At 38.1% G+C, this 72,089-nt stretch overlaps 2 protein-coding genes and 1 pseudogene across 2 annotated transcripts in view; 2 read left to right on the plus strand and 1 right to left on the minus strand.

Moving 5' to 3' along the window:
- The window catches only part of LOC149177312 (uncharacterized), a 3,600-nt gene extending 2,262 nt beyond the window's left edge, over positions 1-1,338 (plus strand). Inside the window, exon 4 of the mRNA XM_089421716.1 lies at positions 1-1,338. This exon is cut by the window's left edge and continues 962 nt beyond it. Within this exon, the coding sequence (XP_089277842.1) occupies positions 1-1,338 (1,338 nt within the window).
- A 23,071-nt stretch (positions 1,339-24,409) lies between these two features.
- Positions 24,410-25,951, plus strand: LOC149177313 (uncharacterized). The gene has a single exon (XM_089421717.1). It carries the CDS (start codon positions 24,410-24,412, stop codon positions 25,949-25,951), a length of 1,542 nt encoding a protein of 513 aa, XP_089277843.1.
- A 24,023-nt stretch (positions 25,952-49,974) lies between these two features.
- Positions 49,975-51,492, minus strand: LOC149177314 (plasma membrane ATPase 2-like; annotated as a pseudogene).
- Between the last annotated feature and the right edge of the window lie 20,597 nt (positions 51,493-72,089).

A 72,089-nucleotide genomic window follows, 5' to 3' on the forward strand; every position in this document is an offset into this window, starting at 1 on the left:
ATCAAAGACGGGTTTAAGTATTTGGGCTTCTTCCTCAAGCCAAAGGGGAACCGTAAACTGGATTGGACATGGCTGATTGATCGGTTTTACAAAAAAATCTCACGGTGGGAGATGCGTTTTTTATCTTTAGGTGGCAGAGTTATCCTTGTTCAGTCTGTCCTATCGCAGCTTGCGGTGTATTGGGCACACCTTTATTTTCTTCCCTCTTCTATTATCAACAAAATGGTTTCTTTATCTGCAAACTTTCTATGGGGCGGCAGATCTCATCTTTCAAAGATTCACTTAGTTAAGATGGATACAATCTCTAGACCAAAGAGATCTGGCGGATGGGGACTGCTTCATATGAGATCTTTCGGTAAGGCCCTCCTTTGTAATTCTCTTCAACGTGGCATCTTCGGTATGGGCAAATGGAGCTCCATCATCAATCAAAAATACCTGAAAGGTAAGCCTCTGGTATACTGGTATCGGAAGAAGTCACTGGGCTCATCAAGGGGATCTGCTATATGGCTCGGCTACAGAAAGATACAGGAGCTCTTTTTTGACTTCCTTAGATGGCGCATCAACACGGGCTCCAGTATTCTTATTGGCTTGGAACCCACTGTTCTTGGATTGGAAGATTCTCTCTCTCCCGATCTCATTTCCTTCCTGCACTCACGGGGTCTATTCACATGGAACAAGCTGATTCACGCATGGTCCTCATCGACGCCTATTTGGAAGGGTGCTGATGATCTCAATTTGCCTCCCTCTCTGTGTCATCTATGGGTATCGGCGGTAAAGAGTTTTGATGAAAAAGGAATTAAACAGTCTGGGACCAATGATGTTTTGGTATGGTCGAAGTCGCGCTCCTCTCTGCCTGTCTCTGTAAAAGATTTATATGCAGCTGCCTCGTCAATTCTTCAGCCGCTTCCTATGCCCTTTTTTCCTTCGAAGCTCTGGAAATCTTCATGCCCGCTCAAGGCTATTTTATTTTCCTGGTTGGTTTTTTCCAATAGGAACCTCACATGGGAGGTCCTGCAAAGAAAAGGTTGGATGGGTCCTGGTAGATGTGCCATGTGCTGTCAAGCGCCTGAAACAAATATCCACATGTTTTTTCAATGTCCGGCATCGGCCAAAATATGGTATGAACTTTCCTTAACTTATGGTTTTCCTCATCAAATTTTCTCCTCTGTACAGGACGCTTTCAAGTGGTGGAGTGATCAGGTTTCAGCTTGGAGATCGATATTTATCCTTACCTGCTGGTTTCTCTGGAAGTGGAGAAATGCTCGCATTTTCCAGGAGTCAAACGCTCCAATTGATTCTGTGCTGGTCTTCATATCTGCTCTGGCTGCTTCGGAGTGACATGTTTTTTCCTCTATTCGGTCCTGCTTAAATCTATGTGGTTTTCTTCCCTTTGGTAGAATTTTTGGATGGCCATTGTGAACATGTTTATGATTTTTTGTATGGTCTGCGACCTCTTTTGGTTATAGTTTTTGTCTTATTATAGGCTCAGAGGCAGCCCCTCTATTGTCATCAGGAACAGTTTCGGCTGGTTTAATATGGCCTTTCATGTTACAGCTCATTATATTTCCTTAATATAATATACATGTTGATTTTCTCTCTGAAAAAATCTTTGAAGGCAAATGTGACTCAAATTAATGACAAAAATTTGATCCCTAGCGCAAAACATTTTCGGCCACAACAGGAATCTAAACTCGGCACCAACGTTGCCTTGATCTCTGCAAACAATATGGCATTGGATTGTTGGAAGGAACTAATTCCAACTACCCGCAGTCAGGTTTAAATGCTGGTTTAAGTGGTGGTTCTAGAAATTGTTGACAATGGGGAAAGCTTCCTGAAGAAGCTATTGCCCAAATCAATCTCCAAAAAGACCTGTGCGGTGTATATAAACCTGTATCAGTCATCAAGTGCATGCAAGTTACAAGTTGTTGAGTTTATGTGTGTGCGTCTTCGCTCTCTGATATGGTATCAGAGCGGTAGAGGTAAAGTGTTTTCTGTGTTTAGTTATGTGCTCTATAGTCTTTAATTTCGTATCAGAGCTGAGGGTTTGAGCTCAGTTGAGGTCTCAAGGAGTGAGATCCCATTTGTGTCTGAAGAGTGGTGGATTGTGTACCACGTGGGAGTGTTTTCTTTTAACGCTGTTTGTTGCAGTGCGCTGAACAGAGAGTGTGGTGACCACAGTGGGAGACGAACCCACAGTGCGCTGAACAAAGAGTGTTGTTAGCCATTCGATCCCTTGAAGAAAATGTTGAATGAGCCGTGGAGCAGAAGAGCTGATTGAAGAAGCGGCAAGGGTAGAGTGTGAGAAATTGACGAAGAATTCAAAATCTTCAAGTCTCTATGCTTGGCGGGGATCTACTACGTGCTGCTTTGAGGCCTACTGAAGGACCATTGGCGCGGATATGCGTCTCTGTAGCAGATCCGAGGGTGTGAAAGCTTTTGTGTTTAGATTTGTGACTAAAACCACTAACCAATTACGGGCGGTCTGTCCCATTTTTTTTAACTGCGGTTGTGTGGTTGTGGCTTCATATCTACTGGGGGTGAAGCCCTTTTCTCTAGTCTGGTTGTTGTAGATGTGAAGAGTGGCGGAGTTGCCAGCCTGCTGAGCTGTGCCTTCAGCGCTGTCTAGAAGTGTTGTTGTTTTGCTGTGCGTAGAGCAACGTGAGGGAGTGTTGCTGTCCGGCTGAGTGTTGTAGAGCTATGTTAAAAGAAGAGTGCGTTGAGTTGAGTTGAGTTCCTGAGTTGTGTTGAGTTGAGCTGAGGAGTGTTGAGTGCTGCTGGAGATGCCGAGCGCTCTGAGTGTCGTTAGCGTGCTGTTGAGTGCCACTGGGAGTAGTGTCGTTGTTTGAGTGTTGTGTGAGGAGAGCCAGAGTTTGCGTGTTTTCTGTGGAGGGCAGTTGTTTTCTATGTTGTGTTAGGCGGTGGTGTAAATCGATTTGAGAGAAGGGTGTAGCTGTACACCTGACCTGTGTTTTGTTTTTATGCGTGCTGTTGTAACTCTGAAGCAACGTGTATTCGGGCCGTGGAAATTCCTCTCTCTCTTCGCTGCAGCGATACTTTTGGTGCTGACTTGTTTGCAGGCTTTCTGCTCTGTCTATAATTGCAAGAAGTGGTTTCACCAGACTGGCCCTTGAGCTAAATGTATGTTTGCTTGTCTTGTATTGTGTGTATCGTAGTACTGAAAACTGCACCGCAGTCCAATTGAGGACTGCCACTTCCATGTGGTTTCCAAGATGTTTGTAAGCTTTTCTGTGATTTTGTGTGCTGTCGCCCGGACCGGTATTCTTGCCTTCGTCAGAGCCGCTAAATATTAGATTGGTGGATTTTTTTCCAGAAAGATCTCATCAATCACTTCTTCCTATGTAACAATATATGTTCAATATATTTTCATTGTGATGGATCAATCCTATCTTTCCATCATAGATCTCATTCGGGAATAAAACGAATAAATGAGTTTATTATGATATTCATAACTTTAGAACATATATCGGCTCACATCTCTTTTTCTCTCATTTTGGTTGTCACTCTCATTTATTGGGGAACCTTAGTTTATCGAATTGAAGGACTAAGTAGTTTGGGAGGAAAGGGCACGATAGTTACTTTTCTTTGTACAACGGGATTATTAATTAATCGTTGGATTTATTCAGGACATTTACCGTTGAGTAATTTGTATGAATCATTCATGTTCTTTTCCTGGAGTTCATCCATTTTCCATATACTTCTAGAAGTACGGAGTCGAGATGATCGGTGGTTAGGTGCAATCACCGCGCCAAGTGCTATGTTAACTGGATAAAGTCGTTGAGACCTCATCATTGAAGGTGAAATTGTTGTTGGAAAACGCTGATCACAAGAGGGCAGCGAAAGTGTGGTGCGCATCCGAAAAGTGAGAGGGAGAGCCGAGCCTGGTGCTAACCTGAAGTCAAAATTGGCCAGAGTTTAAGGAAAATTTAAGACTAGTTGATATGTCAACTTTTTGACAATGCTGTTTTCGATGATCATTTTCTGAGGAACCCATTTGGGCTTAGCAATATTTTTGAGTTCTTGGATAAGCAATGTCATGTTGAGAATCATGTTGTTGAATAAATCACTCATGTTGTTGAGGATCATGCTGTTGAAGAAATCACTCATGTTGTTGAGGATCATGTCATTGAAGAAATCACTCAGAGTAAAACTTGTTTCTCTCATAACCCAATTGTAAAAAGTTTTATTGGATCTGCTTTCAAGATGACTGCTACTATGGAGGATACTACCATGGATGTTCTTCGGAGGCCGCTCATGTTCAAAGATGACTGCATTTCGGTGGCTCCTTCGCTAGTTCCTCATGAAAAGAGGGGAGAATATGAATTAGATTACCTTGTTCGGGATCTTGCATTGCATCCCAATCCAAAAGAGGTTGTTGACTTTAAGTATGTAAGCAAGGAGCAAAGGAATTTCATAAGGAAACCTAGGAAGGTGAAGATGAAACTGTACCAGCAAATGAACAAGCATGGACCCTTTCACAAGAAGGCAAAAATGAAATGTTTTGTAAGCCTAGCTGAGACTTAAACCAGCAAGAAAGTTAAAGTTTAGGTCGTCATGATTAAGAGTATAGTGTCTTTTTTATTGTGCTATAGTATATTTGTTATATAGTTGGAATTAAGGGGGAGTGTTGGAAGGAACTAATTCCAACTACCCGCAGTCAGAATTCAACAAAAGGTTTAAATGCTGGTTCTAGAAATTGTTGACAATGGGGAAAGCTTCCTGAAGAAGCTATTGCCTAAATCAATCTCCAGAAAGATCTGTGTTGTGTATATAGACCTGTTTCAGTGATCAAGTGAATGCAAGTTACAAGTTGTTGAGTTTATGTGTGTGCGTCTTCGCTCTCTGATATGGTATCAGAGCGGTAGAGGTAAAGTGTTTTCTGTGTTTAGTTATGTGTTGTATAGTCTCTAATTTGGATCTCCTCTAGAACTCGACCTCAATTGCTAACAATCTTGGGTTTGATTGATCTTGGGCACACGGCCTTAGCAGAATTCCTTAAACTCGACCTTCCAATCCTTCTAGCCCTGCAAAAAAAACTGAATTCAGACTTGTGGTCACGAGGGTTCATGCAATCAATATTAAGCTTTTGCGAGAAAATATGATCAGATTTTCAGAAAATAGTTAAGCAAACCATAAGTGGCAGGTGATGTCCACCGAAGATGGAGAGATCTAACTAGAGTGGCAAATGATCCAGAAGCTAGTGTGAGGGCTTCACAAGAAACCATGGGAAGTGAACTCACTTGAGATCTTCACCAATAGCAAATGATATCATGGAATAGAATGATCAATCATTGAGCTCCTTCTCCCCTTTATAATCTTTCATTAAGACTTTTTCAAGTTTTTAGTTTTTTTTTTTTTTTTAATATTATTTTATTGAAAAGTCATTTTTCTTATTATTTATTATTTACTTTTTTATTTAATAATAGCGAAAATTGGGTAAATTTTCCATGGATCTCCTAGATTAATTTTTCCTTCTTGCTATGTTATTAGGAGATGACTAGGCAAGCATAAGTCAATGTCTCAGCGTATTAGAGATGACTAGGCAAACAGAAGTCATGTCTCCAGTTCATGAGATAGGGGACATTATAGTTATTAGTGGGTTCCAAATATGCCTTTTCCTTCTTGCTATGCTATTAGGAGATGAGTAAGAAATCATAAGTCATGTCTTAGCCTATTAGGAGATGACTAGGCAAGTAGAAGTCAGGTCTCCAGTTCATGAGATAGGGGACATTATAGTCCTCCCTGCCCAAGATCATTTGTCCCAAGCAATCCATTCCTGTATTCCTGGGTTTCAAATATGCCTAGGAAACTTCCACTATAGATGATCCAAAATCCCATATGAGGTTTGCTTGAGTTGTGTCCAACAACCTTTAAGAATTGAGTTATCTTTATTAAACATACAAATTGGTGGAAAATGAATTCAACTATATTATAATGATCACAAAAAATGATGTACAATGTTTACATATTAATACGTCAAGAAAACCGTTGATTCAGTTTCCAGGTTCTCTTAGACTCTAATAACTAATCACCATAACACACCATAACCCAAATCATAACCCAAAGATTAGGAGTCTAATATTTCCCCTTAATCCGAAGGGATGTATCAAAGTAAAAAAAGCCTGGCATTTAAGGAAAAACTACTAAGAATACAAAAAATGTGGGAGAACTCAAAGAAGACCAAATCAACATTTCTTCACGTTAATAATTTATTCACTCTTTTCCTTCACAATTTCTCATACACCTACCCAACAAGTACCCAAACTCCTTACAAAATGTTGTTGAAATGACAAATACTCAACCAATAATCGTCCAAATATCTATAGAATCAAGAATCTCATAGTAATTAATGTGTAACAGAGCAAACAATGAAGCGCATTTTAGCATATTAGTATAACAAACACGTCTCAAGATATTCTCAAGACAACAAAAAGAAACATGATGTTTCAAGATCTTTTATGCTGTGCAACTTCCCAACGCATGTACAATGAATCATTCTACTAACATGAAATACATGTTTCTCCACAACATTTTGAAATAACTAAAAATGAAAGTAATCTAAAAAAAACACCTATATATTTCCATATGAATGCCATAAAACCTTGACTAGAATACATAAACAATATTAGAATAAAAATCAACCAGAAAGTCTCTAGTTCATCCACCCAATTAATTTTAATTTTAATAGACTTTCCAATTTTTAATTGATAATAGTTAAATCTAATAAGTGTTGAATCTCTCTCTTTATAGCAAGTAGCATTATACAAACTCCATTGCATTCTTGTTATCATATTTCGATTTGGGAGCTATAGGTTCAAAATGAGGTTTTCTATAATTTAGGGATTACATTTCGAGTTCGGCTAACTAACATATTGTACTGTTATAATTTCCTACCAAGTAAAATATAATGTTTAACCTCGCTCTTTCTGATTTTCTCATTACTAGTATGAAGGGTTTTCCATTAACATTGGTACAATGAAATATAACGGGGATTTATTCTATTTAAATGTTGTGAAGAGTATATATATATTAAAGATTTTCATGTCTTGAAATGACTACGCTACCATATAGATTTTAATAATTAGATATAGTTTTAAATGGGTGTAACATTTTCAGGTTTAATATAGTTTTGGGTTAAAGTAAATTATCCTTATGGTCTTTCTCATTACAACTGGTCATACAACCGGTCATACAAAATGCATATGAAATAATAGTATATTTAAATTTGATCTAACAGTACAAAATCTACATTTAAATTTAATCATAATAATTACACCATAGTTGTTTGATTTATTCATCTATATTTAGATTTAATCATAATAATCACACTATAATTGTTTTATTTATTCATTTTCATAAAAAAAGTGATGTTTTCCATAAATAAATTAAAAAAAAAAATTATGTTCAAAATATATTTAATTTAAATTCATATAAATAAAAATATATTTAGATTTAATTATATTAATCATATAATAGTTGTTTGACTATTCATTATCATCAACAAAGAGTGATGTTCACTATTTGAAATATGTTTATATATAAATTTTTCTTTTATGAAAGTTTGATTTTTTTTTTTTTCAAATTAAATTGATCTATACTTTTATGAATAATCATTTAATAAATAAAATATTTTATATCTTTATTGAAAATTAATAACTAACTAATTTTTATCTTTATTGAAAAGAAATGAAAAAGGATAATTATTCATTTGTGAAGTTTTTATCTTTGTTGAAAAGAAATGAAAAAGGATAATTATTCATTTGTGAAGAAAAAATGTATAAATTTTTGTATTGAAACGACTTTGAAAAGTGTACACTGGTGAAACTTTCGATGCCATGTGAAAATTAATCATATAGATGGGACTATCCTCCAATGATGTAGCTTTGATATCTGCTACATATGAGGTACTACCCCACTAGCAAGTCAATCATGAGATGAGGTGGTAACAAGTGTGCAACTTGGTGCAGCTTTGACCACGTACTCGATGATCATTATGGAATATAATTTATACGTCATGAATTTAAACATTTGAAGGTTTTAGTTACAAATTTTCTTATATTCTTAGTAGTCCTTGGCGTAGGCACGATAGGGATTATTTTTAAGTTGCTTAAGCTGGTTATTATTCCGGGATGTTGTTAAATGTATATAGTTTTTCACTTCATAGTTTTATTTGGCCTTTTTCCGAGCCAGAAAATATATCTAGCCTAGCATCCTCCATTGGTGCCACTGACTTCTTCAATATATCTGGCCTACCATCCTCCATTGATGTCACTTATTTGTTGGTTGTCTAACTTTATGTTGGTGTCTGATTTGTTAGTTGTCTAACTTTATGTTGGTATCTGACTTGCCTTCATTTTACCTTCATTTTGACTTCATTTTTTATAAAAAACGGCTTTGCATCTTTATGTACTGCCTCAATATATTACGTGGACTTGCCTTCATTTTGACTTCATTTTTTATAAAAAACGACATATCTAAAAGGTGCTTTGCATCTTTATGTACTGCCTCAATATATTACGTTTATTTTTTTAAAGCAATGTTGTATATTTTTTACTAATTTTTTAAGTTAAAAAGATTCACATGAATTGTATTTTAAAAAAGAGAAAGTAATGCTAACATTAATTCATCAACAGAAAATGTCCGCTTTACATCATATATATACATACATATATGATGCACAAAGTAAAATAAAGTCAGGTTAAGCTGTCAAGTAAATATTCCACATGGCTAAGTTTGGATGTACTCTGGCACCAACTCAGCTTCTTTGTCCACTTGTCACTACCCTCACTTTCTTTGTCCACTCATCACTGCCTTCACTACTAGTGTGACCATACTTCCCATTGTGTCCATGTCTCTGGTGTCCATGTTGTTGTTTTCATGTGACCATACTTTTTGTCGTGTCTGTTGTTGTTTGCATGAGGGTCCTGCTCCTGCTCTCTCTACTACGTCTCTGCTATTGATGCTTCCTATGCCGATGCTTTTATTGGATTGATAAACTTCATTTCAATCAATTGAATACACATACAGATTTGGGGCTGAACTTGGAACCCATTGATGAGGAGATGCCGCGGGGACTAGACAGGAAAGGAACGCATTTAAAAAATCGATGTATTTGTATTTGGAAAGGAATGCTCCTAAATCAACGACTGCTACCTCTGCCCAATGTCACACGGTTCGAGTTCGACTCTTAATCTGCATCACAGGTTGATATTTAATATCAGGTAAATATTAGTAACTCTTAATCTGCATCAGTAAATATAGTAAAAATTAGTAACTCTTAATGTGCATCAGTAAATATAGTAAAATCCTTACATATAAGGCCTAGCATGCTTGTACTTTATATATTGTATTTTCTACAGTATGAAGGCAATATGTGGACTCAGAGTCTATCCACATTTTATTCACCCAGTAACTCAGTATATACCCACATTTTATTCATAAGCCATCAGCATAATAGCCAAATTTCAATCTCAGTATAATTCAAATACGCAATTTCACTCTTTTCTCTCTCGAAGGTCTTATAACTTTTCATTTTGTTTCAGACGTTTTGAATCATTTCAAAGACCAAATTGGGCAGTTTGATTGCACTCCTAGTCAGACAGAGGATGAGATCAGAGTTGTACTTAATTTATATCGGCTTCCTTCATTGCCTTTCCAGGAGAGAAAGTCATGGACGAGGCTGAAACTTTCTCTGCGAAATATTTAAAAGAAAACCCCACAAAAGATTTCATAGCCAGTGTTTTCACTAAATACAACATACACACTTAGAGTGAAATCCTAGGCATACCCATTTCAGAAACCAAGGCCCTGCACATAACCCATGTTTTGAATTTTAGGTTTGGTGTCTAGAACTCCGAATTTAGCAAATGGGAAGATTTAGCATTTTGGAAATAGGAATTTCAGAAGCTTTTGGAAAACCTTGTAGCTTTTGGAAAACCTTGCAGCCTAATCCAGTAATATTATCCAACTCACTGATTGTGCTAGATTTTCTGTTTTTCCGCTGAAATTGGCATTAGAGAATTACTCATCATCAAGTACTATTATCCAACTCACTAATTGTGCTAGATTTTATGTTTTTCCAATGAAATTGGCATTAGAGAATTACCCTCTATTACATTAGAACCGCTCCCTAGAGGTGGGAAACTTGTTTCAGTGGTTCCCATGCTCAAGGAAGCTTTGGAACTGTATGGGAATGTTCCCTTGTCTGTGGGAGCTGCAATGGGAGCTTGGGAAAGTTCCGAGAGCTTTGAAGAATGCGTTTTTTTTGGAGTTCTCACTTTCCCTGGGGTTGGGAAATACAAAGCATATAGACAAATATGTTGAATTGCCCACAAAACATGAGGCTTTGTTGAAACCTTCGCAGGAAGAAAGGCCAAGACATCCTTAACACGGATATCCTTAATTGAGAAACTGGAGCAATCTCTTGATGGGTTAAGGGACCCTGTGACACTTCAATGTAAGGGCGATATCTGGGATGTCATGCTGATTAGTATTTATTTTTTTGTTTATGTATATGTATCGCAGGAAATTGTGTGTATATTGTATGTGGCAGTGAATGCTTAATCATTAGAGTCATTTTACTTTTTCTCATAAGAATAACTAGAGAAACATAGGTAAAATTGTTCCTTTGTATTTTTAAGGCAGATTGTTTCAAATACTGGTCATGTCTTAGAGAATTGATAATGAACTTGACATTTTAATATTTTATATATATAAAAGGGAGAGACTTAGGAAGAGAGACACCCAAAGAATATATTTATTTTATATATAAGAGAGTTTATATATTTAAATTGATTTTAATATTTGAATATTTTGATTTAATATTAATTTTGATTATTGTATAATTATATATTTTTATTTTTTTTATTATATAATATTACAGTTCCAGATTAACAGTTTCCTGTAAATTTTTGGGAAACCTCTAGCCATACCCAAGTTCCCAACGTTCCCACGTACCCAAGTTCCCAACGTTCCCACCTTCCAAAATCTCATGCAACATAAGAATTACCCCATTATCAATTATCATTTTTCATTGAGAAATTGAGATATCAATCAAGTCATATCCGAGATTAAAATTACGGAACATCTATGTGCAAAAGAGCTTCAAGAAAGAAAATACATGAGAATATGCAAGCCAACTTTTTATAGTCTAAGTGATTATATGCATGCACTTAAGCACACAGACAGAGAGAGACTATTACAATATTCTTTGGAAACCTTAATTTAATAGAAACATTTCATGTATCATCCATGAAAAATAAAAGAGATCAGGTACAACGACTACTACATATAATGTTTTATCTACTTAAATGATTAAAAGATTAAGACGGAAATTAAAATATTAAGACATAAATTGCTAATTAAGTATTAAGACATAAATTGCTAATTAAGTTTTTTTAAGAGAAATTGCTAATTAGAAAAAACAACACTCTGCTGAATACTTGTTTCAAGAATTGTGAATTATGTTTGTTCATTTCTCAGCTTGGACTGAGGCAAGACATCAAACAACAAATCGAAGAGCGAGGCATTAAATAAAGTTGTGGAGTTTCAAATACTTGTTTCGAGAATTGCGAATTTTGTTTGTGTATTTCTCCGCTTGGATTGAAGCAATCCCTCAAATAAGAAAGTTGGCACGTGAAAACCTAACTTCTGCTTTGATTCAGCGATTTGTCCAGTGTCAAGATTTTCCTGTTTACGCTAAGCCAAGGATCATGAATAACTGATACCACTGAGCCTATAGAACCCTTTTTTCAGCACATGAGCCTATAGAACCCTTGCTTTCGCGATCTGAAATCATAAAGCAATACAGATGGGCTCCTTTGAGTTCTGAACAAAACACAGAATATAATCAAAATCTGTGATTGAGCACTTCAACAGAGCAACCCTAGTCTCTAACTCGTGTTCACTGCCTCATCATCCATGGATGCATCTTCCTTGGGAGGAAATCCAATGCAAATATCAGAGCTCTTGCAAGGAGGAACATAAAGTTTGTATGACAAGGACTGATCCCAAGCTTCCTGAGCAGGTTCGTGCCTTGTAGAGGCCGCTGAAACTCAGTTGAAACTCAGTTTAGCTCTAACTGAATAGCTTTGTGGGAGATTCTCAAAGGGGATAAATGTGTTGCATGCAAGCTCAGGGCCCGACTACACGATGACACATTTTCTAAGTGCTCTACTCACATACCAATTTTTATAGAACGCATGTATCTATATGACGTGGTGGTGGAATTGTAAAACCAGTTCCTATTCTAGAAATGTGGAAATACTGTTAATTATGACCATAGTTCCATCACATAGGATTTAGCAGGGAGATTAAAAGTTCCATAGTTCTTTTATATTAATGCGTGGAAATCCTGTTAATTATGACCATAGTTCCATCCATAGTGGAATAGACATATAAATCCGACATTAACGTTAATGGAGCTCTCAGTTGATTTTGAGTCGACATAATACTACATGTTTTTAGTATTGAAAGGTATATATTGAGGTTTTGTGAAAAATATAACACACGACGTTGAGTATTTGCATCCCCTAACTTCATAAAAAATATATAGACATAAATTTCAACTTGAATTAATACTTTGTTTAATTATTCACATATTATAAGAAAATCAAGTTATTCACATATTATAAGAAAATGAAAATGTAATATGTAGTGAGTTGCTTTATTTTTATTATTATTTTACTTTAAAGCATTTTGAATTGTTGTTCAATCTTCACCTAAAGCTTATAAATAATTGCTAAAATCATGTTTTAAATTATTTTAATACTCTTCTATTTGCAAGTACAAATATTTGTATTTTATAATAAAACTCGGCAATTGTAAAACATATTCTTCAAAAGACTCATAACTTTCTTAGGTGGAGTTGTTGCATTTGTAAATTTGTTGCCCACTTTGAGAGCAAATGCCATGAAAAGACCCAATATCATACTTTCTCCACATGGCTAGCCAACCTTAATTAATGAAGTGACCTATCTAACCTAATATCGCAACTTCAATGTAAGGCTCTTCTCCAAATCTTGGATCTTTCTGATCTAGAGAACCAGTCGTGCTTGAGATTTAGCTCTTTCGACTTTTATTACCATTTATGGCAAGTTTTAGGTGTTGGTGCTAAACATTTTCTTGAAACTCCCGCTCAAGGCAGGGACTTGATACAGTGTATTTATTTTTTATTTGTGTTAATTTCTATTTTTAGAAGCTATAGTCTAACGATTTTGCTTTTTTGTTTTGAAAGTTATGGAAATTCCGGTTATATTTCGAAAAAATCTGGCAGGGATTTTTGTAAAGGAGTAGTCTACCTAGGCGGAGGAATGGGCCGGTTTCCGTCACAGCCCGGAAAAACCTCCGGCTCCGGCCGCCGGAAATTCCTCCGCCCAGCACTGCCGCGAACTCCGCCCAGTTTGATTTCGTGAACTTCCAGATACTAACAGAGATGGATGCGTGGTGCAATGGTAGTGCGTCTGAATCTAGGTCACAAGGTTACCTGTTCGATTCACGTGTGAGTTCATTTATTTTTGGTCCAGATGTTCTATGGAAAACTCTGTATTTTCCCATTTTGATACTTTGTTCAGTATAATACCAGAATCTATCACTGCAATCAAAGTAGCAAAGAAATCCTCAACATAATTATTACAAGGTGGATGTGCACATACGGCGACCTCGGCAGTGAGATTGTCATAGCCTGATCCCGCTGAAGCAAAGCTCACGCCCGTGACGAGATCTCGGGTTGTTAGTTCCGGGTCTAAATATGCTGGTACTGTATCTTTCAGTCCCAATGCTGCAGCTGTACAAGTTCAAGTATATACACAGTTGTAAATAATCACGCTAATATAATTGAGTCCAGCGCTTTGGTTTAAACCCAACAAAACTATATAAATCTTTTCGCTAAATCTTTTCTCTAAACCTATTCATAGCCTGATCCCGCTGAAGCAAAGCTCACGCCCGTGACTAGATCTCGGGTTGTTAGTTCCGGGTCTAAATATGCTGGTACTGTATCTTTCAGTCCCAATGCTGCAGCTGTACAAGTTCAAGTATATACACAGTTGTAAATAATCACGCTAATATAATTGCGTCCAGCGCTTTGGTTTAAACCCAACAAAACTATATAAGTCTTTTCGCTAAATCTTTTCTCTAAACCTATGACAATCTCACTGCCGAGGTCGCCGTATGTGCACATCACCCTTGTAATAACTATGTTGAGGATTTCTTTGCTACTTTGATTGCAGTGATAGATTCTGGTATTATACTGAACAAAGTATCAAAATGGGAAAATACAGAGTTTTCCATAGAACATTTGGACCAAAAATAAACGAACTCCCTGATGTGAATCGAACAGGTAACCTTGTGATCTGGATTCAGACGCGCTACCATTGCGCCACGCATCCATGTTTGTTAGTATCTGGAAGTTCACGAAATCGAACTGGGCGGAGTTCGCGGCGGCGCTGGGCGGAGCTCGCTGAGGGTGGCGGAGCTGGGCGGAGGAATTTCCGGCGGCCGGAGCCGGAGGTTTTTCCGGGCGGTGACGGAAACCGGCCCATTCCTCCGCCTAGGTAGACTACTCCTTTTTGTAAATCCAAACAAATGCTGTCAAACTTTATAATTTTAGATGCTCTATAAATTTTTAATGGTACTAAATCCATTTCCACCATCAAAAACATGATGCAAAAACTGCCTCTACAAACCACTTTTGACTGTCCAAGCAATTCCTCTCCCTCCATAACCTTCTATTCATACACCCTCTACAGTTTCTACCTCCAAATCATTGGTTGACAAATGAATGGTTGATTCAAGTTTACTGATATGTTTATAATTAATTATTAATTCCATATCTTCGGTAAACATTTTGGAAGTCTATTATTCCTTTGCATCTTTTCAGGGATGGAAAGTCATTCTTGAGGTCTTTTTCACGAGTTACGAGGCTTGTGGTCGTACTCCAGTCTCCTAATTATCTATGATTTTACTTCATGGTTATTTATATATATAAATGATATAAGAGGATTATTATTTATATATAAGAGGTTTATTAAAGTTTTAAATAATCAGGTCAAGTTGGCTGTTTCAAAATTGTATAAAAGAGTAGAATAATGTTCTCCGAGCAAAATCCAAACCTAAAATTAACCCTACCAACTAACCCTACCTCACCTCTAACTCTAATCCCAGACCCTGACCTTCACCAAGCTAAAGAGTCACCTGGGTTTGAGACTTCTTATTCATCAATTACAAGAATTTTAGAATGGCTTGCCTGATCCACGAAGTGGTTGACTTACCAGTGATCCATCGATTCGTTGTGGTGTTTGGAACTCCCTACCAGATCAAATATATATAATGAGAAATGAGAAATGTATATTTAATCAAATTATATAAATTTGAAAATGTATTATATATTGTAAAAGAAAAACTACTATTTACTGAATATCAATCCATCCATAGCAGCGCCTCCTCTAACTAAATTCTCTACAGAAAAGGGCAAAATATAAATCCATCCATAGCAGCAATGCCTCCTTTAATTATATCTCTACAGCAAAGAGCATTATATGTCTACAGAAAAGGGCATTATATGTATTTGATCAGATTTCAGGTTGCATAGAGATATAAATTTCTAAACATATTATATATTATCAAAGAAAAATTACACGCTGAGGTTAAGCAATTTGACTGAAGAACTAACACATTTATTTATCCTTCCTGTAAATATTTTGGCAAACCCTTTTTCCACCAGTATTAGGTTATATCTGTCCATGATGTACAGCCACTCAACTTTTGAATACTTGAGCATATTTTTGAGATTTTGGGTCTGATCTTTTGGGATCTTTCAATTCTGTTTCTATATGCTTTTTATAGCTTGATAGTTTCTTACTGTCATATGAAAACATACTAAGATTATCTTAATATAAATCTATGATGATTTTTCTGTCTGAAAAAATCTTTATCATGAAGAATGCTGTATTCACCTGGTCATCTCAAATATCGCTCCATTCTCGATTGGAAATCTTTGGTCATCTCAAATATCGCTCCATTCTCGATTGGAAATCTTTAATCAGCCACAGATGCTGAGGGAATTCAATTATTATATGGCAGTTTTACTCTGAGGTGTTAAAACTTTGGATAAAATACGAAGAAGAAAAGAAATAGAAAAATTAAATACACAGCATTAGAGAAAACCAAGGAAAAATATCAGAAAGGAAACTCATAAAAAATACTCATCATAACCGGGCAAACAAAACGAAACAAAGAATGGAAGAAACAGTAAGGCCGTTGAAAAAGAGACTCGCAAGTAAATAAAGGAGCGAAACACAATTGCAGGGCGGGGCGGGGCGGGGCAGGGCGGGGCGGGGCGGGGCGGGGTAGAAGAAAACACACCTCCTTGCAATTGCATGTCAGAGACACGCAGCCAGATAGCAATGGAAGGGTTGGAATTTTAAAACAGAGTTACCCGATACATTGGACGGTTTTCATATTTTTCTGGTTTTTTTTTTAATATCAAGTAAGGATCTTGAGGGCTTTGCAAAATTTTAAACTGTTTTTAATGGGCAAATCATCCCATGACAGGCAAATTGCCGTCAAATTTCATCCTTGGTGGGAAATGCTAAAAATTCTGGTTTTTTCATTCACAGATGGCAAAAAGGGAATATTTGTTTTTTTCATACTGATGGCAAAAAGGGAATGTCTGTTTTTTCATACAGATGGCGAAAAGAAGATATGGTTGCACTTTAGTCTCTATACGGTTGGAATTTGGATTCCTCACCTTAGTTTTCACAGGGTTGGAATTTGGATTCCTCACCGTAGTCTCCACCATGGTTGGAATTTGGATTCCTCTTTGCCGCCAAACAGTTTTTTTTTCATTCATAAATGGCAAAAAGGAAATATTTGTTTTTTTCATACAGATGGCAAAAAGGGAATATATGTTTTTCTCATACAAACGGCAAAAAGAAGATATCGTTGCACCTTAGTCTCCACAGCGTTGGAATTTGGATTCCTTACCTTGGTCTCTAACATGGTCGGAATTTGGATTCCTCTTTGCCCGTCACACAATTTTTTTTTGATATTTTGGATCTTTATACTTTCCATCCTGAAATGTTATGCTTAAAATTTTGCATTTCAAAAGTGATGTTTGAAAAATAAATTAACCTTTCACCAATAACGTTTTCATTACAAAATTTCTCAATCAATTACAAAATTTCTCTTTCAATAACATAATTTTTGATTAAAAATATTTCGCTTCAATAACACAATTATGTTAAAATTTTTTACATATTTATTAAAAGAACAAAAAAACCAAAATGACCATAATGCACAGATGACTTATTAAATCCTGAATTTTATTGTGATTAAAAATATTTCCCTGCAGTAACACAATTATGTTAAAAAATTTCACATACTTATTATAAGAAAAAAAAACCAAAATAACCATAATGCAAAAATGACTTATTGAATCCTGAATCTTATTATTCTTTTATAATTAATAATGATAACTTATTTTCTAATTTAAAATATTCTTTTATATCAAAATTTTATTAATAACTAAATTAACAATCAAATTAAAATTAAAATTAATTATCAAAAATTAAAGTGTTTGGTTATAAGTGGGGTTAAAAAAAAATTATATATAATATTTTATAGCAAAAACCAGCTTACTTTCACAATTTTCTTATAATTTTAAACTTCAAAAAAAATCAGAAAAAATAAATGATTGAACATAGATAAGTATTAATAATTTTTTCAAAAAATAATAAAACGTCAAAAATAAGTTTTATAAATTTCACATCACAGCACGAAAAATGCTCAAACAAATTTTTTAAATGCCCAATACCATTAAAATATCCTACGATTTTGCCCATCAAATTCTAACCCTGGACTCCACCTTTTGACTATGCTTACATTATTCTACAAAACAGAATATTGCAATTAGTTAAAATTTCCCTCCTTTAGTTTGAACTAAATTTAGTTCCCTGCATCTTGCTCACCGAATAAACTCCGACTTGAAATAGCAATGTTTACAGTGTTCCTAAATAAGAAAAAGTTTTGCCACGTCAATTATGTGGAACTCTTTTTTTTCCAAAAATTGGAAAAACCTATCAAACTCAATAGTCAAACTCATAATGTGGAATATTGATGACGACATAAAATTGTATTAATAGGACTTCAAATAATTTCGAATTTTATTAATACCACTTCAAATAATTTCCAACGGATGTTCAAAATTTTCTGTCGTCTTCCACTTAAAAAATCATTAGAATATGATCTAGTCACTCAATGCACCTACGCCACTATACGTATCAAATGTTGTTACTATGGGAATGTTATAAGACGACATTAATGAAACATGCTGTGGCTAATAAATTAGATTCGATGTATCTTTATGAAACACATGTCTTCAATAATGAATTGAAATTAAATTAATTTTAATCTTCTATATTTATATATATATAAAATAATTGTTTATTACAATATTTACTTATATAATTATATTAAAAATAATAATATAGTTGATATAGCAATTTCATAAATATAATAAAAAAATTAGTGTTTATATATTAATTTTTTCACCTAATTAAAATATGAATTTAGTAGAATTGAAATAATCTCAAATTTTTAAGAAATTGGTGGGCACGAGACAAGTGGCACAGATCTAATTTATTAAAAGTTAATGCAACCTAACAAACTCTATAACATGGGAGGCTGGGGCTTATCCAATCTGTTTACTATTGGAAAAGCTCTACTGTGCAAGTCGTTTTGGAGAGCTATTCGGGGCGAAGTGTCACGCCCCTACACCTGCGGTAGGCTTCCAACCGCTTGTAGCAAGGTGCGGCACCACCGAACGCGTTCTTTTCACCAATACTAACGTTCGTGGACTGCGCCTACTTTCACATTAACATACTTAGCTTGTGTTTCGCAACTAAGTAAAAGCAATTATCCTTTATACTTAATGAAGCCCATACTCATTCATTATCATCATGCAATTAAATCAAGAACAACAATTACAACAAGTATAAAGGGGAGGGGCAACTCCCCGTAATGTGAGTCTGCCCGACAATATATTATATCAATTTTTCAATAATACAATCATCAAGTATACTTGGCAAAACTCCAAGTCTATACTTAGGATACTTTACAACCAAGGCATAGAACAGCCTTTTACAATCATGTGCACCCTTGCACAAAGAGAAGTGCTCACCCGAGCCACTTATACCTCTCTACCAAGTCCTGCACATACAACCCGAACCTCGGCACGCTTGCCTACACTCCAACCGGCATAAGAAAACCCAAATCTGCACCTTAACTAGCATGCGCATGAGATGTGCGCAACTCTTCTTCCTCTTGCGCAGATCTTTACCCCTCTTATGCGTATAAGTGAATGAGATTCGATGGTGTACAAATGAGCTCAAACTCCACTAATATATATGAAACCTTGCGCAGGTTTCAAGGGGTGTGCAGCCCCATGGCCGACCCCCAAAGCTGCCAACGCACGCCCACAAGTAAACATACACAAGTCGGCTTGCATTCATCTTTCAACATCGCATATATGTATATGCTCAACACTTAGTCGCATAAGTGTTGTCGCCTCATCGTCGCATTTTATGTCGCATTTCCTCCACACAAGTGTCGCACCCGTCGCACATTTCCTCCGCGCGCCCGTGCGCCCGCCCATGCGCCCGCTCTCGTGCACGACTCGCCGGTGCCTGTCACACTTATCTCCCGAAGGCCTTACATCCTCCTCCACCTGAAATCGTTGTCGTCCTCGACAACATATCATCCCGGTAGCCATCCACCAAGATCATCACTCAACTGTGATGTGAACTCCTCTTCGCAAGGCAAACATCCTTGCAACATATGTAGAGACTCTTCTCCACTATGTCTCGACTTAATGACCAACTGCCACCAAGCTCACCATACCAAGGTATGTACCTCCACGGTATGCTCTCCATAAGATGTCATCTCGATCCATATGTCATCATGTGAACCTCTGTCATGATACTCCAGCATAATGCCAACACATCTCTGTACACTTCCGGACCTCATGTCTGAACTAGTCGGTTGATCAGTCCAACCATACGCTCAAACCATAAGAGTGAACATCCTCATGTCATCATCAGCTATTCCTCAAACATCTGCCACATCCTTGACTCATCAAGAATCTATCTCCATAGTCCATGCTCAGGTCCATGGAAACTCCATCCATCCCATCTGCAACATGTCATGATGCTTGATGCCAAGCCATCCCTGCACCATCAATCATACCTGCTCAAACATGTTTAAGGACTCACTGCCATGAGCAGCTAACAATGAGCCCCATCTTCTTCATCCATCTAAGAATATGTAGAGGGAGTAGAGCCTGAAGGCTCTCCCTCACTAATCAATTCGATCCACCTATCAGGATCCTCAATCTCCATCCTTTGTAGATAAGCAACCCGGTCTTCCTTCTGGACATCCGGCCTCACATATACCTCCTCATCATCATCATCATCCTCCACCAACTCTAGCCTTCTTGTCAAATCCAAGATGCTATCTGAAAGTGATCTAATGACCAATGACTGCTCCACAAGCTTTGCCTCAACACTAGACAACCGCTTGTTCATCTTCTCCTTATCCTCCATTTGCATCACTCCCAATTTACAATCAGGTCTTGTCACACCAATGGTTGGCACACCAATGGGCACATCTTCCCTTCCATCATAAATGTAGAGCTTCTTCAAATGTGGAACGATCATAGCATCAAATTGTTTCATGAACTCCATCCCCAATACAGCTTCATAGTCATCAATCCGCACTATAGTGAAGTCCACCTTCCCGGTCCATTCACCAAGTGTAGTGTCCACCCTTTCAGCTATACCAAGAATCTCAATAGGAGGAAAATTCACTGTCTTCATTTGTGCCTTTGCCGGTACAAATTTCAGCCCAATTCTTCTCGCAGTATCTTCGCCCATGAAGTTGTGAGAAGCCCCACTATCCACCATAGTGAGCACATCAGCACTTCCAACCTTCATTCGAACATACTCCAACTTGTTCCTTTCATGATCCCTTCTAGAGGCCACTTCCGTAGTAGCAGAAGCACCAAGTATCTGCATCATCCCCAGAGAAGCATCTTCATTTTTTCCATCAGACTGTGCAATAGCGGCCACCTTCGGTTTAGAGGGACAATTCTTCACCATGTGTGGTCCTGCACATATCCAACACTTCAAAGGTTTCTTCGTCTTCGAACCATCATCCGATTTCGAAGCATCATCCTTCTTCTTTTCTTTCGGCTTGTCGGACTTCTTTTTCTCATCAGAAGTCTCATCATATTGATCCACCAACCTATCAACCGCAGCAAAAGCCTCCTCAAGTGTCCTAATCTTCTGCCTCTTCACCTCATTGCGTGCCCAAGGCTTCAACCCAATAATGAAGTTGAACACCGTGTCCCTTTTCGCCATGTCGGGAAGTTCCAGAGCTGCACTTGCAAACTCTCGCTGGTATGCTTGTAGGCTTCTGGTTTTCTTGATGTACTTAATCTTTGTCCTTGCTTCCCACGTTTCATCCTGAGGACTGAAATGGGTCTGCAAAACCTTCTTCATGTCATCCCACGAAGTGATGTCATCAGCACTGCCATTGACAATCTGATCCACCCTCCTTCGCCACCACATCTTAGCATCCTTTGTTAAGAACTGGGCAGCCACCTTGACTTGTGTCTCACCATCAGGTAGACTCAACCGTTCTAAGTACTGCTCCATGTCCCATAGAAAGTTGCCAAGAGTCTTTGCATTCCTTGTGCCATCATAAGATTTCGGTTCCTTGACCTTCACATGAGGCACTCCTCCACCTGAGTTATGCCTCACGGCCTTCTTCAACATCACGATCTCATCCTTGGCTTCATCAAGAGATTTGTTCACCCTTTCAAGAGATCCCTTCAAGTTCACGATCTCTGCAAGACCCTGATCCCTTGCTTCTTCGACCTCTTTGACCCTTATCTCGAGTTGTGTACATAGAAGATCCATGTACTCATGCTGCATTCGGAGCTCATCAAGTTCTTCCCTTAGCTTCGAGCTGGCCTCTTACTCCTTAGTGAGCAAGTCCTCCCTCGCATCCCAAGAAGACTCCATGGCTTCCATCCTGTGCAGTATTCTTTCCATAAGTGATAAAGTCCCGGCTTCATGGCTAGACCCAACTTCAGACCTGGCTGCCATCTCTAACAGCTTCTTCTTCCTTTGCGATCTAGTCTCCACCATCCAACAGCTTCACCGAACCGAAGCTCTGATAAGCTCTTCACCGAGCTCTGATACCAACTGTCACGCCCCTACACCTGCGGTAGTCTTCCAACCGCTTGTAGCAAGGTGCGGCACCACCGAACGCATTCTTTTCACCAATAATAACATTCGTGGACTACGCCTACTTTCACATTAACATACTTAGCTTGTGTTTCGCAACTAAGTAAAAGCAATTATCCTTTATACTTAGTGAAGCCCATACTCATTCATTATCATCATGCAATTAAACCGAGAACAACAATTGCAACAAGTATAAAGGGGAGGGGCAACTCCCCGTAATGTGAGTCTGCCCGACAATATATTATATCAGTTTTTCAATAATACAATCATCAAGTATACTTGGAAAAACTCCAAGTCTATACTTAGAATATTTTACAACCAAGGCATAGAATAGCCTTTTACAATCATTTTTACCCTTGCACAAAGAGAAGTGCTCACCCGAGCCACTTATACCTCTCTACCAAGTCCTGCACATATAACCCGAACCTCGGCACGCTTGCCTACACTCCAACCGGCATAAGAAAACCCAAATCTGCACCTTAACTAGCATGCGCATGAGATGTGCGCAACTCTTCTTCCTCTTGCGCAGATCTTTACCCCTCTTATGCGTATAAGTGAATGAGATTCGATGGTGTACAAATGAGCTCGAACTCCACTAATATATATGAAACCTTGCGCAGGTTTCAAGGGGTGTGCAGCGCCATGACCGACCCCCAAAGCTGCCAACGCACGCCCACAAGTAAACATACACAAGTCGGCTTGCATTCATCTTTCAACATCGCATATATGTACATGCTCACGCTCACACTTAGTCGCATAAGTGTTGTCGCCTCATCGTCGCATTTTATGTCGCATTTCCTCCGCACAAGTGTCGCACCCGTCACACATTTCCTCCGTGCGCCCGCCCGCCCACCCGCTCTCATGCACGACTCGCCGGTGCCCGTCGCACTTATCTCCCGAAGGCCTTACATCCTGTCACGCCCCTACACCTGCGGTAGTCTTCCAACCGCTTATAGCGAGGTGCGGCACCACCGAACACTTTCTTTTCACCAATACTCACCTTCGTGGACTACGCCTAATTCACTTGTCCTTACTTAGTTTGTTTTTCGCAACCAAGTAAAATGCAATTATCCTTTATACTTAATGAAGCCCATACTCATTCATTATCATCATGCAATTAACCAAGAACAACAACAATTGCAAACAAGTATAAAGGGGAGGTGCAACTCCCAAACAAGTCTGCCGAACAATATATTATAACCAGTATTTCTTGAATAATACAATCATCAAGTATACTTGGCAAAACTCCAAGTCTATACTTAGAATATTTTACAACCAAGGCATAGAACAGCCTTTACAATGCTTGTGCCAACCTCACACGGTAGGAGGGTGCTCACCCGAGTCACCTAGAACTCCACCTTAAGTTCTGCACAAAACCGCATGCTCATCGACCAACATACGACACACTCTTCCAACCATCAACCAAGACTTCACCTGCGCAATCTCCAAGTCAATGCGCATGAGTTATGCGCATGTCTCAACCCAAACTGCGCACTTCTCTTGCGTAGATGCTAAGAGCGAATGCCAAGTCGAATTGCTTCCCTCCAAATGAGCTTGGAGCTCCCTTTACTTATACCATCCATGCGTTGATTTCAAAGGGGTGTGCAGCCCTTAGGCCAACCCCCAAAAGTCTTCACGCACGCCCATAAGCTCCCTTAACAAGTCGGCTTTACAACCTTTTAACCATCGCATATAAAGCTCACACTCAACACTTAGTCGAATTAAGTGTTCCTCATATCGTTGCTTTTATCGTCGCATATTGTCGCACCTCCCGTCACACATTGTCGCACCTCCCGTCGCACATTTTGTTCGCGCGCCCGCTCTCGTGCACGACTCGCCGGTGCCCGTCGCAACCGAAACTCGAAGGCCTTACTTAGTATAATTATATTAAAAATAATAATATAGTTGATATAGCAGTTTCATAAATATAATAAAAAAATTAGTGTTTATATATTAATTTTTTCACCTAATTAAAATATGAATTTAGTAGAATTGGAATAATCTCAAATTTCTAGGAAATTGGTGGGCACGAGACAAGTGGCACAGATCTAATTTATTAAAAGTTAATGCAACCTAACAAACTCTATAACATGGGAGGCTGGGGCTTATCCAATCTGTTTACTATTGGAAAAGCTCTACTGTGCAAGTCGTTTTGGAGAGCTATTCGGGGCGAAGGACCGTGGAGTCACATGATTCAGATGAAGTATTTAAGCAGAAAGAGCATTCAGTTCTGGTACCGGAAAGGATCCATTGGAGTTTCAAATGGATCTCCAATCTGGAAAAGCTTCCGCAGAATTGAATCATTTTGTTTGAAGAATTTAATCTGGCAATTACAAACAGGAAGTAAAATACTTATTGGAAAAGACCAATTCAAATGTGGTGCTGATGATTTAATTATACCAGAATCCTTACTGAATTATTTTCACAGAAAAGGCATATTTTTCTGGGACGGATTGATAGCGGAATGGCATGGCCCCATCCCACGGTGGAAAGAAGCTAACGAGTTGCAAATGTCTCAGGAGATGGCACAGAAATGGCTCCCCATTTGGACGAGTCTTCGGAACTGCGGCGTCTACCGAACAGGGGATTCAGACTTCCTTACTTGGAAAATATCAAAAGAGATGAATAATGTGACTGCAAATGAGGTTTATCATAATATGATTATGCAACAGGCGCCCGGCTCCCCTATTTTTCCTCAGATATACTGGAAGGACGGTTGCACATCGAAATCGATCTTATTTGCATGGCTAGCCTTTCACAATAGGAACTTAACATGGGAGAATTTAATAAAACGTGGATGGCATGGCCCAAATATATGTTCTTTATGCAGATCAGACGAGGAATCTAATACTCATATATTTTTGAAATGTAAAAAGACAAAACAGTTATGGCTGGCTTTAAATAAAGATTTTGGTTTTCCGCCTTGTACACAGGACACAATTCAGGACTGGATTCAATGGTGCAGCGGTCAGAAGGAAACTTGGCGTAGGATCTGTATTCTCTCCATGTGGAACATATGGAAATGGCGAAACCACAGCATCTTTAAAGACACAATCTTATCATGTTCAGAAATCATTGACAGGATATCTGTTAATATGGAAGCTCTCCCACTGAAGACTACAAAGCATAAGAAGGATATCCCCGATCTGCTATCATCGGACCACACATCTTTCCCAGCCGCATTTTTCGACGGGGCCGCTCAGCTGGGTACATGCGGATGTGGTTTTATCATCATGATAAATGAATATACTCACTTCTCCACATACTGGAACGGAGGACTCGGCTCCAATAATAAAGCAGAAGCCATTGCCCTTGCAGGTCTATTAAAGTTATGTCTCTTCCTTGATATACAACAGGTATCAATCTTTGGTGATTCGAAAGTATTGGTGGATTCGGTAACAAAGAAAAATCATATTATGGCGCCACACCTGGCTGGTTGGAGGGATAGGATCAACTATTACTGGGGCTACATGGTCGGCAGCTCTATTGAGCACATCTGCAGGGAAAAAAATACAAAAGCCGATTCACTTTCTAAAATGGGACTCCTTGCTTCACCTGGTATATGGCATTTAGAGATTTTCTCTGAGGGAAAAACCTTCCAGATCTGTGATTTTGCATTTCCGGAATTCTAGTCACAGTTGATCTACATGCCATTCAATTCTCAAACTGCTTATGCTCTCTTTTATTATGTTTTCTTCTTACAGCCTTTCCACATGGTAAACTGTGAAAGTTTTTTGGACATATGTTGTTTTTAGTTTTGGATATGCTGCCATTAGTACTGATCTTATGAGCTTAAGTCTATTTGGACTAATGGCCTTATATAACCATCTCAGATGTATCTTCTTATTGGACCTTATATCTCTCATATAATATAAAGCTTTTTCGTTTCTGAAAAAAAAAAAAACAAAAAAAACTTTATAACGCACTACAACCATTCATAAACATTCAAAGGAAGCATATGATGAACATATTCCTTTGAGAATCAATTTAGACCCTCAACTAAAAAAAAAAAAGTCAACAGATCCTCAACCACCTTAAGTTGAAATAAGAAGCCTTCCGCAATAAATTTATGTTAATTTGTTTGTAATGGTTTAAATATAATATATAAAATAAATATATTATTTTTTAATTATATAGTTATGTGAAAAGATATTTATTACAATTTAATATGAAGGAAATGTTTAATTTTTAATTTATTTTTAATATAAAGTTAATATTGAAATTTTAAAAAAATATTTGAACGTTAGCTTTAAATAAAATAATTATGTCATAGGTATTTTAGAGGGCCTTTGCCCAAAACCAATCGACGATTTCATTAATCATGTGGAAGTCATCAAATATAGAATAGCATTGTTAGTGTTCTTTTTCATTGTCTATGGACTCACTATTATTAGATGACACATGTGTTCCCACATGTGTTTACCTATTCATTGTTATTGGATGCTACATGTGTCTGTATGTAACTTATTTATTGTTACTGGATACCACTTGTGTTAGTGGATGCTACTTATTCATTATGATTGGATGCCACATGTATTCCCACTTACTAGATGGTAGCCAACAACGATTTTATTCACTCCACCTCAAAATAATGCCTCTATGCTCCCATTTTCCCATTTTTAAGTAGTGATGTGGAACATATTAAAACCACCTTACCGATTGGACACCACTTGGATTCCCACTTACTCGATGGTAGCCAAAAATGATCTTATTCACTCCACCTTGCAATAATGCCTATGTAACATACCTCTTGAGCCTACCCAGAGAAATAGCTTATTAGGCTCCTAATTCTGTAATTTTTTCTTTGTTTACAACTAAGATTTGACCATTGTCTTACGTAATATCTTTATTGTGGCAGGAACACATATTATTCCTGTCACTATACTCATTTCTTAACAGTTTATACAATCTCATAATATCGCATCCTTCTTTTATGCTTTATCAGATCCATAATGGGAACCCTTAGATTCATATAAACAACTTATATATCAAAACCATCATTAAGTGTGAAGGACTAATCATGGCATTCAACCTATAGAAACTTATGGTTAATCCACACCAGCATTAATGGAGTATTATCTTACGTTTACTATGGCCAACATTGCCTATGCATCATTTTTATAATTAAGCATAATCAAGGTGTTCTGACTGACCCTTGGTTCAACATGCATAACTCACTAACTAAACTACCCTTATTGGAAGCAATTCCTCTACTTGTGCAATTAGAAGCATGATCCCCTAAGTGTCCCACATGCACCAGAGTTACCACTTGATGTTAGATTCAACAACTATCTTAACACTATTATATGACCATTTCAGAATAATGACTTCAATGAGACATTATGGAAATCATTAACATCAACACACTGTAGTTATCATTTTCCAACTCCTTAAGCATGGTCAAAGGAATACTGTCATGCACATCAAGCCCACGGTAGATGCAATCATTTCATACGAAAACATTAACATGGGTATTCTATTTATGCATAATTGGCACATACAAATGCTACCATGAATGGGTACTAGAATTGTCACCCACTTAATATGCTTCTACAGTTAACTTCACACTGGAATGTGACATGCATAAGAAAATCCGTCATACCCATAAGAAAGATAACTCTACTCTAAGCTGAATGATTTACAACCTAAAAGTAAGGATTAACATATAACATATACCATGCATTTAAATCTACACATAAGCATTTCAAGCAATTCCTCTAGTCATTTTCATGGCAAGGAAACTTAAGCAATTCTTCTCATATACAAACTGATATTATAACAGAGAGGGAAAGAAACCAACATACAGAACATTCCACGCATATGAAACCAACTAAAACATCACTTGAGAGTAGAGCACCACCACCCAACCATGAATCACCTCTGGTTCCCTCGAGCTGAGGTTCTTGCCATGGATCAACTGCCTCCAAATGATCTATGCAATGGGTATTTAATACCCTCTTTCATGATATATTTTCCATTATTGGCGTCCTGCTTTTATGGATTTTTCCATTTGCATAGGTATTTTTTGAAAAAGCTCGCCTTTATCTCCTGCGAGGCTTTTCCTCATAAAAGCTTGCCTTTTTCTCCTGCAAAGCTTTTATGTTTTTCTTGATGGATATTTATCTCGAATCTATCCAAGCTTATCTAGAATCACATCTAGAAGCTTTATCATGAAAGATTTATCCTATCCCATTCCTCAATGGGATTTGGCAAGAATCTCATATCTTGGTGTCTCTCTTTTACAAGCAATTTATTTATTAAATTATTTAATAATGTAATTGCTTTTTATATTACACATCATATCTATCTTTTCTTAGCTTAGGTTTACAATAGTCTAACACACAAGGGAGGGGTGTTACATACCCTCCCCCCTTAAATTTTACACTGTCCTTGGTGTATTACTGCATCCTTGTTCATAGGTAGTTGTCTCTGAGTCCACAGCTTCTATGGCCTTGCCATATATATATATATATATATATATATATATATATATATATATATATATATATATATATATATATATATCGGTTTACAAGGAGTGCTCCCAACACATCTCCTTCCATAGCTACCTGTAACATTGTTTTCAAACAATTTGTAAGAAATTTTAGATGCAGAAATTCAACTAGGTTTACCATATTCAATATCATAATTTAATACACAATACTACTAAAGTAGCTATGGCTTATATTTCCCATTATTCATTTTATTTGAAGAATGCATGTTCTTCCCCTGCATTCTTCCAAGCCTTTGTGTTCTTGCCGAACACTTACTTCATGTCGTTCCTCTACATACAACAAGTCAGTTAGCATATTTGCCACATCAATATGCATAAAACATTATAACAAGTTAGCTCTCATATAACATCATAACCATATATACTCATCATAATCATATGTACGCCAAACTTCAATTAAACCGTGGTTACTTATCCTTGAACCACTTCCTAGTTTCCTTCTTCTATTCAACCTCTAGGTCGATTTCCCCGCCAGACACCCACCCATTGTCTTCATGCATAACTGCACACAAGGTGTATTACACACAGAGCTATACATATAATGTTTTAATCATGTCATGCATATATCCACACTAGTACCATATGTACTGCTTATACATAGTACAATATGTACCATTGCATATCATACCATGCCCATAGCATCACCTGCACGACATACACTTATCCACATGTTTTCAATCATGTTAGCATTATGCCAAACATTCCTTTATCTATCTTTGGTAAGTAGAACAAAATGTGTTCAATTTCTTGCTAAGCACTTTCATGGACCTGTTCCATTTCTATAACAATCATCATGCACAGTCATCATGCATATTATAAATCAATCATACCCCTAACTTTTAGTTTTGAGGATTTAATCTATCACCTGCACCAGGTTTTAACAATGAATTACATCATAAGAAAACTATTAACTCACAGTTTTTTGAAGTTTAATAATCGTTAGATCAATACTCCATACTTACATAATTCATCTCGTGTGATTTACTATTTCCCTTTTTATGCCTCAACATCTTGTTGTCCATGCATAATTTAGTGTAGATATAATCTCATCTCCTCTTCATGAATTATAAATGAAAGTTTTACTGCTTTCAATACTACACCCTTTTAGTTTGTAGGTACTTATGATCTCAGGGTATTTACATGTTAACACCTCCTCTTTAACATTAAATCACCCTTAACCAATTTTATGAATTCCTGCATGGTTTATGTAACATTTCTTATGTTGTTCTATTCAACCCCGATACATTATCAATGCATTCTAACAAGAGAACCTCCCAAAATTTCTTGGTACAACATATGCATTTCAATTGCTATGATATCATTCTATTTAAATAGATTGTTGGATACCATTTAATTGACCCAGTGGTCCATAACATACAATTTGTGCTTCTTATTAATTACTATGGTTTTTATATTGTTGTACCCAAGGACACTTATAGGTCCAACTATGCATATCCAATTAAAGATGCATATGTCACGGTATATAATAACTTGTTAAAGTTAGGTTCCCCCTTCATCACACTTTCTTCCAACAAATCACATTCCAAAATGCATTATATATAAATGCATTAATCAAAGGATTAGATTGAAAGACAATTTGTACAATTACATAGTCTTATACTATAACATGTTCTCACAATCCTAACACTATTCCATGGGAACCTTTACCATGGTATAATACTTAGGGTGGAACCCACTTATTTAATCCCCAACCTATGAGGTATATAATTTCCCTTTGGATTTTTACTTATGAACCAATTACCTTACTAAGATTTAACATTTCCTTCTTTATATAATCCTCCTTTCAAGTATTAGGTGGGATTTTTATTTAGCCATGTCCTTTCATATAAATTGTACCATTAATAATTTGCTTTTAGAACATGAACACCATAGTTTAATCTTTGACCGAAATCAATTACCACATATTCTCTAATATGCATGGTAAATTTCCTTTCTGGTTTTATCATAGTCTATTTTTATAAGAATTGTGATTCTTTCATTCATGAAGGCAACATATGTAAGTGTGCCACTAAAGTAATCATATCTTCCTCCTATATGCATTACTTGTTATCGATCTTAAACATTGTATTAGTCTGATGACCATGCTTTCCCATGGTTATCTATTATTTATCTACCTTGTTGAACATATTTGTAAGCATCACTTTTCAAGGCTTAATTTTTATATAAAAATAACTTATTAATATTGATAAATATGTGAATTGTTTGTTTATTCTTCACATTCCTCTGCCCATCTCATGAAATACAAGTCTTGGCTAAATAATTTATAACAATTTGTGCAAGGAAGGGTCATTAGCACAAGTCCCAATTCTTAACATAAGAATGTTTAGCAGCAAAATTCAAGCATGGTAAGAGAATGGTTCATCATAACCATATCAAATTGGACTGTAATTGAAATTGACCCTTTACATGAGGTTGGTCCAGTATGCCACATGACTTTGAATCAAATTGCATTAAAAATATGTAGAGCAGTGAGTTCAAGATTTTGTATTACTGCTTATAGTTCTCATGTTTGAGTAGTCTCTGACCAATAGGTCTCATTAACAAGTAGGTTAATGCTTCTTAGGATCGAAAATTACATGGTGCCGATCTTCTCTGGTGTTTTATATATTTTATGATAACTTAAACATAAGTTATCTTCCCCACAATTTTAGTTGTACTTTCAATTTTACAATTTTCTTCTACCATAATATCACAGTTATTCAGAAGTGTATTTCCGCCTCATCAAGGGCTAGTTTTTGGCATACTGAAATTTTGACCCAGATGATTTTACTCAATAAAACTTTCGAAACAAATTAAACCCGGAAAGGCTAAAAAAAACTTTTCTAGCAAAATTCACAATTAAATCAATTTTATCAAACCCACGTAATCTCTTACATGTGGTTCATCCCACATTTTGTTTCCTTTCATTGATAAATAGTTACAACTATAAATTAAAATCCGTTTCCTTATATGTGTCTCTTCGTGTCTACTACGACCACCATCGAAACCGAAGTCTGTGGCATCGATATCTCACATCAATTCCGTCATCCGTCGCTGCAAAAATGATGGACCTGACTGAGAGGTTTAGTTTTAAATTCTATGTCCTTGCAACACCAGGAACTAAATCATCTCTACTATATCCAGACTATAAAGACTTATGCATATTTTGTTTCACGACTGCAACAAATTTTTCTCAATGTTTTCAACAAAGTAAGGACAATCAAAACGGAGTAATGACAACCCAAAGAAATTTTCTAAAGCATCTAAGATTATTACAAAAATTTCACCATATTAAATAAGCTTTTAATATGGATTCCTCATAGACAAGGGGAACATATATACTTTCCTTGAGGACTCAGGGATTCAAACTTATACCAACAAAATTTAAACCAACTTCGCTGAAGACACGTAATCTCTTACATGTTGTTTTTATTTCTTTTTGTTCATAAATAGTTAAACCACCATAAATTAAAATTTATTCCCTTTATATAAGTTTCTTCTCATCTGTCACAACCATCATCGAATATATACCTGTAACATCAGTATCACCGGCACTCATTGATGCAAGATGATTGTTATGATCATGAGGTCACAACAGTGGATCGATTTTATAATTTATGAGCCACAAGTAACGACGTATTTTCTTTATCTGACTTCAATACAAAAATATTCAACGCTTTACCCAATCAACAATATATATATATACATCAATTACGTTGGATTTACATAGACACCAATCCTCCAGAACAGACGCAAAAATAATCATGCATGTTGATAATACCAAACTATGGGGTGAGTGAATTATCTTTATCTGTCACACAGAGTAAGTTGGGGGTCCATTCGTCCAGAACCATATATATATATATCAATCTGATTCATAAAAATAAATACTCATACATTCTAAAAAACCAAAACCCAGTGGACCATTTATTGACCACGTCTAATTTATTACCTTGTCGAAAGTCCAAGCAACCACCAATCACTCAAGCAATTCATGCAAGTCAATCCGACGCAACAAGCGCCAAGGCACGGGACATAAGGGTAGAATGTGTGCATAACGTGTCAACATTTATGGCAGCAACCGTGGCGATCCCTTCATTCATAGGTATAAAGGTAGAATCCGCCAAGCTCGCCTACCCACTAACCAATGCATTCACTCACGTAGAAAAAAATTAAGGTATCGTTGAGAGCACAACCATCTACTGCATTGCGCTCCCTCGAAACAACTAGCAATTTTCCATCTAACTAGCTCACTTGTTTATGTGCCTGGGAGGAGAGAATATTTGATCTAAATTGGGATAGCCATTATCCACTCAACGCTCGATCGCTTACACATCTGTGGTAAAGCAAACCAAAAAACAAGAAGCAATGGTTACTAACGTGATTTTCTCAAAAATCACCATCGCCTCTACGTCGACAAGGCTTATACGCTCAGGGTGGTTACGCCTTATTCCATTAATCTAAATCCTCATCATATCCCTCTCTTTATTTAGAAACATCATGTCGTTTCCTCACTACTTTTACCAACACATCACGTATTGTGACGCCCTAGCGGATCGGGCAGGGCGTGCACGACGATTTGGTGACTTGACCCGTGGGCGCGCCGGGTGGGCGAGCGTGCACGGTGACCGGCGGGCGGGTGAACAGAACCGCGGGTGGGTCGGGCGACGAGCTGGGCGAGGGCGCGCCCACCCAGCGGGCAGGCAGACACGACGAAACGGTGTGCGGGCGGACGACCGGGTGAGCGACCCGAGGGCGACCCGTGCACGACGGGCGGGCGCCCCGAGCGCACGACCCGTGCACAGCATAAAGTTGCAGGTCTGGGCACGCAGAAACGGGAGCAAGCAAAGGCGGGCGAGGTGGACCGCGGGCGAACTGCACCCGGGCGAAGCTACCCGGACCGGCGGGTGAAACAGTGGAAGCTCGGGCGAGCTGAACGCGATATGGGCGAGCGGACACGGACGAGCCGAGACGTGGGCGAGCTGGGCGAACAGACACAGACGAGCCGAGACGTGGGCGAGCCGGGCGAGCAGACACGGACGAGCGAGACATGGGCGAGCTGAACGCAACGCGGGCGAGCAGACACGGACGAGCGAGACGTGGGGCGAGCTGAACAAGGAATGGACAAGCGGACATGGAGGAATGCGAACAAGTCATGAGGGCGGCGTTTCACCATGGAGTATGACGTTAAAGAATATAAGGGGCCGCGAGTTTATAAGATGGCGTGGTCGGCTTTGCCTTGGGCAAAGGCCGACCCGCCCACAAAAATAAACGAACGGGCTCGAGTTACAATTTTATGGGGTCGGCTCATGAGGTGAGCGCCCCTCGAATGGAGGATGAGGCGACTATAAAAGGAGTGGCTCATTCGAAGGAGAAATCAATCAAGCAAGTGGAGTCTTGGTCTTCTACATTCGCAGAGAAGAACAGTTGGTTATGCGCATATCTCTTGCGCAGCAAGAGAAGGTGCGAAGTGTCATCTGGTTGCTGGTGTAGAAGTGCGAAACAGTGCGCAGTAAATGGCGGACGAGTTAAGGCGAGTTGGCACGACTGTGTAGTGTGGGCGCAGGCCGAGTTGGCTGCGGCTCAAGGTACACGAACCAGTCGTGCGCAGTTCGGTTACACGGCGGTCTGGAGGTATTGTGTAGTGTGGCAAAAGACGCGGCCGAGTTGGGGAACGGGGACTTGGGCTGGGCACGTCCCGCCAGAGGCGAGGGTGTATGGTATAAGGGCGGCAGGCCCGGTTCTGCAATTCTGTTGAGCGAGTAAAGGTGCGGCCGAGTTGGGGGACGGGGACCCGAGTTGGGCACGTTCTGCCATAGGCGAGGGCGCACGAGATAAGGGCGGACGGCCCGGTTCTGTAATTCTGTTGAGGGGTGGTCGTGAGCTGGTTCGGCACCCGAATCATATATTTGGCAATTGTAACAGGTGCGGCCGTGAGCAGTCCGGTGCACTGTTGTAGATTCTGGTTATTGGTAAAGTGCGGCCGTAAGGCGAACGCACAGTTGTACTCTTGTTACTTGGTGAAGTGCGGCCGTGTCTAAGCCGGCGCACTGTTTGTAAAAGTTGAATTCGGTTCATAATAAAATAGTCGGGCGAACTCTTCGGGAGTTGCCCCTCCCATTTACTTGGTGTTATTGTGTGATGTTTTATTATGTGATTGATCTCGGTTATGAATGTTAATTGAATGTTATAACTGTTAATGTTATGTTAAAGGCACTTTAAGAAATAAAGTTAAGTGGTTGATGGTAAGGCGTAGTCCATAAGTGCACATTCGGTTAAGGGTGGGCACTCGGTGGTGCCGCGCTCCGCCCAATTAGAAAAAAAAAGATTGGGGGCGTGACAGGTGGTATCAGAGCTCGGTCAGCGAGCTGGTGTCGAAGCATTTCTAACTTAGACGGGGTTGTCTCGGTTAGAAATTGAAGGTGAATCTGCATACAAGTGACTTGGAGAAGCAGTGAATGGTCGGGACAAGATCACAAAAGAAGATGGCCGCGGATTCTCAAGCTGGGTCCAGTCACACAATGAAGGAACCCGCAAAGGATCCTCATCATGAATTTATGGACAAGGTAATCGAAAGAATGGAAACCTTGGAGTCTACCTGGAGCCAAGATGTGAGCTCGCTCATTAAGGAACGAGAAGCTATCCTGAAGCTCAGGGAAGAATTGGTGGAACTTCGTACACAACATGAGGAACTCAAAAGGCAATATGAGTTCACGGAATTCATGTGCACGCAGTTGGAAGGAAGAATCAAAGAAGTTGAGGAATCAAGAGACCAAGGTCTCGCAGAAATTACAAATTTGAAGGGGACTCTTGACAAGGTATGTAAGAGTCTTGAACAGGCTAACGATGAGATTGCAATATTGAAAAAGGCCATGAAGTACAACTCAGGTGGAGGAGTACCTCATGTAAAGGTCAAGGAGCCGGAATCCTATGACGGTACAAGGAGTGCGAAGACACTCGGTAACTTTTTGTGGGACATGGAGCAGTACCTAGAACGGCTGAATCTAAACGATGGTGAGGCCCAAGTCAAGGTGGCCGCTCAGTTTCTAACAAACGATGCCAAGATGTGGTGGCGGAGGAGGGTGGATCAGATCATCAATGGCAATGGTGAAGAGATCACTTCATGGTGCGATATGAAGAAAGCCTTGCAGACCCACTTCAGTCCTCAAGATGAAACTTGGGAGGCAAGGACAAAAATCAAGTTTATCAAACAAACCGGAAGCTTGCAAGCATATCAGCGAGAGTTTTCAAGTGCAGCTCTAGAACTTCCCGATATGGCAGAGAAGGACAAGGTGTTTAACTTTATTATTGGGTTGAAGCCTTGGGCCCGCAATGAGGTGAAGAGACAGAAGATTAGAACACTTGAAGAAGCCTTTGCTGCAGTTGACAAGCTGGTGGACCATTATGATGAAACTTCTAGCGAGAAAAAGAAGTTTGACAAACCAAAGGAAAAGAAGAAGGAAGAATCTCCGAAATCAGAAGATGGAGCAAAGTTCAAAAAACCTTTGAAGTGTTGGCTATGTGGAGGGCCACACATGGTAAAGAATTGCCCATCTAAACCAAAGATAGCTACGGTGGCACAGCCTGTTGAGGAGGATGACAACGCTTCTGTAGGAATGATGCAGATATTGGGTGCAGCTGCCTCTACAGAAGTGGCTTCTAGGAGAGATCCAGAGCGGAACAGGTTGGAATATGTCCAGATGAAGATAGGTGGAGCGGATATACTCACTATGGTTGATAGTGGGGCTTCACACAATTTCATGAGTGAAGACACTGCGAGGAGACTTGGGCTGAAGTTTGTACCTACAAAGGCACAAATGAAGACGGTAAACTCTCCCCCGATGGCAATCCTTGGTACGGCCGAGAAGGTGGATGCTACACTTGGTGCATGGACCGGGAAGGTGGATTTCACCATAGTAAGGATCGATGACTATGAGGCAGTATTGGGGATGGAATTTATGAAGCAGTTTGAAGCCATGGTTGTGCCCCATTTGAGAAAGCTCTTCATTTACGACGGAAGGGAGGATGTGCCCATTGGTGTTCCAACCATTGGGGTAACCAAGCCTGATCGTAAGCTGGGAGGTATGCAAATGGAGGACAAAATAAAAATAGACAAGAGGTTTGCCGTGATGGAGGCTAAGATTGAAGAACAATCTGTGATCATCCGTGCACTTTCAGATAGTATCTCAGATTTATCGAGGAGACTAGAGTTAGTGGAGGACGATGATGATGAGGAGGAGCTGTATGTCAGGCCGAATAACCAGAGGGAAGATCGGGAGGCATACCTACAGAGAATGGAGGTTGAAGATCCTGACAGATGGATCGAATTGATTAGTGAAGGAGAGCCCTCAAGCTCTCCCCATACATCTTCTTAGAAGACAAAAGGAGGATGGGCTCATTGTTGGCTGTTCAAGGCAATGAGCCCTCACTTGGAGATTGAACAGGTATAAGGACGTGCAGCAGAAAATGGGGGTTCCCATAGATCTGGGCATGGGACCATGAGATGGATACTTGGTTATGTGCATAGGCACATGGAGCAAACTTGGTGGAGGCAGACCTATACGAGTTGATGATTACCTTGTATGAGGGAGCCTACATCATAAAGATAGCAACTTTGACAAAGGTTGATGTGTTGTCGGGACGACAACGTCTTCGGGTGGAGGAGAGTGTGACGCCCTAGCGGATCGGGCAGGGCGTGCACGACGTTTTGGTGACTTGACCCGTGGGCGCGCCGGGCGGGCGAGCGTGCACGGTGACCGGCGGGCGGGTGAACAGAACCGCGGGTGGGTCGGGCGACGAGCTGGGCGAGGGCGCGCCCACCCAGCGGGCAGGCAGACACGACAAAACGGTGTGCGGGCAGACGACCGGGTGAGCGACCCGAGGGCGACCCGTGCACGACGGGCGGGCGCCCCGGGCGCACGACCCGTGCACAGCATAAAGTTGCAGGTCTGGGCAGGCGGAAACGGGAGCAGGCAAAGGCGGGCGAGGTGGACCGCGGGCGAACTGCACCCGGGCGAAGCTACCCGGACCGGCGGGTGAAACAGTGGAAGCTCGGGCGAGCTGAACGCGATATGGGCGAGCGGACACGGACGAGCCGAGACGTGGGCGAGCTGGGCGAACAGACATGGACGAGCCGAGACGTGGGCGAGCCGGGCGAGCATACACGGACGAGCGAGACACGGACGAGCTGAGACGCGGGCGAGCAGACACGGATGAGTGAGACGTGGGGCGAGCTGAACAAGGAATGAACAAGCGGACATGGAGGAATGCGAACAAGTCATGAGGGCGGCGTTTCACCATGGAGTATGACGTTAAAGAATATAAGGGGCCGCGAGTTTATAAGATGGCGTGGTCGGCCTTGCCTTGGGCAAAGGCCGACCCGCCCACAAAAATAAACGAACGGGCTCGAGTTACAAGTTTATGGGGTCGGCTCATGAGGTGAGCGCCCCTCGAATGGAGGATGAGGCGACTATAAAAGGAGTGGCTCATTCGAAGGAGAAATCAATCAAGCAAGTGGAGTCTTGGTCTTCTACATTCGCAGAGAAGAGCAGTTGGTTATGCGCATATCTCTTGCGCAGCAAGAGAAGGTGCGAAGTGTCATCTGATTGCTAGTGTAGAAGTGCGAAACAGTGCGCAGTACTTGACGGACGGGTTAAGGCGAGTTGGCACGACTGTGTAGTGTGGGCGCAGGCCGAGTTGGCTGCGGCTCAAGGTACACGAACCAGTCGTGCGCAGTTCGGTTACACGGCGGTCTGGAGGTATTGTGTAGTGTGGCAAAAGACGTGGCCGAGTTGGGGAACGGGGACCCGGGTTGGGCACGTTCCGCCAGAGGCGAGGGTGTATGGTATAAGGGCGGAAGGCCCGGTTCTGCAATTCTGTTGAGAGAGTAAAGGTGCGGCCGAGTTGGGGGACGGGGACCCGAGTTGGGCACGTTCCGCCATAGGCGAGGGCGCACGAGATAAGGGCGGACGGCCCGGTTTTGTAATTCTGTTGAGGGGTGGCCGTGAGTTGGTTCGGCACCCGAATCATATATTTGGCAATTGTAACAAGTGCGGCCGTGAGCAGTCCGGCGCACTGTTGTAAATTCTGGTTATTGGTAAAGTGCGGTCGTAAGGCGAACGCACGATTGTACTCTTGTTACTTGGTGTGGTGCGGCCGTGTCTAAGCCGGCGCACTGTTTGTAAAAGTTGAATTCGGTTCATAATAAAATAGTCGGGCGAACTCTTCGGGAGTTGCCCCTCCCATTTACTTGGTGTTATTGTGTGATGTTTTATTATGTGATTGATCTCGGTTATGAATGTTAATTGAATGTTATAACTGTTAATGTTATGTTAAAGGCACTTTAAGAAATAAAGTTAAGTGGTTGATGGTAAGGCGTAGTCCATAAGTGCACATTCGGTGAAGGGTGGGCACTCGGTGGTGCCGCGCTCCGCCCAATTAGAAAAAAAAAGATTGGGGGCGTGACACGTATGGCCCTATGTACGTTATAGAGGAAATCCTTATCCACACCCACCTACAGTATAGTGATCAATCACGATCGGAGAGGGTAAGGAAGACAATTACGAAATTTTTGTGCTTTAAAGGGGCGTTTTCTCTATCCTCGTGCTTTTAAAGCATTTCTAAAGTCAATTTATTGATTGATATAAGGATCACGATTCAATGTTTGCACAACAGGAACTATACAGTACCGTTTGGCTTTTCTTCGATCCCTTATGGAAACAGTATAGCCACCCGATCAACATCTAAAAGGAAAGAATCAATTGATTTTTTCTGCATCCTCCAATTTGGCATGCATAGTTGCTTTTATCCATAATTCAGGGATCTGGATTCACCCAAGTCAGCGTGCATGCTATTTGAGAACCTTCTAATTAACGTGGAGGAAGAAAACACTATTTTCTCCAGCAGCGTAGGAGGAATAAAGCAGCATGATCATCGCAACCATTCTCCCTCTAATTGTATATTTGGTTAATTACTTTAATTAACTAGATTTTCCTTGATTCGACGAAACCATGTTCCATCCACTCTGTCACGCCCCCAGGCCTACGGTAGTCTTCCAACCGTGTCCGGCGAGGTGCGGCACCACCGTGCACTTTCTTTTTAACAATACTTGTACACATGGACTACGCCTTTCCACATTAGCATACTTAGTTTGTGTTTCTCAACCAAGTAAAATGCATTAACCTTTATACTTAATGAAGCACATACTCATTCATTATCCAATATGCAATTAACCAAGACAATAACAATTGCACACAAGTATAAAGGGAGGGGCAACTCCTAAACAAGTCTGCCTGATAACAATATATTATGATAATCTTCAATAATACATCATACAAGTGTACTTGGCAAAATCCAAGTCAACACTTAGAAATATTTACAACAAGGCAAGACAGCCTTTTACAACCATGTGCCAACCTCTTACGGTAGGAGGGTGCTCACCCGAGACACCAAGAACTCCTCCTCTCAGTTCTGCACAAAACTGCCTTAACACTGTGTACCGTCGTCCTACAATCAGCTCCCGGTAAAACTGCGCACTTTACCCTTTAGCGCATAAGATATGCGCACTTCTGCGCCTTCCTTTTACCCCTTGCTCGATGTAGAGAGAAGTGCGAAGTTGTGATCTTCGTTGATGCCAAATGAGCCTAGACTCCCTTGTATTTATACCCATTCTTCGTGTTGTTTGGAGAGGGTGTCCAGCGCCTAGGCCGACCCCATAACTCCATGTTCAACACCCCAAATGCTCATAAAACAAGTTGGCTTAGTCATGGTTTACACCCCATATAAATCGGGTTCCACACTTAGTTTTATTTTTAAAGTTGTTCGCTTATGTCGCATTGCCACAGCCTTTCGTCACACCCAGCTCGGCTATTCGTCGCACTGCGCCCGCTGTCCACCGGTTCGTCGCCCGCTGCCCGTCGTCGTGTCGCAGACCCGCGCCCGCTGTCCATCGGCTCGTCGCAGACCCGCGCCCGCTCGTCGCCGGCTCGTCGTGCACGGGGCGCCCGCCCATCGTGCAAGGGTCGCCCGCTTGATGCCCGCTCGCTGTGTAACCGCGTCCGTTCACCGGGTGACCACACCCGCTCGCCGGGTGACCGCACCCGCTCGTCGTGCACGGGCGCCCGCCCATCGTGCAAGGGTCGCCCGCCCGCTGTATAACCGCGCCCGCTCGCCGGGTGACCGCACCCGCTCGTCGTGCACGGGCGCCCGCCCATCGTGCAAGGGTCGCCCGCCCGTCGTGCGCGCCTACCCGGGTCGTGCCCACTGCTCATCTGCCGTGCAAAGAGGTGTCCGCCCGTCGTGTGAAGGGGCGCCCGCCCGTCGCGTCCTGCCCGAGTCACGAGGGCCTTACATCCTCCTCCACCTGAAATCGTTGTCGTCCTCGACAACATGTCATCTTGGTAGCTCTCCACCAAGATCAATATCGACCATGATGTAGACTTCCCCATATAAGGCAACATCACTGCAACATATATAAAGCTTCATCTCCATCATGTAGTAGTCATCTCAACGATCATCATGTGAACTCATGTCATGATACTCCAGCATAATGTCAACACATCTCTGTACACTTCGCGACCCCATGTCTGAACTAGTTGGGTAGCTAATCCAACCATCACGCTCAATCCATGAGAGTGAACATCCTCATGTCTCCATCAACTGTTTCTCTAACATCAACCACATCCTCGACTCATCAAGAATCCATAATCCATGCTCAGGTCCATGGAAATCCCATCCATCTGCAACATGTCATGATGCTTGATGCCAAGCCATCCCTGCATCATCAATCATACATGCTCAACATGTTTGAGGGCTCACTGCCATGAGCAGCTAACAATGAGCCGCATCTTCTATGTCATCTAAGAAGATGTAGAGGGAGAAGAGCCTGAAGGCTCTCCCTCACTAATCAACTCAATCCATCTATCAGGATCTTCAACCTCCATTCTTTGTAGATATGCCTCCCGATCTTCCTTCTGGATATTCGGCCTCACATATACCTCATCAACATCATCATCATCGTCCTCCACTAGCTCTAGCCTTCTTGACAAGTCCAAGATGCTATCTGAAAGTGATCTGACGACCAATGACTGCTCCACAAGCTTTGCCTCAACAGTGGACAACCGCTTGCTCACCTTTTCCTTATCCTCCATCTGCATTCCTCCTAATTTATGATCAGGTTTTGTCACACCAATGGTTGGAACACCAATGGGTACATCTTCCCTCCCATCATAAATGAAGAGTTTCCTCAAATGTGGTACAACCATAGCCTCAAATTGTTTCATGAATTCCATCCCCAATACAGCTTCATAGTCATCAATCCGCACTATAGTGAAGTCCACCTTCCTGGTCCATTCACCAAGTGTAGTGTCCACCTGTTCAGCTATACCAAGAATTCCCATAGGAGGAGAATTCACTGTCTTCATTTGTGCCTTCACCGGTACAAATTTCAGCCCAATCCTTCTCGTAGTATCTTCACTCATGAAGTTATGTGAAGCCCCACTATCGACCATAGTGAGTACATCAGCACCTCCAACCTTCATCTGAACATATTCCAATCTGTTTCTTTCCGAATCTCTTCTAGAAGTCACTTCCGTAGTAGCAGAGGCACCAAGTATCTGCATCATTCCCACAGAAGCATTATCATCCTCATAAGATTGTGCAGCAGCGGCCACCTTCGGTTTAGAGGGACAATTCTTCACCACATGTGGTCCTGCACATATCCAACATTTCAAAGGCTTCTTTGCTTTCGGGCTATCATCTGATTTCGAAGCATCCTCCTTCTTCTTTTCTTTTGGCTTGTCAGACTTCTTTTTCTCATTAGAAGTCTCATCGTAGTGGTCCACCAACCTGTCAACTGCAGCAAAAGCCTCTTCAAGTGTTCTAATCTTCTGCCTCTTCACCTCATTGCGTGCCCAAGGCTTCAACCCAATAATGAAGTTGAACACCTTGTCCCTTTCCGCCATGTCGGGAAGTTCCAGAGCTGCACTCGAAAACTCTCGCTGGTATGCTTGTAGGCTTCCGGTTTGTTTGATGAACTTGATCTTCGTCCTTGCTTCCCATGTTTCATCCTGAGGACTGAAATGGATCTGCAAAGCCTTCTTCATGTCATCCCACGAAGTGATGTCATCAGCATTGCCATTGACAATTTGATCCACCCTCCTTCGCCACCACATCTTAGCATCCTTTGTCAAGAACTGAGCAGCCACCTTGACTTGTGTCTCACCATCAGGTAGACTCAATCGTTCCAAGTACTGTTCCATGTCCCATAGAAAGTTGCCAAGAGTTTTTGCACTCCTTGTACCATCATAAGATTCCGGTTCTTTGACCTTTACATGAGGCACTCCTCCAACTGAGTTATGCCTTACGGCCTTCTTCAATACCTCAATCTCATCCTTGGCTTCATCAAGAGATTTGTTTACCTTGTCAAGAGTTCCTTTCAAGTTCACGATCTCTGCAAGACCCTGATCCCTTGCTTCTTCGACCTCCTTGACCCTTACTTCAAGTTCTGTACACATGAGATCAGTATACTCATATTGTGCTCGGAGTTCATTATGTTGTACTCGGAGTTCTTCAAGCTCTTCCTTGGTATTCAAGTTGGCCTCCCGCTCACTAGCAAGTGAGTCCATCTTCTTATCCCAAGAAGTCTCCAAAGCCTCCATCTTTTCAATCACCTTTTCAATGAACCCAAGAGTAGTATCCTTCATTGTGTCCTTTGCGTGACTAGACCCAGCCTGAGAATCAGCTGCCATTTCTAACAACTTCTTACTTTTCTGCAATCTAGTTTCAACGATTCAACAGTTTCCAACGGTTTCCTTCACCTGCAAGAACCTTGTCAACTGCCAAATTCCAAGTGTGTGAGCAACCCTGCTCACCAGCTCTAGACCGAGCTCTGATACCACCTGTCACGCCCCCAGGCCTACGGTAGTCTTCCAACCGTGTCCGGCGAGGTGCGGCACCACCGTGCACTTTCTTTTTAACAATACTTGTACACATGAACTACGCCTTTCCACATTAGCATACTTAGTTTGTGTTTCTCAACAAAGTAAAATGCATTAACCTTTATACTTAATGAAGCCCATACTCATTCATTATCCAATATGCAATTAACCAAGACAATAACAATTGCACACAAGTATAAAGGGAGGGGCAACTCCCGAACAAGTATGCCCGATAACAATATATTATGATAATCTTCAATAATACATCATACAAGTGTACTTGGCAAAATCCAAGTCAACACTTAGAAATATTTACAACAAGGCAAGACAGCCTTTTACAACCATGTGCCAACCTCTTACGGTAGGAGGGTGCTCACCCGAGACACCAAGAACTCCTCCTCTCAGTTCTGCACAAAACTGCCTTAACACCGTGTACCGTCGTCCTACAATCAGCTCCCGGTAAAACTGCGCACTTTACCCTTTAGCGCATGAGATATGCGCACTTCTGCGCCTTCCTTTTACCCCTTGCTCGATGTAGAGAGAAGTGCAAAGTTGTGATCTTCGTTGATGCCAAATGAGCCTAAACTCCCTTGTATTTATACCCATTCTTCGTGCTGTTTGGAGGGGGTGTCCAGCCCCTAGGCCGACCCCATAACTCCATGTTCAACACCCCAAATGCTCATAAAACAAGTCGGCTTAGTCATGGTTTACACCCCATATAAATCGGGTTCCACACTTAGTTTTATTTTTAAAGCTGTTCGCTTATGTCGCATTGCCACAGCCTTTCGTCGCACCCAGCTCGGCGATTCGTCGCACCGCGCCTGCTGTCCACCGGTTCGTCGCCCGCTGCCCGCCGTCGTGTCGCAGACCCGCGCCCGCTGTCCGTCGGCTCGTCGCAGACCCGCGCCCGCTCGTCGCCGGCTCGTCGTGCACGGGGCGCCCGCCCATCGTGCAAGGGTCGCCCGCTTGCTGCCCGCTCGCTGTGTAACCGCATTCGTTCACCAGGTGACCGCACCCGCTCGTCGTGTACGGGCGCCCGCCCATCGTGCAAGGGTCGCCTGCCCGCTGTATAACCGCGCTTGCTCGTCGGGTGACCGCACCCGCTCGTCGTGCACGGGCGCCCGCCCATCGTGCAAGGGTCGCCCGCCCATCGTGCGCGCCTACCCGAGTCGTGCCCACTGCTCATCTGCCGTGCAAATAGGTGTCCGCCCGTCGTGTGAAGGGGCGCCCGCCCGTCGCGTGCCTGCCCGAGTCATGAGGGCCTTACACACTCGGTCTGGTTTGACAATCGAACCTCCAAGGCGAGCGATGAGATGGTGAGGGATGAGGTTTCTCCGGGTGGAAAATACTAGAATTTGTCGACGATTCTGAATCCTTCAACATCATTTGTTGTATTTTTTCAGGGCAAAAAGTTAATTCCTTCATCACAAGTTTTATCTTAGCATTCCCTGTGTGAAACTTAAATCCTTTGCCAACAATGATTAGCATCTAGAATTTGGGACTGATGCTTTGAACAAAACTGAGAAAACTAATCTCGTTTGATGTTGTTGATTAATGTTAGGAGTGGTCTCTGTATAAGGTATTCATTCCTTTTTTTAAAACCCGAATGCACCTGCTGTTGAACCCTGTTGCAGTTAAGCCCTACGGAACCTGGTGTTAAACCCTGCACTTGCGAGGTCCTTGGGTGGTTTTCCTCTTCGTAAACCCTCACAACAACCCCCAAGGTTCTATTTCTACTTCTTATTAGCAAGGTTATCGACCGAAACATGGTCTTTCGAAGGTAGTTCATGTGATCACTAGTTGTGCCATGCCTTCTTGTGATGCAAAGCAACCCACTAACCAACGATGGTTAATTTCAAAGGCAGATTCGCATTAGTAAGCTTCTGTTGTGTACAATCTTACCTTAACTAACACATATGCTCATGTGTTTATGTCTTATGACAGAGCGGATTAGGTTTCCGCTGCACCTTTCGTTGCTGGTGCAATTATTTCAAAATGTGATGTGTTGACTCATTACAGATATGCACATAATAATTATACAACCGCCTTGCATACTTTACTAAGCACACACGGATTTTACCTCGGCATTTCAGCATTATGGATGAGGCCGCTTTTATGTGATTTAATATTATCATAATAGTTTATATGGATCATATACTAATGTTAGTGCTTCCACATTCCCTAAATCAAAACATTTCAATATTCAATTCATCCTTATCATGCACAATTCACTACACACCATTATTAATATCAGTTTCGTGTGCGAACAATTCAAGCAGCTTTTGGCATTAATTTTTATGAGCATGAGAACATGTAGTAACAAGAAACTCATATAACCACGTTTTGTAACTTTACCCGTAATGCACTTACGATTTGATTCGCGACACTGTGTAACTTAGATAACTTAGATAGGATGAAGGGCAAACTTCATTAGTTCTTAATTTACCCTTTTATATTGTCAGCAATATTGAAGCTTTCGCTACTTGGTTTTTATCTCCGCATTTTAATGTATATGCCACAATTTAATCAATTAAAACCCTTATTTTATAAGGATTGTATACCTAAAAACCTCATTAATTTTAATGAAATGATATCATGCGATATAGTGAATTAACATATATATGTTATTGACCCCTCAATAACCATATTAATATTGTAATCCATCCTTAAGGAAATCTAACTTCCTTTAAGAAGTCAATGTGATACTCATAGGTTCTAAGTTTCCAGATTCCACTCCCCTTTATGGATGTTGGGTTATTTTATTTCCCGTTATGTAATTAGTTATCTGGTAGCTTCACACTCAAATTTAAGAGCTCTCACTAATAAATATCACTGTTGTTACTCTTAGCTTAGAATTATCCCTTTGTTGTGAGGATCACTTTAATATTTACATGATATGGAGTTTAGGACAGAGGTGGATTGGTCCATAGGCCTCAGTGTTTGAACCTATGCTTTGATACCATTTGTAACATACCTCCTGAGCCTACCTAGAGAAACAGCTTATTAGGCTCCCAATTTTGTAAATTTTTCTTTGTTTACAGCTAAGATTTGACCATTGTCTTACGTAATATCTTTATCGTGGCAGGAACAAGTATTATTCCTGTTACTATACTCATTTCTTAACAGTTTATACAATCTCATAATATCGCATCCTTCTTTTATGCTTTATCATATCCATAATGGGAACCCTTAGATTCATATAAACAACTTATATATCAGAACCATCATTAAGTGTGAAGGACTAATCATGGCATTCAACCTATAGAATCTTATGGTTAATCCACACCAGCATTAATGGAGTATTATCTTACGTTTACTATGGCCAACATTGCCTATGCATCATTTTTATAATTAAGCATAATCAAGGTGTTCTGACTAACCCTTGGTTCAACATGCATAACTCACTAACTAAACTACCCTTATTGGAAGCAATTCCTCTACTTGTGCAATTAGAAGCATGATCCCCTAAGTGTCCCACATGCACCAGAGTTACCACTTGATGTTAGATTCAACAACTATCTTAACACTATTATATGACCATTTCAGAATAATGACTTCAAGGAGACATTATGGAAATCATTAACATCAACACACTATAGTTATCATTTTCCAACTCCTTAAGCATGGTCAAAGGAATACTGACATGCACATCAAGCCCACGATAGATGCAATCATTTCATAAGAAAACATTAACATGGGTATTCTATTTATGCATAATTGGCACATACAAATGCTACCATGAATGGGTACTAGAATTGTCACCCACTTAATATGCTTCTACAGTTAACTTCACACTGGAATGTGACATGCATAAGAAAATCCGTCATACCCATAAGAAAGATAACTCTACTCTAAGCTGAATGATTTACAACCTAAAAGTAAGGATTAACATATAACATATACCATGCATTTAAATCTACACATAAGCATTTCAAGCAATTCCTCTAGTCATTTTCATGGCAAGGAAACTTAAGCAATTCTTCTCATAGACAAACTGATATTATAACGGAGAGGGAAAGAAACCAACATACAGAACATTCCATGCATATGAAACCAACTAAAACATCACTTGGAGAGCAGAGCACCACCACCCAACCATGAATCACCTTTGATTCCCCCCAAGCCGAGGTTCTTGCCGTGGATCAACTACTTCCAATTGATCTATGCAATGGATATTTAATACCATCTTTCATGATATAGTTTCCATTAGCGGTGTTATGCTTTTATAGATTTTTCCATTTGCCTAGCTATTTTTCGGAAAAGCTCGCCTTTATCTCCCGCGAGTCTTTTCCTCATAAAAGCTTGCCTTTATCTCCCGCAAATATTTTATGGTTTTCTTGATGGTTATTTATCTCTAACCCATCCAATGGATATTTATCTCCAATCCATCCAAGCTTATCTAGAATCACATCTAGAAGCTTTATCATGAAAGATTTATCCTATCCCATTCCTCAATGGGATTTGGCAAGAATCTCATCTCTTGGTGTCTCACTTTTCCAAGTGATTTATTTATTAAATTATTTAATAATGCAATTGCTTTTCATATTACACATCATTCCTAGCTTTTCCTAGCTTAGGTTTACAATAGTCTAACACACAAGGGAGGGGTGTTACAATCTCTATGCTCCCATTTTCCCATTTTTAAGGAGTGATGTGGAACATATTAAAACCACCTTGGCAATTAAAGGTAAATATGTGTCATTAACCACCTAAAAAGAAAGGATAGTCATGTACTAGAAATTACTAATTATGGCATGTGCTTAGAGCCCATGCCCACATAAAGCAATATCTTCACCACTAAAACAATTAGAAAAACCTGGCACTTCCCTCATTTAGGGATACAATCTAGGCACCCCACCTTCTTCTTCAAATGGTGGAGTAGTTTACCAAAATATTCATTACTTATGCTTTAGAGAGGTCGAATGTTTGATAGAAGAAATTTAACTTAATCACATATGTCGATTTGTCCTATTTCCAATGTTTGAAGCAAATTCATAGGCTTTGTGGAAGCAATTGAGCGTGATCACATATGTTGTTGCTCTCTTTATGTTATTTCTTATTTGAAACACTTTTTTACTTTTTGTTTTAGGCACACATTGGTATATTTGGGTTCTTTCTTATTTCACTACATTCAACAAAAATAACACCTAAGTAAAATTAATGATTGTTTATTTATGAATTGGTAGTCTCAATTTAGTCTCTTGAATTTCAAAATTTGTTAAAACAAGGAGCCACTGTCATGGCGGTAGTCCCTGTCGGGGTCTGTAGGCACATTGCAAGTTAGCTAACAGCAAATGGATTGCATCAAGTAGGAGCTGGATTGAATTGCAGAACTTGGAAAAGTTGACCTGGCGGAAATTGTCCCAAGTTTGGAGAGGATGGGAGGTAGAGGTCAAGGAATAAATGGACTGTCATTCAATCCTTTTATTACTTCACTTTGCTTCCTAACGCTTGGGCATTCAATGAACGTGATACCAAGCAAGATTAAAAGGGTTATATGTATGCTTTTTTCGCCTATGTTGGAGGTGGGGGGGCTCCTGCCATTTTCAAACAACATAAACGAAACCATTATGAACTTAAAGAAGCTTTATTTGAATGAAGATGCTAAATAGAAATGCACATAATCATTTAGGAACAGGGTTTGGAGATACAAAGTGATCGAATTCAGCCCTTTCAATAATGCTCAACCACAAATAAACATTTTGTTCAATCTTGACTGAAAAATTAATTGCCTAGACTGAAAAATATCTTTAAATCTTAAAACCAGTAATTCATATAAATCGATCTTTAAACCTTAAAACTAGTAATTCATATAAGTCGCTCAAGGCAGGCAAGTACTCTTAGCCGTAAATCATTTTACAGTGGATGCAAATATTACATAGTAACAAAATAGCTATGGGGCCAGTTTCTTGACTGGCCTACATCCTGCAGAGCAGCGACCATTTGCATCCATGTGTCCAGGTATGGCAAGAACCATTATGAACTTAAAGAAGCTTTATTTGAATGAAGATGCTAAACAAAAATGCACAAAATCATTTAGGAACAGGGTTTGGAGATACAAAGTGATCGAATTCAGCCCTTTCAATAATGCTCAACCACAAATAAAAATTCTCGATCTTTAAACCTTAAAACCAGTAATTCATACAAGTCGCTCAAGGCAGGCAGGTACTCTCAGCCGTAAATCATTTCACAGTGGATGCAAATATTACATAGTAACAAAATAGCTATGGGGCCAATTTCTTGACTGGACTATGTCAGAAGCACTTCTTGCTGCATCAGTTGCATCAGCAACAACAATTCCTATGTCTGCCTTCTTTAGCGCAGGCGCATCATTAACACTATCGCCAGCCATTCCACATTTGTGCTTTCTAGCCTGCAATCATTTAACAATCTCGTACTTATGCTCTGCAATGACCAGTCAAAATCAGGAAGGGTATGGAATCAAACACTAATTAAGTAAATGAAAAAATAAAAGTACCTGAGATAAACATTTCCACCTGCAAAATAATAGTTATAATATAAACCATGAAGCATAAAGTTCCATAACCAAGAGATAAGGGAGTTGGAAATATAAAGAATTGAGTGGGACTCGCAAGAAAAAACACAGAAGTAAAAGATAATTGTTGCTCACCAGGGAAAACACCAGCAAAACCATCAGCCTTCTCTATCAGTTCATCAACTAGCAAAGCTGCAATTGATTCATCTTTGTCCTGACCTAGTAAAGAGGATGATGGATACATGTTTGTACCCATGCCCAGTCGGCGACCTGTCTCCTTGGCAATAGCTAATTGATCTCCTGATGAACATTTGCAAGTAAATAGTTAAATGTCAGCTCGCTGCATTACAAAAACAGTAGTGAAACTGATGACACCATAACCTCACCATACCTGTGATAATTTTGACATTTACACCAAGATTAAGAGCCCTTCTGATTGTTTCAGCACTGTCAAGGCGTGGGGGATCAAAAAGAGGAATCAATCCAATAAAATGCCAGGGCCCTCCTGGACTTTCCTTCCTGCCCTCTGGAACTTCCTGCAAACATTTTGAGATAGCTATAAAGATATACATAATCAACAAGAAGAACTTACTGGGAATATTCAGCCCACGGATAAAGCAAAAAAAGCCATATTATTAGCCTGATATGCAACTGCAAGAGAGCAAATTCCTCGTTCAACAAACTTGTCAATAACTATATCAACTCGCCACTCAATTTCTGGCTTATTATGTGCGAGGTTAAGAATCTAGCAGAAAGTATTTGGTCATTTCAGTTTTAATAGAATGTGTACAAATAAGTTTTGAAGCACTTTCTAAACAATACAACCCATTACCAAGCCTAATGAAGAAGGTCAAACATCCAAAGAACAATACCTGCTCTGGAGCACCTTTACTAACTCGATGCATTTTCTCTTCATTGTCAATATAAGTGAGAGTTGTCCTCTTGTCAGTTGGATTAAAAGGAAGAAAATGGACCTCTTGAATGCCTGCGCGCGCCTTTTACATCCATGGATATTAAAACCCACAACAAAAGATACAAATCAGTAAAATAAGCATAGACCTGCTTATCAACTAAAATTTAATATGATGACATAAAAAAAATACTTGCCTCCTTAGGATCGGCAAGCATCCCAACAATTGCCGCATCAATGGCATCTTGATTCTCTGTTTTGGATGCTCTTGCAGCCATCAGGATAATATAATTAAAAAAGGCAAATGTAAATGACATTTGCACGGAAGTTCTGACGTGTTGGCACCACTATTCACTATTTTCTATTTTCCATGTAATTTTTACAAGTTGTTCTGACCAGAAACCAGGTGGCATCCTCAAGAGCTCGCATTTATAAGTGGTAATCGACTCTAATTCCCATGATTGAATCAAACTGTCAAACCATTTGCATATTCCCATACCTCGCATTTGTACGTGGCATTCGGCTTTAATTCGCATGACAGAATCAACTGCGAAACCATTTGCATATTGATTTGGTTTTTTTCTTGATTTCTAGAGGTGCTCAGGTTGTATTTTATCCATAGAGATTTCCTCTGACTGCATTTTGGCCATGCAAAATTAGGAGTATAAGCTTAACCACGATTGCTTGGGTGTTGGTCAGACAACTAGAAGATGAAAGACGACAACCAATAGACCAGGAAGCAGACCACACCTAGCTAGAACTTGGCTTTCTCCATCGAACGCTTGATCCCGCTAGGCGGTGATGTGAAATTAGGGCTGTTGGTGGGTGAGTAAGTTTCGTGTTTCAGACGTGCACGAGGGGTCTCGTTTCATAGTGAAGTGGAGAGCGGCGTGCTTTAGAGGCAAAGAGGTTCACTGGGAGATCCCAGCTATCTGAAGAATAGAATAACTCGATTCTTTAACAGAGTAAGTAGTTTATCCCGTGTCAATCTTTTGCATGTCGATGCTTGTTCTGTTCCTGGTGGGCTTGAATCAGCAATGCCTACTTGAAGATCAGCGTCACTGTTGACAAGGATCTTGGTATCATTTGGGATTGCACACCATAAAGAAATAACAACCACATAAAAATACAATACTTCATGGCATTATGACTCAATTTATAATAAGGCTTTCTCGTCTTTTGATCCGCTCTAAAGGTCATAGATATTTTACCAGGTAGTAATAATAAGCCCTTTCTTGATTTACTATTTAACCATTTTTATAGTAACATTTTATTGTTGTTTACATTTACTAACCATTATAGCTGCACCACAACTAATTTAAGGGAATGCAGTGTTTTATGTTAATGCTGCCTTCTTGGCTTGAATTTCGTTCCATAAGCCTGGGGTAATCGCCCTTGGATTCACGGTGAGGCACTTGTAAGCCATGCAGAGATTGTAAGTGACAAAAGTAATGTGGACCCCACATGAAGGCCACGCGCCTTACTATTCATTTCCCCAAAACAACCATGCAAGACATGGAGGATGCCACGTGACTACGTGACTACTTGGAGTCTCTCGATTTTGAGCTTGATTACCTTGGAGGTAAGGAAAATATCCATTACAGAGCTTCGATCTTAATTATATTTGTTAGCCTCTTGCATGCAAGTCTCATTTTTTTTACCGTTCCACAGAGCTATGGTTAATTGCAGGGCGACATTGGTGGTGGTGATAGTCCTACTATATTGTTTCTTCAAGAAGAAGGTTCTGGCAAACGAAAGGAGGAGAAGCCGAAAGAAACTCCTCTCCGCCAACGGTGGATCTTTCATAATCCCAATTTTCACATACAAGGAGCTGGAGAAGGCCACAAAGGGCTTCTTCGAAGAAGAAAGATTGGGAAATGATGCGTTTGGAACGGTCTATGCCGGGAAACTCAAAGGCGACCGTCCCGTGGCCATAAAAATGATCAAACATATCGACACCCATGGAATCGAACAAATGATGAATGAAATAAAGCTTCTGTCATTTGTGGAACATCCAAACTTGGTGTGTCTGATGGGCTACTGTCTTGAGAATAGAGAGCCCATACTCGTCTATGAGTACATGCCCAACGGAACTCTTGCTCAGCACCTACAGGACGAGAGGGGCCCATCGACACCTACTTGGATCGAGTAGCAGCAAAGACTCCTATCATTGGCAACACAGGTGTTTGGAAATGAGGTGTGGTTCTGCTGCGCCAGGCAACAAACGGCAGGGCTAATCAAATGGTGGGATTACGCTAGACTTAAAAGAGAATTTGCACAAAATATGGGTATTGGCTACCACAACAGTTTCTCAAAGCTCATGATCTGCTCTTTCCCAGCTAACCTGCATCCGAGGTAAAACAAGAAACATTTCTCAGCGTACTCTGTAACACCTTCTTCGATAACAAAGTAGTTTATCCTGTGTCAATCTTTTGCAGGTATACAGGAAATAAAAACTATATATATATATATTTTTGCTCTATTTTTATTCTAGATCATTAAATTGTTGAAATTTGAACATACCTTTCACTGTGTGCAGAACTTGATCAATGTAAAGAAAGGAAGAGTCGAGCGAGATGCATGTACACATTTTGGAATGGGAGCAGCCACAAGTTTCCATTCCTGTAACATAAACCCTAAACATCATATTGACGTCACAGTGAAAACAGATAGGGTTAACAATTCAAGGATAGTACGTCAAAAATACCTCACCAATCAAAAGCCCGGCCGGAAAATAAGCCTGTGTGCACCATGACACCGATCAGAGGGCAGCAGAATCATGAAGGTCGAAAGAAAGCAGTAAATGTTGAAAGAGTTGCAGAGCATAGGACCGAAGCCGTAAGAATTTGAGCTTCTGTTCATAGGCAAAGAGGTTGTCTGTTTGTAATGGAAGGGTAGTATTGTGAGCCGAAGCCAAACCAAAGAAATGGCATGAACAAAAACAACTACTGTAATGGTGGAACTACTGTAATCGTGGAAAGTAATATTAAGTGATTGTAAAATGGAACTTACAAGTTGTAAAGGTGAAGCTCCGCTCGACGCTCTTTGCTCCTCTGCTCCTCAAACTAGCTGCTCCACACTCTCTACTTTGAACTTACTCCGAAGAATTAGCTGCTCGACACTCTCTGCTCTGAAATTACTCCGGACTCCGGACAAGGCATTTGTAGACCACCGTGGACGGCTCTGCATATGCAAACAGCTGCCACTTGCAAGATGCAGGACACTGCATGCAGGACACGGAGAACAGGTACCAAAAATTTAGGACAAACTAAGTTGTGCTTTTGATAAAATGTTCAGCTCGACAATATGAGGAAACTTTAGATAACAAAAACTTTTCATCTCTGAAAACTTTGGATATCTTATTTTTACCCCGAACATAATTTCTTGAAAGCTGCAAAGCCCACAATAAGACCCTCAACTTTGTTGTCTAATCAAAAATTACATAATAAATTTTATATTATTTTCTAATATGAAAACTTTGGTTAAAGTTGTGATGCACAACAATATTTTTGGTCAAACAGGAAATTAATACGCCGTCAACACACAATCGATCGCTAAGAGTCCCAGACAAGAACTAATAAGTGGTATTAATTAATCCAACCATATCAATTACTATATCAAAACTTAATTTTATTATTAATACTTTCTTTCTTTTCTTTAACGTGCATTCTTTACCTTTTTATGCACTAATAAATTATAATCCATTAATCTACACATAATTATTCTAAAAATATTAGAGAAATTAAAAAATTATACCATATAAATTATTCTTTTACAAAATAATATAGAATATAAGTTGACGTGCTAATATAAATTAATAAAAGAAACGAAATTTCAAATAATATATATATATATATATATATATATATATAAAAATACCAAATAATTTTGTTATATAAATTTTCTAAAATAAAATAAATCTAAAACTAAAATTTTCATTAATTTTTTTTTTTTAATTTCTTTTTCTTTAAAATAAACAGCCATATGAAAATGAAAAACTTCATATCAAACTTAATCTTTATTAAAGATGTTAAAAACAAAAAATGTGTTAATTAAAATCACTGGTATCATTAAAACATTTATAATAAAAATATATTAATTAAAATTAAACTTATAATAAAATAAAAATATATAAATTAAATTTAAATATAAAAACAAATTATATCAAAATTTTATATAAAAATAAATTTAAAGAAAAACTGTGAAAGCTCATATAAGTTTGATTCAAAGTTTTTCTACGGGGAATCTCTCCAAAGCACTCGGAAAATCCCAAACATCTTAATGTTTTAGCTCCATTTATTTTGATATTTGGTCTTGGTTTTTCTCTCGGCACAACATCAATAGTGTTTTTTGGTCTTAGTTCTCTCATGAATAGGATTTTAGCTTTTGGGATGTTATGTAGTTTTATTTTTGGGCTCATTCATTTTTTTATATGGACAAGATTTTTATTATTGGGATGTTCATGATATTATCCTTTTTATATGCACAAGATTATGCACAAGATTTTTATTATTGAGATGTTCATCATACGGTTTTTTTTTATTGTTTATGTATTTTTTTTATTAAGTTTGGTAGACTTTTTTTTTTCATTAGTTTATACAACAAATTTACACCATATAGATTGGCTAGGTAGCTTCAATTTGACCAATGGGAAATTAAGTATGTTGGTCACCTATCCGCATTGTATGTCATTTAGTAACAAAAGAGTTTTAGCTTTTCTACCCAAGTTATATAAGTCTCATAATCATGTCCAGACTCTAGATATCTTCCAATACATATGCTTGCATCAGGAAATGTAAAAATTATCCACATATATAAAGAAAACTAACAAGAGAGATTATCTAGTCATTATGTTCAGCCGAAGCCGATTTCACTGGTGTTGGGTCTTTGGCGTTCGATCCTGCTTGCTCGGTTGGTTCCAAGAGACATGGGATGTGCCTCTCAATTCTGCCAAGTCTAACATCCTTCTTGTGCAATTGAAACTGCACCTTCTGAAATTCATGTTTATAATTCAGCATGCCTTGAATAGTGACAACCATGCCCACCGAGATCTGCTCCATAGCCTTGCCCAACAGGCTTTTCATCAGCCAATACAGGTATAAGGTCTGTTTGAATTGAGTGATCCTACCTCTAATGTTGCTAGGGTCCGAGACAAGGGTCCTCCAGTCCTCCATTTCCATGTTCGTCTCGCTTTCCTGTTTAACTTCATCTTCCCATTCCTCTAGAATTTTGTAGATACCTTCATTTGTGCCCTCACAGTATGCCTATGTCACTTCAATGATAAGTCTTTCCACTATTTTCCTACCTCTGCGAGCCTTAGACGTGCTCAGGTCCGTGTCCCTTCTAGTTGCTTGGGCCCATCTTCCACGGCCACAACTTTTTGCAGGGCAAGCCATGGTTGCACTATCCCAATCCTATTCATTGCAACAATTCGTTAACCGGAAACAGTTAAACAAAATATAACAATAGTCTTGCTCCTAGGTGGTAGTGTTACAACTTGTCGCCCTGCCTTGTTCCTCCCCTTCCCCATCAATCGCAGTGCCAGGGCCTTCATGGTCGTAGGTCAATTTCCCGGAGGGGGTCGACCCACTACTATCCCCAGTGGTACCCCTCCGCCACAACCACCACCTCTTGGCCTTAAGCAAGTTAGCTTCCACTCCCCAATTACGAGTTGGTGAGTGGCTGCCACATGCCCTCGTTCAGCAACCCACGATGTGCATACCCTTTCCCCTCTGCCCAGGACGCAATCAAATAGCCCAACCCAGTCATCCCCTCATCCCTGAGCCCCGTGATGTCGCCATCGCCTATCTTCCTATTATAGCCAGCTTCGTTCCCTTGCCAAACTTCCCTCCCATAGTTCTCAGCCTTTCCCCTTTTGTTGAGGTTCCTACCTATCTCCCAACAACTACACATGCATCTACAGCAGGGGCCTTCTCCTAGACTGCGGGTGGATTGGCAAACTCTACCCCCCAAGCCTGTCTCTCTACCTATACCCGCAGGACCCCTACAAGCTGCCCTACTCGGCCCTCTGCCTAGAATTCCCAAGGTTCCCATGCGGGATAGGAGAATTTCAAAGCAGAGGGAAATGGATACAATACCAAGCGGATGCAAAAGACAGATGCAAGACCAGGAAAGTGCCACCAACCTCCACCCCCAATTCCTCCAACGCTGCTCAATCCCACAGATTTCACACGTAAAACTACCCCTCTCCCTCAAGCGAAAACCAAAACAAGTCAACATTGCGAGGGTTGAGAGATACCGGATTACATACTTGTTAACACCTGCAGGTAGACGATGTGCTTGGTGTTATGGATGGCGTCGAAGAGTCTATCTGATGCACCAGCCTTCCCGTCCACGATTGATCTGAACAACAACACCCAACTGTCTCCCTTTACTCCTGTTAAGGCCTTCCCAACACAACTCTCGTTGCCATCTTTCCTACCTTCCTTGCATGTCATCATGCAAAAGGCCACTGCACCCATCGCCTCAAGCATGCGGTGGGAGGTGGTACTGTACTCGGAGGTACCCTCCATTAAATTTCTATTCGATTTCCCAACCACTGGCTCGTACCCTAATCGGGGTCTATTTTGCTATTCATAAATTCTATGTAAATTTGTTTTTTATTTAATAAAAACTCAATTAATTTTTTATTTCCTAAAAAGGTTTGATTCAAATAATAAAACAACAATCAAGAAAGAAGAAAAATAAAAGCTCTTATATAATGACATCTCAAAAAATTAATATTTTTATATAGTTGCATTTTTAAATTTTTTTTTTTTTTTTTTTCAAGTTTAAATAATTTTTTATTATTTTTTAAGGAAATTATTTTCTCTTGGGGCTCGACCAATATAACAATATTAATATGCATAAAACCATTGCAATAATATTTCTCATCATTATGTTACTCGCATGGAATTGAACTTGGGTGGAGGAGATAACAACCATTCTACCCAACCACCCAAAATAACCCCAATTAACCTTATTATTTTCAAATTTAATATCAAAGAATCTTCCATTTATTTATTTTTAGATGAGTTTTTCAATCATCTTTTATTATTTCCAAATTTGACATTAAAAAATTTTAATGTCTAAATTAATCTTAACATCCACAATTTTATCATGTCTAAATTTTGTTATGCTTTATTAGATTAATCTTAGCACCCACATCTTTATCATAAATAATATACAACAATATTCATAGACACAAAGTCATTACGACAATATTTCTAATCATCATGTCACTTATAAGGAGTTGAATTTGAATGAAAGCAATAACAACCGTTCTATCCATATACCAACAATAACCTCAATTAACATTATTATTTTCAAATTTAATATCAAAAAATCTTTTATTTATTTATTTTAAAAATATTTTCGATATCATCCTTTATTATTTTCAAATTTGACATTAAAAAAATTTCAAAGTATAATTTGTTTTTAAATTAATCCTAACTTTCACAATTTTAAATTAGTCATAATGCCCACGTCTTTGTCTTTCTAAATTTGATATCAAATGATCTTTCATATATCAATTAATCAAATAATTCTTAACATCTTTCATGTATCAATTATTCAAATAATTCTTATTTTTTATGTATCTCATTTTTCTAATATAAATATTTTCAAATTTGACATTAAAAAAATTTGAAAGTATAATTTGTTTTTAAATTAATCCTAACTTTCACAATTTTAAATTAGTCATAATGCCCACGTCTTTGTCTTTCTAAATTTGATATCAAATGATCTTTCATATATCAATTAATCAAATAATTCTTAACATCTTTCATGTATCAATTATTCAAATAATTCTTATTTTTTATGTATCTAATTTTTCTATTAAAATAATATTTATATATTTTATTTTTGGAATTTGATATGATTTAATTTGGCAGGAAGAATATTTAATGTATTGAGAATTTAAATAGTTTTAAATTTTTCATATATCTAAATTATTATTATTATTATTTAATAAGAACGAGTATTTTTCTAAATCAGTAATTTTGTATATATAAATTTTCATTAGTTTACTAAGTAGAATAACTATTTCATAAATACCACAACTTACAACAACGAAAAATATATCATATTACTCAAGTTAATTTTTTTAGGCATATCTAAATTTATTATTAAAATAGTGTACATAAATCTTATTTTTGAACTTGATATAATTTTTTTATTAATAAGTATTTTTATTTTTATTTTTAATATCTCTATTAAATTTGACAAAACATATTAATATATTTTAACATAATTAAAATGATTGGCAAAATTACGTAGTTTTCAGTTGTATGAAATGGGTTTTTCTCAAATGTCTTTATAAGAGAATGTAACTAAAAACATTGTGTACAAATAGAACTAGCACAACCACATTAATAAATGTGATTGATATATGTTGATCGGCCTTAACCGCATCCATTTAAAATTTATATTAAAATTTATGTTGATAAATATATAACAATAATCATAATAGATTAGAAAAACTATTATTATTATAATATTATAATTATAATAATTATATTACATTATAATAATAATAATCGTATAGTTATAATTATAATTATATAATTACATATATAATAATAATTATATAGTTATTATAATTATAAATATCATTATAATTATAATTATATTAATATTAATTAATAAGTATTTTATATTAATATTAAATATTAATAATATATTAAATTTATAATTAATATTAAACCATAAGGCTATGAAACCTTCGATTAATAAACCCAAGGGATTTATATTATAAACCCAAGGTATATAAACCCTAAGATAAATATTATAAACCCTAAAATAAATATGGTTGACCATGATTTATTTTCATATTGAGACAATCCTTGTCATAATGGGACATTGGACTGTTGGACCATGGTTGACCATGCTTGATCATGATTGATTTTCATATCGAAACAATCTTTGTCACGATGTGACGTTGCACCATGGTTGGCCATATTTGATTTTCATATTGATACAATCTTTGTCACAATGCGACATTAGACCATGGTTGACCATGATTGATATTATAAACTAAAGGGATTAATACTAAAAACCCAAGGGATCATAAACCCAAGGTAAAAATATTAAACCCAAGGGAATAATATAAACCATAAGATAAATATTATAAACCCTTAGATAAACATGGTTGGCCATGGTTGATTTTCATATTGAAACAATATTTGTCACAACGCGACGTTGGACCATGCTCGACCATGGTTGAACCCTTAGATTAGTAAACCCAAGGGACTAATAAACCTAAGAGATCAATAGTAAAACCTTAAGGGATTATGAACCCCAAGGAATAATATTAAACCTAATGTATTAATCTTATAAACCTAAGATATATAAACCCTAAGATAAATAATATAAACCCTAAAATAAACATGGTTAACCATAGTTGATTTTGATATTGAGACAATCCTTGTCACAATACAACGTTGGACCATGGTTGAGCATGATTGATTTTCATATTAAGACAATCTTTGTCACAATGTGAAGTTGGACCATTGTTGACCATGGTTGGTTCTCATATTGAGACAATCTTCATCACAGTGCGACGCCTAACCATGGTTAACCATGATTGATTTTACAAAACATGGCTGACCATGATTAACCATGATTGATTTTACAAAACACAGTTAGTCCTGGTTGACCATGATTGACTATGGTTGGACATGGTTAACCTATATTGATCATGGTTTATCATGTTTGATATTATAAATCAAAGGGAATAATAAATCCAACAAATTTATAATAAAAACCCAATGGAATAATATTAAACCCTGGGAATATGAACACGTAGATTAATAAATGTAAGGGATTAATATTATAAACCCAAGGGATTAATACTAAAACCTCAAGGGTTTATGAACCCAAGGGATTAATATTATAAACCCTAAGATAAATATTATAAACCCTAAAATAAATAAGTTTGACCATAGTTGATTTTCATATCGAGACAATCCTTGTCATAATGCCACATTGGACCATGGTTGACCATGGTTGACTTTATAATCAAGACAATCTTTGTCAGAATGTGACATTGGACCATGGTTGACCATGATTGATTTTCATATCGAGACAATATTTGTCACAATGCCACATTGGACCATGGTTGATTTTCATTTTGAGAAAATCTTTGTCACAATGTGACGTTGGACCATGTTTGACCATGACTATAAACCTAAGGCATTTATATTAAACCCAAGAATTAATATTATACACCCTATGACTAATATTATACCCTAGGAATATGAACCCTTAGATTAATAAACCCAAGGGATTGGTATTATAAAGCCAAGGGAATAATAAACCCAAGGGATTATTACTAAAAACACAAGGGATTAATATTATAAACCCAAAGTATATAAACCTTAAGATAAATATTATAAATATTAAAATAAACATGGTTGACAATGATTGAACATGGTTGACGATAGTTGACAATGGTTGACCGTGGTTGACCATCATTATAAATCCAAGGGATTTATGTCTAACATATTATTTCACTATAGCAGGATCAAAAAAACTGACCTTTTCAATTCCACCCTAGGATTATTATTATAAACCCTATGAATGGTATTATACCTTAGGAATATGAACCCTTAGATTAACAAACCTAAATGATTGATATTATAAACCCAATGGAATAATAAACCCAAAGGATTAATACTAAAACCTGAAGGGATTAAACACCCAACAGAATAATATTAAACCCAAGAGATTAATATTATAAACCCAAGGTATATAAACCTTTAGATAAATATTATAAACCGTAAAATAAATATGCTCGACCATGGTTGATATTCATATTGAGACAATCTTTGTCACAATGTGACATTGGACCATGGTTTACCATGATTGATTTTCATACCAGGATAATCTTTGTCACAATGTGACATTGGACCATGGTTGAATTTCACATTGAGAGAATCTTTCTCAGAATGCAATGTTGGACCGTGGTTGACCATGATTAGCCAATGGTCCAACATCACATTGTTGATTTTGTTTAACTATGATTGACCATAATTGATAATGGATGCCAAAATTTTTACCATGATTGACCATGGTTGAACATGGTTGACAATGATTGATTTTCATAGGGAAAATCCTATGATAAACCCTAAGATAAATATTATAAACCAGGGTACATAAACCCTGTGATAAAAATTATAAACAGTAAAATAAGCATGATTGACCATGACTGGTTTTCACATTGACTCAATCTTTGTCACAATGCGACATTGGATAATGGTTGACCTTCGTTAACCATGATTGATTTTCATATTGAGACAATCTTTGTCACAATACAATGTTGGACCATGGTTGACCCTGGTTGATTTTCATATTAAGACAATCTTTGTCAGAATGTGACATTGGACCATGGTTTACCATGATTAAACCCTAAGAATATTAACCCTTAGATTAAAAAACCCAAGAGATTTATATTATAAACCCAAGGGATTTATATTATAAACCCAAGGGAATAATATTAAACCCAAGGGATTAATATTATAAACCTTAACATAAATATTATACACTCTAAAATAAACATGGTTGACCATGGTTGATTTTCATATTGAGACAATCTTTGTCACAATGCGACATTGGACCATGGTTGACCATGTTTAGCCATGATTAATTTTCATATCAAGACAATTTTTTGCACAGTTCGACGTTTGACAACAATTGATTTTCATATTGAAAAAATCTTTGTCACAATGTGACATTGGACCATGGTTGACCATGATTATAAACCTAAGGTATTTATATTAAACCCAAGGATTAATAATATAGACCCTATGAATAATATTATACCCTAGGAATATGAACCCTTAGATTAATAAACTCAAGGAATTGATATTATAAACCTAAAGAATTGATATTATAAACCCAAGGGATTAATACTAAAAGCTCAAGGGATTATAAACCCAAGAGATGAATATTATAAACCCATGGTATATAAACACTGAGATAAATATTATAAACCCTAAAATAAACATGGTTAACCATGATTGATTTTCATATTGGGACAATCTTTTTCATAATGAGGCGTTGGGCCATGATATATATATATATATATATATACGAAATAAATTCTTATGGTTAAAACATTTTACATTTTGGCCATTTTTCTAATATATATTTTGGGTCAATTTTACTTAAAATCTAGAAAAGATTTGCATGGTTTACAAAGTTAGAGTTACCAAGGGGAATTTCAAGTTCAAGTCAGTGTATCTATTTATGCATTCAAAAATATAATTAAAATAATGAAAAATTATGCATGCTCTCTCTAGCCACCTTAACCATAGATTAATTAGGCCATGAGAGGGATTAATGACTTGAGTTAACGGTATCAATAGATTTGATTTCAATTGCCACATATTAAATTTATGGTTAAAATGAATCTATAATAATAACTTAACATAAGTAATCATTAAAAAAATTATTGTTTAAATGATGAACAAATTATAAATACACATATTTCAGATTATATAATTAATTGTTATATTATATGTTTGATATTTTATATTAAACTAAAAACTTTATAGGCCTATTTTAAAGGAAAAAAAATAATATACGTAATTGTTAACAAAAATTAAATTTAAGTGGAAAACATATGAATCATTTGTCTCAATCATTTGAAATAAACTTGATTAACATATAAATTTAAGTTTATCAATATAACCAAATAATTTATATTATAATATAAAAATGATCACCAAAAATCAAAACTAGCTTTGAATTTATTTATTTTTATTACTTATCACCACAAAATTAAATTTACATGAACCAAAAAATAACAATTTAATATATAACCATAATTTATCTCTTTCATCCACTTTAATAAAGTTGAAAATTAAATTTACATTAAGGAAAAAAAAATATGTTAACATTTTATCTCTTTCATTCACTTCGATAAAGTTGATCTCTTTGATAAAAAATTAATACTAAACCTACTAATAATAAATCTCTAATTATTAATACTTAAACCATCAAACTCCAACGTCATATTTCAAACCCAACCAAACCCTACTGCCCTAGTTCATTTGCCAAAGTCAACTTTCAAAATATCCTCCATTTCAAAAGCCTCGTGTGCTTTGATGTAGTCCATTGTCACACATAAAAAAATATTAAGTTGTATAATATGTCCTACATTCCAAATATATGAAAAAAAATTAAATTCCACTCTATACTTTTTGTTCCAAACATGTCCTCCATTGCAAATATATGAAAAAAAATTAAATTCCACTCCATACTTTTTGTTCCAAACATATGTGAGGCATAGTTGCATAAATGACACTTTCAAAAGTAGAAAGGAAATAATTTTGTGAATGAGTTTAGCGGATTATTAATGGATGAAGCACAGTGTCACCTTGTTGAAAGCGAATCCTCAGAATCCCCCGTCTAAGTCAATAAAATAACAATGTTTATACCATGCAAGGGGTATTTAGAATAGTCAAATATTAAACATTGGCATTAAGGATAACCTATACACTATTCCCTTGACACTTATGACGATTGTCGTCATTGGTCCTGCCAACTACAATGCGTCTCACAATATGGCATTCTTGGTTTTGGTCGAGGAAATCGACGAATGATACTTATGACGATTCTTATCCTTGGTCTTGCCAATCACAATGTGTCTCACAATCTGATATTCTCAGTTTTAGTAAGGGAAATCAACGGATGGTAAACCTTGAGGTCTAGTAAATGGGGTATCTGCTTGAACACGTGTCTCATAAACAGCAAAAAGATAAAAGCTTTTGTCATGGATAAGTTCCACAAGCGTCTTTGGGATAAGGAGCTAGGGAGAAAGAAAAAGTACCATATTGAAGTGTTTAATCCCACTCATAGTCATCAGCTAAAAGCGTACATAGAGACCAATTTTTTTTGAGAGCCAAAATTCTTATTGCTCAGTTAAGGACTAATTCTCATCAACTCCGTTGTGAAACAAGGCGCTAGAAAAAGGCCAAAAGAAGTGTGGGAGGAAAGAGTATGTATTTTTTGTTCTTTTGGAAAAGTGGAAACAGAAAAGCATTTCATTTTAGAATGTGAGGCCTTCAAAGACAACAAGGAAAGTTATGTAGATATTCTGGCAGCTAGCTCTTGGAATAATCTATTTAGCGAGAGGTTTGTCAAGAAGTTGGGAGCGTTTATTGTGAGGCTTCATAAGAATAGGGTCGAATACATCAACCAAATGAAGAAGCAATTTGTCCCATAAACTATCTTTAACCTCGTGGAGGTTAAAATAATTTTCTTTCTTTCTTTCTTCAATTTCACAAACGGCAAATATATTGTTATAATGATGAGTCCAGTAAAAACAATCAAACATTTATTTATACTTTTTCCATTTTAATATGTGTTTTACTATTTTTAGATTTGTGTCAATATATTTTAATTTAATATATTATTATTATTTAATTAAATAAAATTAAAATTTATAAAATATTATTAACCAGAATTATGTGATTATAAAAAATAAATTGTATTTAAAAAGTTATTTCATATTTATTATTAAAAAATTAAAAAATATATATTTATAATAATTTAAAATTTTATTATTATAAAATAATTTATTTTTGTTTGTAAACCACAAACCAAAAACCAAAAAATTATAATAATTTAAAAAATTTAAAAAATTATAATAATTTAAAATTTTATTATTATACCATATTTATTTTGTGTAAAACAATATATATATATATAAAGATGGTATAGAATTGTGGTTATATCACGATGTAATATATATATATATATATATCACAGGTAAGATCGTATATAATTGTGGTTATATCCGGATGTAATACCAAAAAGAACTTACCTTATGATTCTTATATTTTATGATTTCATTTATTTTTGGAAATGGATGTAATACCAAAAAGAACTTACCTTATGATTCTTGTATTTTATGATTTCATTTATTTTTGGAAATGGAATGAGATCGGTGCTAAATTGTTGTTTTATTTTATTTTTTAATATAACCCAAAATAATTAATGATAATTTATGTTACAATAGTTAATTCTCTCATCAATATGTTAGAGACAATATGAAAGATTGATCTAGATAGGTTAGTAACATGAAATATTGATCTCTGGGAATCTAAATAGGTCAAGAAAACAGTTAAAGTGGTTAACTATAAGGGAAAACAATTAAAGTGGATATTTCCAAGAAGGTAAAAGAGAAAAAAGGAAAAGAAAACGGGCTTGGGTTTTTTAATGGATCGCTGGAGGTATTACTAGTTTTTTTTGTTTATAAAAGAAAACTCTTGAACCTGTCTGGTTAAAAGAGAGAAAATTCCAGAGTACATCAGTAAATAGAAGGTGGGAGAGAAAAACTCTACATTGGAGTGGAGTCTAGATATGACACTGTAGGAGATAAATACAATGTCACCTTTAACCTTTACCAAGGGAAAAGAAAAATTGGTAAATAGAAAGGTGGGTTTGCAGGATGTTGCATATGGCGTTGGGATTCAACCCCAAAATCTCCCTGACTTTTAGCTGACAATTAGAGAGAGAGTTTGGGGGAACTGCCTGAAGAGGACAGTTCGGGGGAACTGCTTGAAGAGAACAGTTCATGGTTAGGAGGAGGATCGTGGAGGCCAAAGGAATAAGGAATATTAGATAGGTACCTTATTTAGAGGTAAGTAAAGGTTGGTGGTAAATGTATGCAGACACAGTGAACTAGAATAACTTGATATATTACTGATATTGTGATTGCAGGAGGTCAGCAAGAGGAAAAGATACCTAAGAATTAAATAACCTAACCTCTGCTGTAGAGAAAATCAGAAGGAAAAGACGAAATGGAGTCTTAAATATTTAAGAAAATGTTGTGTGCTTTTGAATTAAATAACAAGTTACAGAAAGCTTTTAATACTGCAGGGTGAGTTCTAAAGTTTTGAACTAGGGTTGGAACCCTAAAATCCTGAAAGAAATACCCTCTCGACTAGCCTAATTGAGAGACTAAACGAAATACCCTCTCGACTAGCCTAATTGAGAGACTAGACCAGTATTCTTTGTTGTTGCGCTTCTTCCTTTTTAGAGTTTCCATTCTCGTTGTTGCATATATTATTTGCTAATGTGTTTTTTTAATGGTCAATGTGATTAAAAAGTGATAATTTTCATCAACTTCCGCCATCTTACCAGACTTACTTAGGCAAGGCAGGAGGCTGAGTCCTTAAGCCAAACTGAAACCATGCTGTTTATTCACGCATTGGTTTCCTCGTCATAAAAAAAACACTCCACGTCCCAATAATGGTGGGTTTGTTTACAGTATACCTTTCTGTCAGACTAGTCTTGATTATTTGGATTTGTAAGGTTAAAGTTTTTCCAAATGGTAGTAGGTAATGAGAAACAATCTTCTCTTGTAATGAAATGATTGTAATTTTTTTTTTTAATTGTATTTTAAGAAAAATTATAAACAATTTTTTTTTAACATGGTGGGAAATTTTATTTATGATTTTTTTAATAGTTGGAAAACAATCAGTACATGTAATCTATTGAGTCTGGAATCTAGTTATCATATGTTAGTTATTATCTAGGGATAAGAAACAAACATATAAGAGGAGTTTCACATGATAGTAAAATTGATGATTTTACAGAATTAGCACTATATTGGCAAGTATATGATGAGAAAATATCAGAAAAGAACTGTACCTGTGTATCCAAAAAACAAGAAAAGACTCCAAGAATAAACAGTTGAAAAACTTATCATAACTCATTTGTCAAATAAGCGATAGAGACAATCATTACTAGCTGCTATCCACCAATACAGGCTGACTCATCACGGTTATTCAAGGAAAACCTTGCTACTCATTTGCCAAATCAGCGATGAGACAATCATTACTAGCTGCTATCCACCAATACACGCTGACTCATCACTGTTATTCAAGGAAAACTCTGCTCCCTGAAATAACTCTCTGGTGACCCATAAAGGCCCAGACACTCCTAGATGCCTCTAGGTCTTAGGCCATTAACCTATTTCCTTAAAAGATCTAAGCCAAATAAAAACAATTTTAAAGCATACTCCACCCAAATATAAACACACACTTATAAATCTCATCTATATTTTAAATTTTTAGATGCCTCTATGTCTTGGGCCGTTAAACCTATTTCCTTATAAACTTCAGCTAAATAAAAACAATTTTAAAACACACTCCACCCAATATAAACACACTTATACATCTCATCATATTTTAAATTCTTAATAAATTTTAAATAAATCTATGTTATTTTACTGTATTTATACATTTAAATACATTCTTAATAGTGACTAATTTTTATAAAATTAAAAGTGAAGTTCTGACCAACAGAACACGGCGAGCCATATTTCCCATGCTATCGGGTAATAAATGAACGGCAGGTGTATATGCCCACCGTTCGATTTCGGCCTTAGCAAAATCGAACAATGGGCATATACACCCGCCATTCAATGAATGGCCCGATAGCATGGGATTTATTGGATCCCACAGAACACAATCCTCGTACGCGAAAATCTTCATTGGGAGTACAAAGCACGGAGATTCTCAGAGTTGCCGGTTGTTTTCTCCTCTACAAGCGCGCACCTGTGTTTTCCTTATATTTAGCATTACGATCGACGACTTCCTCCCCAAATTTCCTTCAATGTTCCTGTAATTGAGCTATCTATAGATATTTGTACTCACTGTTTTTATGGGCCGTAGCCTAATTCGTAGATGCAACTGGATCCGAGAGCTGCACCAACGATATTGTAGTACTCGATATAGTTTTCAGCACAATCCAGTTCTCTAGGATAGTTACTTACCGTCTTGTTTTCACACACTTTCCCAGTGTTGTACAGGAGTTCTCTTAAAAGTACGAAGAAAAACTTTCATTCGAGAGGACTGTCAGCTTTTAAATTATGGGCGCCATGTACTGCAAGTTGAAGTTGCCAAGTTGGTAGCGTAGACTTTTCTTTGAAGATACATACATTGCAAAAAACCAATCGGTAGAAATTTGAATTTATGAAGCACCGTGCATGGTGTGGTACTTCCTTTCTAGGGTTGAATGTCTTTTCAGATTATGAGGACCCACATACAAGAACCGACTATATCAATCTTCTGATGGCGAGTCCGATTTCAATCGTTAACCTAGAATCCCTGGAACATCGAAGTCTTCACGAAGGACCAAGACAAGAGACGGAGGCTAAAGAATGGCTTGATTTTCAAGAAATTTTGTGGTAGTAGTTTTTGAATCATGTTTTTTTATATTGGAAATAAGTTTTGTTTTATTAAAAATTTCAGTTTAACAAGGGTAACTTAAATTTACAAAAATCACTACCAAATTTACCAAAATTTCTATAATTTAAAAAAACAAAAAAAACCAATCTACCACCACACAATTTCTCAGCTGTAACCTAAATTTACAAAAATCACTACCAAATTTACCAAATTTTCTATAATTTAAAAAAAAAAAAAAAAAAAAATCAATCTACCACCCCCACAATTTCTCAAGGCAATTTCTGAAAGGCAAGGGAATTTCTTGATAAATGTGCCATGATACAACTTGTATATAACCTGCATGTACGTCACTTTGGCAAGGTTCCTCAAAATGGGAAGCGTACAAGTTGCCAAAAGTTATTAAAAGTCATTTACTAAACCGACTTGAATTGTCTATATAAAGGCCGCAGTTTAATGAGTGTAATTTTTGCTCCAAAAACAATACAAGATTGGGTAGAAATTTGCTAAAATTATGTTGAAAAGGCCGCAGTTTAATGAGTGTAATTTTTGCTCCAAAAAAATACAAGATTGGGTAGAAATTTGCTAAAATTATGTTGAAATTTTTTGGTAAGAATTTATTAAAATTTTATTGAAATTTTTAGAAATCTCAATTGGGTTCGTTTAACTTCAAGATTTTCGATACCTATAAATTTTTATAGTACACAATCTATTTCCACTCATACTATCAATTTAAAAAACCAAAAAAAAAATACCCAATTATTTTTGGCTCAGCTCAAAATTAATGCGCTAATTAGACAATTCCTTATAGAAAAGACCAACAATGATATAAATTGTGTTATAAAAAGGACGAACAATGATGTAAATTGTTTCCACTCAAAAAATACAAAACAAAATCTATTTATTGTTGGCTCAAAATTAAGGCTAATTAGACAACTCCCTATAGAAAGGACGAACAATGATATAAATTGTGTGATAAACGATGACATTAACATTCTTGGGATTATAGTTTAAAATTATTATTTTGGATTGTTTCCCCGTAATTTAGTTTCAGTTTAGATATAATTATTTAGAAAATTGTTATGTAAATGGATATAATTATTAAGGAATTTTTTTTTGTAAGTTTGATAAATTTTCTATGTTCATTAATATATAAGCTATTTACAACTACATAAAATTGGTTAGGTGGCCTCACACTAAGTTTGTTGGCCACCTAATTACATGATAAACTATCCAATATCAAAAATTGATAAGTTTTTCTACGCAAGCTATATAAGTTTGCATATCATGTCCTTCTCCATATTCTATTTGCCTATAAATATATATGACTTCAAACTGAAAAGTAAAAGCTATGCAGATAAGTACTAATCAAAAATTAAAAACTAGTTAACATTCTAATCATCTTACTTAGCAGAGGCAGATTCAATTGGAGACAGATCCTTGGCATTGGAACTAAGCAACATTGTTTGTGAATAAAGACATGGGAGGTGTTCTTGATGCAGCAAAGGCGTCCATCCTGTTTTTTCATTTGGAATTGCAGCTTCTGGAAATCCTGTTTGTAATTAGGGAAGTCTTGCACTGTTGTCGCCATGCTCACTGAAATTTGCTCCAGGGCCTTGCCCAGGAGGCTTTTCATAATCCAATACAGATACAAGGTCTGTTTGAACTGGGTCACTCGCCCTCGAGTATGCCCAGGGTCTGGCACCATCGTGCATCAATCCTCCATCTCTATCTCTGTCGTGTTCGCATGGCAGTTCAGGTCGGCTTCTCATTCCTCAATCAAATTTCTCATCTCTTCACTAGTCCCCTCTCGGTATATATTGGTTGCTTCATTAATGAGGTTGGCGACCAGTTTCCTTGCCACGTCTCCTGCCCGAAGAACTAGGCTCTTCCTTCTTCTCAGTTGCTCGAGGTCTCCTACCTTGGCCCCTAACCTTCACTGCCCTGGCCATTACAACACAATCTCGGTGCTTGGTAACGAAATGGGTGTTGGCAGGTCCCTGTGTAGGTGAGGGTGCGAGCCCAGAAGCCCTTTGTGCCCAGAAGATTCTACCTCTCTGTGCACCTGCCATGGGAGAAAGAAACTGTAATTGACTTAAAATTAAACTTTGTTTCTCCGCCACTCGCAGACCCTGCAGCCAATCAAAGTCCTCCAACCCACCCAAGCATTCAATCTCTTAACCCCAGGCCCATTTGCATAACAACCAGAAACAAAATTTACGAGCCCATCATAGTGAGCTTCAAAAACATTATAATGATTCTTAAACCCAGGGCGACGCAACACCTCAACAACGACCCTGCAGACGCTACGACACATCCCATGGCTGCGAAGCCTAGAAAGCCAGCCAGCCAAGTCATTACCATGCTAGTACCACCAGTAATGTAGGGATGCAGGCTTCCATTCAATCCCATAAAAAAACAGTAATGCTGACCCTAAATGTAAAATTGACAAAAAATCCAATCCCAAACCCCCTGGTCTTCGAACTAAGCCAGATAACATTCCTCAAGGTTGACACCCGTGTCCCAAATCCCAAATAATCCCATTCGGGAGAGGAGAATTTCATAGCAAATCGACACAAAGGTTATTCCGATGAGGATAACATACTGTTGCCAGACTACCGATGCCCGACACTTCCACTAACCCAATTTACCCCCACCCGTAGACAAATTGTCCCTATGCATCACCCAATCCCAAAACTAGACACTCATATGCATGG

The sequence above is a fragment of the Pinus tabuliformis genome, chromosome 4_1 (assembly GCF_031772625.1).
Source record: "Pinus tabuliformis cultivar Carrire ecotype Pingquan chromosome 4_1, CPIR1, whole genome shotgun sequence".
In the NCBI taxonomy this organism is placed as follows: domain Eukaryota; kingdom Viridiplantae; phylum Streptophyta; class Pinopsida; order Pinales; family Pinaceae; genus Pinus; species Pinus tabuliformis.

Excerpts from the sequence above, each read along its gene's own strand:
- LOC149177313 (XM_089421717.1), top strand. The coding sequence starts at position 24,410 with ATGGGAGGCTGGGGCTTATCCAATCTGTTTACTATTGGAAAAGCTCTA.